Source organism: Akebia trifoliata, chromosome 11 (genome assembly GCF_017979445.1).
Source record: "Akebia trifoliata isolate Shusen 1 chromosome 11, ASM1797944v1, whole genome shotgun sequence".
Taxonomy (NCBI): Eukaryota; Viridiplantae; Streptophyta; class Magnoliopsida; order Ranunculales; family Lardizabalaceae; genus Akebia; species Akebia trifoliata.
This window is the reverse complement of record NC_141385.1, coordinates 24,913,313-24,985,401: the sequence shown is the minus strand read 5'-3', so window position 1 is coordinate 24,985,401 and position 72,089 is coordinate 24,913,313. Positions and strand designations below refer to the sequence as shown.

Below are 72,089 nucleotides of genomic sequence, written 5' to 3'. Positions count from 1 at the left end.
TCGAGACGAAAATTCGACACAAAGTAGTTAAAAAAACCAAGGTTTTTGAGTCAGCTATGGTTGTTAGTTTTTGAAATTTGGAGAAGACAATGAGAAATAAAATAAAAATATAAAGCATTTTTTTAAAGTAAATACGGGATAAAATCGGTATTTTTAAACTTGTCTCCATTTTTTACGATAATTTGGCTTTCCATATAACACCCCAGATTTTCGACTCATATCTCGAGGAAAGTAAATGGTGAGATTTGGAGGAAAATATCGAATGAAAGACTTAGAGTAAAATACTCGAATATTGCTATGATTAATTTTAAGAAAAATCGACTTCGCCATTAGATTCAAAAGAATCGAAATATATATATTAGCTTGTAAGCAAGTTCGAATTCGAGTTCGGAGGAAAAAGTTATAAAATCCTCGAATTTTGCGTTAAGTGGGACCCAAAATAGAAAATTTTTGTTAGAGGGAGAATCAAGAAACTTCGACTACACCATTAGAACCACAACGAAAAATTATTTGAAATGGTATATTCGTTTGCCTCTTTCCGAGTCCGAATGGTTAAGTTATGATCGAAACTAGAAATGATTGGAAATTTACAAGTATACCCTCAGCCCTTTTATAAAAGAAAACTCACTTTCTTCTATTTCATTTCACTTCTTCACTCTTCTCCAAAGAAGTCAACTCAACCATTTTCTAGACCTAGGTTTTGAACCCATTCCTATCAAGATCTATCCCAATCAAGTCCGAGTTGAACCTCGACGAAGAAGGCAAAGTCGTCGGCGTTGTCGAGCTCTACGTCCTCACCCCATCCAACCTCCATTTCCTCTTCTTTTCTCTTGGTCTCCTACAAGAATCAGCAAGTGAATTTTTGTGTAATCACTTAGAACCTCATCCAAATCATAGGAAAGTCGTTGTTGGTCATTAGGAAGCGAGGAGAACACCTTCAAAGAGGGTTTCACAACCAACCACTCCGTTGGCACCCGAGTTCAACCACTTTCGGAACTTCGAGCCGCCTAACATTGATCCTTAGTGTTGATTCATCACCATTGGCGTCCACAAACAAGTAAGGGACTTCCAATTCTTATTGGTAGCTTTAGATTTTTGAAATTTGCATTTAGGGGTTTTGTTAAAAATGTGTTGCTTGTTTTAAATCATAGAAATCTTTATTTGAATTGAAATTCATGCTAGAAATAAGGATTTGATGTGTCTAATCTATATTTTAAATGTTGAATTCGTGGGTGGATTGAGGGATTTGAAGAATGGAACAAAGATCCAAAGAAGGGATCGAAAAACCCAAAAATCGCGAGTGAGGTTTAGGCTGTCGGCGGGAAGGGTCGGTGCCACCGACAGAATGAAGCTTCTGCCACCGAAAATTTTCTTCTGTTGGCAGGAACCATCGGTTCCACCGACAGAACAAGGTTCTGCTACCGACAGCACTGTTCTGAGTCAGAAACAGACTCTGACTCTTGGCCTGACATCCTCACACCTTATACACTATTTCTCACCCTTCATTTCATTAAAAACATTTAAGTAAATGTCCTCTTTAATTTTTACTTTCCATTTACTTTGAGTTCTTTAATGAAATTAAGGTTTCACCCCCCCATTTCGGAACAATGGGAATGGTTTTAAGATCCAAATTTCAAAGGATCAAAATCCGAATTTTGGTTTCAAGAATAAAACGTATTTTTCGACGTTTTCGGCAAGTTTTCAAAATGAAATAACTTTCGCGTTCCTTTGAATTAGATTACAAAAACTATATAGTGTCGAATTTCATGGTCGAGACTTTCATTTCGAAAAACCCGTTTTCAATTTCGAGAACTTTGAAAATTTGAGTTTCCAACACTTAGTCAAATTTTCACCAGTTTTTACCATTTTTAATAGCTTTGGTCTCGTGCATCGCCGGGACCTTATTTTTTTATAAACTTTGATGATTTTCAATGGAAAGGCCAAAAGAATGACTTTGAAAGATTGAAAATGGATGGTTGATTTGAAAAGATGAAAAGTGAGAATGTCGAAAGAATGGGAAAAGGGAATGAACAGTAAAATGTCAGAATCACGCCCGAGGGGTGATGTCTGTATTTTACATTGTATGGTGTATGTAGGTTGGTGAAAGGATATCTAGGTTATTAATGGAAGGGTTACATGTTTATTTCCAATTATGCTAGCGCGTGCGCTGAGTACTGTTATTTATTTTTAGGCCGGGTGGCCACAGTTGCATGGTAGGAACTGGATATCCGTTCTCAACCCTGTTCTGTTAATTTCTCTTTTGTTTTAAATGAAAAATCATATATATCTATACGTAGCTATTTTGTGAGCTGTTAAAGGGTTTGCGAATGCCTGAAGGGATAGTGCGTCACATCATCCGGAGGGGTGCACTATCCTGGGATGTACGATAGGGACCACCAAACTCATACGTGGTATGGGACGCGTATGAGAGTGGAGTCACAACTGGAATCCGGGTTCATTCCTTTCTTATCTTTACCAGTGAACGTGTTTTGTAAAGGTGGTCGTATATGAGTGGAGTGTCTTTTGGGAATCACATGCATGCCTGATAGGCATAGACGAAGATGATTAGTCAGTGATCACTAACAATCTAGTAGTAGTCGAACGTTCTGACACATCGAAAAGAGACCCATTGCTTACGGTCACGTCAAACGGTCAGCCTGAGTCGGATAAATGGTCCCGCAAGCGTGGTAGACACGACCAGCCACAAAATCAGGAACTACGATATTATTGGGGAATATCATGTCCTGACTGGGAGCGATCCAGTCGTGAATCCCAACTCTTTAATTCCAATACTCCACCATTTGTATTATGTATATGTCGTTATATTTCGAATTACAAACTTAGAAGCATGTCTATTAATTTAATGTTGCCAACTGTATTTGCATAAAATGGAAAATGTATAATGAGTATGGATGATTGATGTTATGTGAAATTTTTAGAACTGTTTAGTTACTCATCCCTGGCTATATGTACCAGTTGATCGTATTTTATCTTGTAAAACCTTGCATGTATTAAAATGTTCAGTATGCTTTATTCGATCATGCTTAGGAAGGGTTATTAGTAGGAATTGGCTGTGGACTTACTGGGTAACCATTGTTACTCACCCTTTCCTTCCTATTTTTTTTAGTTTCAGCACTTGCAGCTGCCGAGGCAGGCGTAGAGTCAGTAATTGAGGAGTATCTGATCGATCAGATTGACGATCAGAGTTTATTGCCTGGTGAGCACTAGGGCCACATCCCTTAGTGTTGTCAGTTTCATCCAGGATGTATGTAGTTTCTGGATTTGAGAGTTTAGGCCTCTGTTAGAGTGAGAGTGTTTTGGTAAGCCTATATATTGATAAATCTTCCGCACTCTGATCTACTTACATGTTAGATGTAATTAGTCTTCCGCTGATATTTTCCTGTATCTACATTTTTTTTATATACAGGTTTTGTTATAAATTGGTTTATCAGGTTTGAGTTTCGTGAAACGCTAATATAAATAGAGGAGACCATGCCGAAATTTCGAGGTGCCACCTAGTACCTTGGGATTTGTGTTAGCGTTTGGCGGGGCGTCACATTCCAGGCTTAGAAACTAACGAGTGAAAATTTTATTTTTCGTAATTTTTCATTACAAACCTAATGGTGCAATCAGATTCTTCTAATTTTTGCTTTAACAAAAATTCAATTTTTTACCCCCGTTCAACCCAAAAATTGAGGATTTGTAACTTTTTCGTTCAAACTCAAATTTGAGCATATTTACAGGATAAAGTATGTTTTTAGACAATTTTAAATCCAACGATGAGATCAGATTTCATCAAAAGTGAACATAACAAAATCCAAAATTTTTACCCTAAGTACCGCTTTTAGAATTTTCTCAAAATTCTACTATTTAATTTTCCTCAGTATATGAATCAAAAACTCGGGGTATTACATGTATGATATGATTGTTAAGTCTAAAGATCGAACCAGCCACGCAACTACCTTAAAAAACTCCTCGAAAAGATTCAAAAGTACTAATTGTGACTTAATCCACAAAAAAATGTCTTTGAGATTACCTTAAAGAAGCTACTTGGATTTATTGTCAGTAAAAAAGGAATCGAAGTAGATCCAGGCAAGATCAAGGCCATCCAAGAAATGAAACTTCCCAAGAATAAGAAGCAGATCCGAGGTTTCTTGGGTAGAATTCAATATGTAAGTAGATTTATCGCTTAACTCACTGATGTTTGTAATCCCATATTTAAGCTTCTAAAAGAGAATGAGCCAACCGTTTGAAACTAATAATGTCAAAAGACTTTCGAACATGTCAAAGAATACCTTGCAAACCCATTGATCTTGGTTTTGCCTATACCGGATGAATTACGTATTTGTTATTATCAATCATAGAGATAGTTATGGAATGTATGCTAACACAATACGATAAAGATAGTAGTAGAGAAAGGGCAATCTACTATATCAACATGAAGATGTTGGAATATGGACGAAAGTACTCTTCACTCAAAAGGACCTATTTAGCACTAATATAAACAACTCAGCGGCTTCTGTATTTGTAGACACCCCATTTTTGCACTCGCCTGATTAATCAACTCGTCAATCCGATTGTAATGATTCCCAATGATGGATGTGTATTCCATTGCTTTATTTTGTTACCAGATATGTTTCAGAAATCCGGATGAGGTATCTCGAACTGACAAAACCTTAGAAACCACGCTACGCTAGGAAAATACGACCCCAGAAACATAGAAATCATCATCTTGCAGACCAAAAAGAAGCTTCATGATAAAAATCACTAAAAAATTATCAAATTACCAAAATACCCCTAACCTCAAAACAACCCTAGAGCCTACGTTACGCTTAGGAAAACTCTCTCGAACACATAAAATAACAAATCGAAACCAAATAAATCATTTCACCAATTTTAACAGAATTTGACAAAATTACGAAAATGCCCCTTATAAAGTTCACAATCATTTCACATAAAAATTTTCATAAATGACACAAACCGACATTCTCATTGAATTCCTTACGAAAAATCGATTCTAAAACATCCTAGAACATTAAAAACCGACTTGAAACGTGAAAAGTCCTCTTCGGGGGTAAAATGGTAATTTCACAATTTTCATGATAAAAAATTCCCAAATTAATAAATAAAATATTAAATAATTAAATTTAAACAGTAATGAAATTAAATCAAAATTTTGAATCAAAGAAATCGATCAATCGGACTCTCAGGCAAAATTGTTGAGGGTTCGTGGGATATTTCTTTAAGGACCCCTCCATTTGGGGGTCCAAAGAATTAAAGATATTTTAGAGGGGGGTTCTCCAAAAATTAAAATTAAATCAAGCAAGACTGAAGTCAAGGTATTAAAGTCAATCAAATGAGACTGAAGTCAAAATTAAAGTCAATTAAGCAAGACTAAAGTCAAGATATTAAAAGTCAATCAATTAAGACTAAAGTCAAAACATTAAAAGTCAATCAAATAAGACCAAAAGTCATAATAGAATTATAATTGATTAATAACTCTATCTAATAGAGTTCTAACTTAAAAACAATTCTACTTAAAACAATTCTAATTAAAACACAATTCTACCTAAAATAAGTCTAACTAAAACACAATTCTAATTAAAAGATCTCTAATTAAACACTAATTCTATCCAAATCAACCCTAAAAACATCTATAAATAGAGGTGCTCACACCCTATTTTCGTAAAAAAAAATCATAAACCCTAAGAGAAGTAGGTCTAGAAGCTCCCCTAGCCCCTCATAGACCCTAGTTTTGGAGCCCCAACTCCTTACCTAACATCCCCCCTTCGATTTTAGCATAAGAAACACCCAAAAGCCTTCCGAAAACATCCTAAAATCTGCAACAAACTTGAAGAGTTCAGATCCAAAAATAAGGAGATACCTTACCTCGGAGATCCGAAATCAAATTCGGAGACAGAACGAACCAAGGGAGTACGGTACAAGGAGCTTTTTTTGTCAGATCTGAGGGAGTAAAATCCTTGCTATCGGAAAGGTATCAGATTTTTTATTTTTATTTCTATCTAGGTTTTTAGCAATGTGATTTACTTGAAAAGTTAGTAGAGACCGGCTTTGGCCGGGCGGGGTTGGTGCCTAACACCTTCCAATCCCGTGACGTGATCCCCGGACTATTTTTCTCTTTCGTAGATTAGTTTACCTTTTTTTAGAGTCAGTTTGGTTCCTAGACCTTAACAACTAGGTGGCGACTCCCAAACCTCAAGGGTCAAAAGCGGATCCGCACACCTCGCGGATCGAGGGCGCTTTCAGTGGTGACTTCACTGGGGACCATTGAGGATCAAACTTGAAAAACCCCAAGTATGGGAATATTGCCATTGACCTAGATTTTGTTTGTTTTTTTTTTCTCTTTTTTTTCTTTTTTCTTCCTATTTAATTCTTAGTCAATTTATTGCCTGGTTACTGTTTTTTTTTCCTTTTTTTGTGGACCCAATCATTAATTTTTGTTCAATTTTTGAGTATGTTTACGTGGCACATTTTTTTATATGGTTCGATCGAGGGTTACTTAGGGTGACTTTGAATAATACTAAATTTCAAAGGATAATTTTATTGGGGGCGGAATAATGATGATTGAGTTTTCTTTTCTAGGTAGGTCGATCCGTTTTTTGGATGATAAATTTTTTTAAGGGAACATGTTTGTTATGTTACTTGATAGTGTTTTAAGAAAAAAAAGATTTTATTTATTTGTTTTTGTTTTTTTTTAGGTGTTTAGTTTTAGTTTTTTTTATATATGTAGGCAAGGCATGCTGCCTATAGACAGCAAATAAAAAAAATTGGCTTCTTTTGAGTTTCTGTACAGCAACAGTGTGCTGATAAAGGGGGGTGCCCGAGTAAAAACCTTTGCGTTATTTTTCACACCCCTCTAATAACCACGAAGTGTGGGTGTGCCACAAATAAAGTTTGTTTCTCTCTTTCACCACATCATCTTCTTAAATCGTTTTCTTCCTAACCTCATCGTCTACAACAAACGAATCTGTTAGAGCTGTTCGATTTCAGACCCAAAAACCGTTGTTTTCTTCTAATAGAGGGTTACAAAACTCTGAATCTTCAGCCCCCTTGTAGCCTATTCGATCAAGAACAATTTAATCACTCCTTTCATTCGGCTGTCAACGAACATGAGGGACTGGTTCAGATTTAAATCCGATCGGCCAATCGATTTGGGGTCACTAATGATCTAAAGAAATCAGTGATTTCTTTTGAGAGAGGTTGAGACACTCAGCATGATTCATCTATCTATGAAGCTAAATCGGTGATCTCGCCCCAAAGAACCAGAGTTTTTTTTTTAAAAAGAAAAAAAAGAAAGAAATTAAATCTATGTTGGTTGTTCGAATGAAGATTTATATGGATTTATCTACATATCCTTGAAACATCGCTGTCAATTTTGTTCGATTTTGGTTTGGTTTCTTATGTTCTTCGTACCTCATATAATATATCGATGATGGAGCATTCGAACATGAATCCAGCGCCAAACATAGAAGTTCTAAAACTTTGATTCTGTTTTTCTTTTTGGTTGCTCTTTAAAAGTTGATCGTAAGGGTGTGGGAAATCTAATGGAGTTGAAACCGATTGCTCTCAATTGATTTGTTTTCACGAAATCGGATTTTGGAATTTTGAAAATTTAGCCTTTCTTTAGAAATTTTTAGAGAACATTGATTCGCGATGATGGAGCATTCGAACATGAATCCAGCGCCAAACATAGAAGTTCTGAAATTTTGATTCTGTTTTTCTTTTTGGTTGCTCTTTAAAAGTGGATCGTAAGGGTGTGGGAAATCTAATGGAGTTGAAACCGATTGCTCTCAATTGATTTGTTTTCACGAAATTGGATTTTGGAATTTTGGAAATTTAGCCTTTCTTTAGAAATTTTTAGAGAACATTGATTTGCATTTGAGATGGATGGCGATGAAGAGAGATTTTCCTTGTTTCTGATTTAACAACACCAAACAATTTAATCGTTGGTTTGGGACCTTTTTCGACTTTTCATGTTTATTTTTTAGAATTTCTGGAGGTCAAAACCGATGGATCAGACGAGAAATCGCAATTAAATAAGCACATTTTCATGGAATATTTGCTTAATTTAACTGATGAAGAATGTGGTTGTTTAGTTTATCCCAAGCTTTTATTAACACATCAATATTCATTTGTGACACACCACTCCATATGCGGGCAATTATTTATTTTTTCTAAAGGATTGATGTGTTATAAATTAATAATGGGTTGCTAATACACCTCAATGTTGTTCTAATTGTTGGCAACCCTCTTTGCGGCTGAATGATTTGTTATTTTGACACACCAATTGTTCTAATGACACCTTAATGATTTACGTGGACATTGGGGTGACACTAGTAAAAGATGGTTTGTCAACAACGATCCCTTTGTTGGCTAAATTTTTATTGGGATTTTGTTTTTTATTTAAAAAAAAAAATGGGTATTTGATTTTAAAATCTCCATCCTAACGAATATCCAGTCATCCTCAATACAATATGATTTGAAATTCTGAATTATTTTGGGCCATCCGAAATAACCTTCGATTGGAATACATAGGAAATAATGTTGGATTAAATGCTTACTATATGCTTGATATGCTCATTTTTAATCATGTGATTTGAATGGTTTTGATCTTGATTAAGTATTCATGTGATTAGGATAGTGTTTATTTCAATTAAATATTCATGTAATTCATTTTGTAATGATTGGATCCATGGGCCCATTTACTTGAAAAAAACCCCGAGCACACCCCACCCTGCTTTGCACACACCACATGCACATTTACTGTTTTGAGCACTTACACGTCTCATATAGCCAACGTGGCACTAGTGCGTGGCCCGGTCTCCTCGGAGATGCGACGTCATTCATGAAAATCACAACTCCAGTCACGTACCTTAGGGTATATCGAACTGGGGCATCAATACCGTCTGATCAAGTGATTCTGAGAGACATATTGATGCACCCAGGCTGGAGCGACCTGAGCCTTTGACCTATTGTAAGCCACACAGTCACATGTCCCTATTGCCAATGTAGTACTAATACGTGGTCGGTCCCCTCGTGGGATGCCAAACCATTTATGAAAGCTACAACTCTTGACTCGTACCCGTAGGTATAAAAGATAATTTAAGTATATCAATTGCACTTCTTGGTCAAAACCGATGTCTAAGCAAGATCTTGTCCCGTTGTACCCTACTGTACGAGGGGGATAGACTACGTCTATTCTAGACGAGAGGTATTTAAGTGGGTCCTTGCTCAGCATTGTGCGCCACCTCTCAACTGGAGATCGAACTGACTGTTTTTTACTTCAGAAAAGTGAATTGAGGTTTTAGATTATCACCTATACGGTATATCAAACCAAGTCATCACGTATCGAAAGGTATATAGGTGTGCTTGGGCAAGGGTGGCCAGATAAAAATGCATTGCACGTAGTAAGCTTAGAGTCTAGAAACCTTCCTAGTAGGTCACGACTCGAACTTATCGTGGGTGTTCTCGGGTTGTTTATTGAATGAATGCATGTGATTGATGAATGTATGTGAGTGATGTGAATGATGAGATCAGAGTGTATGATTGTCCTCAAGGATAAAAAATGTTGTTTTTGAAAATTAAAATGGGTGCACCGATCCATTTTTTTACAATAATGACCCAGTCCATCCCGATCCAACAATCATGGTGGGCCATTTAAATTGAAATAGAAATCAAATTTTCAAAGAAGAAAAATGGTTTACAAAGCGAAAATGTTTTCCAAAAAAAAGTATTTCCAGAAAAGATTTTTCAGAAGAATAAGATTTTCCAAAAGGAAACGCTTTCCAAAAAGAAGAGTTTTCTAAAAGACAATGTTTTCTAAAAAAGAAATGGAAGAAAAATATTTTTCAAAAAAAAATGATTTACAAAAGATCTATTTTGCATGGAAAATTTTTTAAATATGTTTGTTGGAAGTTGTTATTCAATGAAAACATTATTTGTCAATATTTTTCAAGAGTGCAGTAAAATTATTTTCCTTCTGAATAATCATTGAATGGATGAATTGTTTAATGGATTGGTGCACAAAATTCAATAAAATCTCAAGGTTCATTTAAAATGTTATCAAGGGGGTGACACTGAAATTGGTTAAATTCACCTTCAAAGAGGTTTAAGGATTATCATTGTATCTAAGCTCAATCGTCCATCGTCTAGCTAGGGTTGTAAATCCGATCAGTTAGAGTAAACGTCAATATCAAGTCAACAGTCAGAAATGACCTCAAAATTTCTCAATATCGCACAGTTGTTCCATGAAGATCACCGCGCCTCAATCTTGTTGGTTGTAAGCAATATCTCAGTCCTCAGTCCTAATCAAGCCCATTGTGGGTAGTTGTATTGATTTTTCAGGAGTTATTTGAGTTAGCTCGAGTCTAATTTTTCAATGTTATATTTTCTTTAGATCGAGTCTACTCTTTTCCTGTTGAGTCGAGTTAGTTTATTGAGTTTATAGAAGTGTCTGTCGTCCCTTCTGAATTTGATTGAATAAAGAAAATTTTTGAATACCTCAAGCGCATTAAAGAATTAACTAATAATCTAGCTTCAAGGATATATTTTTCTCCTGAACAAGAAGATAAGAGTCAAGCTCAAGAAGGCAAAGGTCATTGACCGTGAAACATAAATTAAATCCTAAAGAGATTCAAATAGAAATCATCCTATCCCTAGAGGAACACAAGAGGATAATGAATTTTCTCAGAAATTTCAAAAGACTTGTTCGCTTGGGCCTATGAGGATATGTTAGGTGCAAGTTTGGGAGTTGTCTGACACGGATTATATATATTGACTTGATAAAAGGAGATCAAGGAAGATGTTATAAAATGTATTAGTGCTAGACTTCTCAACATGGTAGAGCTCCCAGAATAGATTACATTCTCAGATTAATGAAATAGTTGGGTTGTACATCAAAGCTTAAGTTATTACTCTATATTTAAAGTTCAAGATCCAAAATCACAAATCATCTCCCTACGTTCTCAAACTAATGGAAAGGTTGAAGCAGCCAGTAAAAAATCTCAAAACAATCATCAAGACAATGCGTCAATCACACCAGGATTAGTTAGAGAAGTTATCATTCACAATACAGTCTTCCACTCGAGCTATTCCCTACTTGCTAGTCTATGATATGGAAGTAATCTTACCAGTTGAAATGTAAATCCCATATTTTAAGGCCTTCAAGGAAAGTCAATTGTCAGAAGCAAATTGGGTTCTTCAATGGTATGAAGAATTAAGTTTGATCGAAGAAAAATGACTAAGAGCTTTGTATCACGTGCAAGCTTATCAAAGAAGAGCCGCCCGTGCGTTTGACAAAAAAATCAAGGTTCGTCACTTACAAGTCGGGGATTTAGTACTCAAAGAGAATCGGACACCTATTTTTGACCCTAGAGGGAAGTTCAAACCAAATTGGGGAGGTCCATACATCATCAAGGAAATATTACCAGGAAAAGCTGTCAGACTTCAAGATCATGATGGAATCGAATTACCAGAACCAATCAACCTTGACCAAATCAAACGATACTACATTTAAGGAGGCCATTTTTGGTCGAATCAATTTTCCTACTACCTAGTTCATTATTTCCTTTCTCAACCCCTTTGTAGCCTGTCCAAAAAGAGAAAAATATGCCTTTTACTTCTTAGCCTGATTACCTAACCCAGGGGAGGGAAAAACTCGAACTACGTTTTGGTCTGATCCCAAAATTCTGGGGTACGTAGGCAACCTGAGAAGTTACTTCAGGCCCGACCACATCAAAATAAAAAAATATATATTTCCCATACAAAAAAAAATCAAGAAAAAATTCAAAAGAAATATCATCCAAAATTGGGAAGAAAATTTAAAGAAAAAGAAATAATTTAAAAAGAAATGCCACACAAGGGGCATTTGGGTTTTTGAGCCTCAAAATTCCTTTCTTTTTATACCTAGTCCTAAGCTTACCCATGAAAGTCCTCCTAAATACCGTGCGAGAAGTCAAGGAAGATAGCAAAGCATGATCAGACAGTAACTCCAAAAGTTCAGAGGAGAAAGATAAAAAATAATGATGCCTGCTAAGTTGAAAACCCGAAAAGAGCGACTTAGGCAAAAATTAAGGCAAGCTCGCAAGGTTGAAAATCTGAAAGGACAACTTTGGCAACAATCAGAGCAAAGGAAAAAAAAAGAGAAGAGCTCGCTAGATCGAAAACCTAAAAAGGCGATCTAGGAAAAAACTAGAGCAAGCTCGCTAGATTGAAAACCTGAAAATACGATCTAGGCAAAAGTTAGAGCAACAAAGAAAAATAGAAGAAAATCCCAAGCTGAGAGCGGCCCAAGCTGAAACATCAGAAGTCCGAATAACCAAGTTCAATACTTAGCTTAAACCAGGCATAGACTCAGAAGCCACAAGTATTTTGTCTACGATCGATCTGAAAATGTATACTTCCCCAAGTGAACCAAGGGAGATAAGGGTGAATTCTATGATGAATCTCGAAAGGAAATAATTTTGTACTCTTGAGCTTGACTCAAAACCTCCAATAAAATTAATCGAATTTAAAAAGTTGAGTCTTTATTGCGCTTGTGGTAATCAATTATTTCAAACCTTCATACAAGGGGCATTTTCTTTCTTCTTTAATGTAACTTTTCCCCCTTATACTAGGGGCATTTTTTTTAATTTTTGCATGATGTGTTCAATTATCTTCAATGCCACGTACATTGTCAAACTAGGGGCATTTTGTTTTCGAGCAATGTTAATCCTAAAAAATAATAATAACCCCAAACTTAAGGTTACCCTCTTGATAACAGTTTTTTCGAAAAACTTTTGAGGTTCAAAAGAAATAAAAACTCATGTTTTAAATTCATAAAACTTTTTGCTAAATCCTTGAGGTTCAAACAAAAGCATTTTGGATCTCACATAGGAGATATGGCATTCTTTCGTTCTCCAGATTCTTTTTCAGATCCAATCATTCTTAGAATCGATCATTTCTCTCCCAGATTCATTATCTTCTAGATTTATTCGTTCTCCGATTCGTTCTAATCAGTCTTCTCCAAATTCGTTCATTCTTTCCCAAAATTTATTCATTCCTCTACCAGTTTTGCTCAGTTACCGCCAAGGGTTACCTTGGATTTTTCTCAGATGCCGTCGAGGGTTTTCTCGGAACTATGCTCAGTTACCGCCGAGGGTTTTCTCGGAACTATGCTCAGATGCCGTCGAGGGTTTTCTCGGAACTATGCTCAGTTATCACCGAGGGTTTTCTCGGAACTATGCTCAGATGCCACCGAGGGTTTTTTCGGAACTATGCTCAGTTGCCGTCGAGGGTTTTCTCGGAACTATGCTCAGTTATCGCCGAGGGTTTTCTCAGAACTATGCTCAGATGCCACCGAGGGTTTTTTCGGAACTATGCTCAGTTGCCGTCGAGGGTTTTCTCGGAACTATGCTCAGATGCCGCCGAGGGTTTTCTCGGAACTATGCTCAGTTGCCACCGAGGGTTTTCTCGGAACTATGCTCAGATGCCGCCGAGGGTTTTCTCGGAACTATGCTCAGTTACCGCCGAGGGTTTTCTCGGAACTATGCTTAGTTACCACCGAGGGTTTTCTCGGAACTATGCTCAGATGCCGTCGAGGGTTTTCTCGGAGCTATGCTCAGTTATCGCCAAGGGTTTTCTCGGAACTATGCTCAGATGCCGTCGAGGGTTTTCTGGGAACTATGTTCAGTTGCCGCCGAGCCTTTTCTGGAAACTATGCTCAGATGCGCCGAGGGTTTTCTCGGAACTATGCTCAGATGCTGCCGAGGGTTTTCTCGAAATTATGCTTAGTTACCGCCGAGGGTTTTCTCGGAATTATGCTCAGATGCCGCCGAGGGTTTTCTCGGAACTATGCTTAGTTACCGCCGAGGGTTTTCTCAGAATTTTGCTCAGTTTATATTCAAATTATGCTCAGTTTATACTCAGATTATGCTCAAATTATGCTCAGATTTTAAATCACACACTTGCACAGTTGTCACATTAGTCAAGGAGAATTTTCTAAAATTCAAGGACTTGACACTGTCAGTGAGAGTTTGCGTTCAAGGACCTGACAACCTTTTGATTCGGGGAGAGCTTTACCCTCAAGGATCCGAACACCTTGACGAATTGCTAAATCAGGCTGTAAAATGAACTGTCACTAGCTTTGGCATTCGGATATCGCACTGTCTACCAAAATAGATTTGCTATCTAGTTTACTTCAACCCTCTGCCAAAGAGGGGCATCTGTAGACACCCCATTTTTGCACTCGCCTGATTAATCAACTCGTCAATACGATTGCAATGATTCCCAATGATGGATGTGTATTCCATTGCTTTATTTTGTTACCAGATATGTTTCAGAAATCCGGATGAGGTATCTCGAACTGACAAAACCTTAGAAACGACGCTACGCTAGGAAAATACGACCCCAGAAACATAGAAATCATTATCTTGCAGACCAAAAAGAAGCTTCACGATAAAAATCACTAAAAAATTACCAAATTACCAAAATACCCCTAACCTCAAAATAACCCTAGAGCCTACGTTACGCTTAGGAAAACTCTCTCGAACACATAAAATAACAAATCGAAACCAAATAAATCATTTCACCAATTTTAACAGAATTTGACAAAATTACGAAAATGCCCCTCATAAAGTTCACAATCATTTCACATAAAAATTTTCATAAATGACACAAACCGACATTGTCATTGAATTCCTTACGAAAAACCGATTCTAAAACATCCTAGAACATTAAGAACCGACTTGAAACGTGAAAAGTCCTCTTCGGGGGTAAAATGGTAATTTCACAATTTTCATGATAAAAAATTCCGAAATTAATAAATAAAATATTAAATAATTAAATTTAAACATTAATGAAATTAAATCAAAATTTTGAACCAAAGAAATCGATCAATCGGACTCTCAGGCAAAATTGTTGAGGGTTCGTGGGATATTTCTTTAAGGACCCCTCCATTTGGGGGTCCAAAGAATTAAAGATATTTTAGAGGGGCGTTCTTCAAAATTTAAAAGTAAATCAAGCAAGACTGAAGTCAAGGTATTAAAGTCAATCAAGTAAGACTGAAGTCAAAATTAAAGTCAATTAAGCAAGACTAAAGTCAAGATATTAAAAGTCAATCAATTAAGACTAAAGTCAAAACATTAAAAGTCAATCAAATAAGACCAAAAGTCATAATAGAATTATAATTGATTCATAACTCTATCTAATAGAGTTCTAACTTAAATACAATTCTACTTAAAATAATTCTAATTAAAACACAATTCTACCTAAAATAAGTCTAACTAAAACACAACTCTAATTAAAAGATCTCTAATTAAACACTAACTCTATCCAAATCAACCCTAAAAACATCTATAAATAGAGGTGCTCACACCCTATTTTCGTAAAAAAAAAATCATAAACCCTAAGAGAAGTAGGTCTAGAAGCTCCCCTAGCCCTTCATAAACCCTAGTTTTGGAGCCCCAACTCCTTATCTAACATCCCCCCTTCGATTTTAGCATAAGAAACACCCAAAAGCCTTCCAAAAACATCCTAAAATCTGCAATAAACTTGAAGAGTTCAGATCCAAAAATAAGGAGATACCTTGCCTCGGAGATCCGAAATCAAATCCGGAGACAGAACGAACCAAGGAAGTACGGTACAAGGAGCTCTTTTTGTCAGATCTGAGGGAGCAAAATCCTTGCTATCGGAAAGGTATCAGATTTTTTATTTTTATTTCTATCTAGGTTTTTAGCAATGTGATTTACTTGGAAAGTTAGTAGAGACCGGCTTTGGCCGGGTGGGGTTGGTGCCTAACACCTTCCAACCCCGTAACGTGATCCCCGGACTCTTTTTCTCTTTCGTAGATTAGTCTGCCTTTTTTTAGAGTCAGTTTGGTTCCTAGACCTTAACAACTAGGTGGCGACTCCCAAACCTCAAGGGTCAAAAGTGGATCTGCACACCCCGCGGATCGAGGGCGCTTTCAGTATTACGTGTTATCTTATTCAATCATATTGTTATCTTGAATGGATCTTATCAAGTATCTTTTTGAAAAACCTGCATTGACAGGGAGGACCGCATGATGGACTACTATTGTATGAATTCCACATTACACACGTCATAGAGAAATCCATCAAGGACAGACCTATTGTAAAGTACTTAGCAAATCATCCTAGAACAAAAAAAGTAGGCATGCATATCAATTTTCATATGAAAATATCTTAAATGTTGAAAATGAGTCACCAGACCACATGTGGCAGTTGTACTTTGATGGGGTAGCAAATCAAAATGGATATGGAATTGAGACACTAATGTTCTCGTCGGAAGAGTCTCACATTCCAATCGTTCTCAAACCGGTGTTCTTAAACATGAATCATACGGCCGAATATAAAGCTTGCATTGTAAGTTTGAAAGCTGCTCTAGACCTAGACCTCACAAAGATTGAAGTTTTTGAAGATTCTATCTAGGTTATAAATCAATCACTGGAAGAATGGAAGATTCGACATCGAAAGCTCGCATCTTAGTTCATCCTGTGCATTGGAAATCTCTATAAGAGATCTCATGACAAAATTCACTTATTATGCATTAACAAAGATAAAGTAGAATATATAATGGTCAAGCTATATTCAAGGGAATGTGGACCCCACATGAACGAAAAAAATGTTAACTTAAAAGATCATGCAACAAGGGTACTATTGGCTAACCATTGAGACTTACTGTCATCATGTGGTTAAGACTTTCGATCAATGAAAAATACATGCTAATCTTATATATATGCTACCATCGTAGTTAGTGGGTCTTACATACTATGACCTTTTTTCTGTTTAGGGAATTGACATTATTGAAAAAGTTACACCAAAAGTATCAATGGACATAAGTACATCTTGGTCACCATAGACTACTTCACCAAATGTGTAGAACTTGCCTCTTATGTTGTGTTCACTACTTCTAAAGTTGCGAAGTTCATTCAAGCAAACATCATTAGCAAATATGAAGTGCATTCTGATTTCATCTCTGATAACAATACCCATTTCATAGCCGATGTTATTACTCTATGTGCAAGATTCAGGATCAAGCATCACAAGTCATCTTTTTATCACCCTCAAATTAATGAAATAGTTGAAGTAGCCAACAAGAACCTCAATACCATCATCAGAAAGATGTGTCAAACTCATCGCAACTGATTTGAGAAATTACCTCTTGCCCTCTATGTGTATTACACCTCAATTCAAACTTTCACAGAAGCTACTTCGTACTCTCTAGTTTATAGCATGAAAATAGTCTTGCCAGTTGAGACATAGATTCCTTTTCTTAGGGTACTAATGGAAAGTCAGTTATCAGAAATGAACTGGGTTCGTCATCACTACGAAGAATTGAATCTATTTGAAGAAAAGTGACTCAGAGCTCTTTATCACATACAAGCTTATCAGAGACAAGTCACCTGCACATTTGGCAAGAAAGTAAATATTTGAGACATGGGATTCAGAGATCTGATTCTGAAAGAAAATAGGACACCCATTTTCAACCCTCGAGGAAAGTTCAAACCCAATTGGGGTGGTTCGTACATCATCAAGGAGATATAGCCCTATAAAACAATTAGACTTCAAGATCACGATGAAATCAAATTACTAGGACTAATTAACCTTGACTAGATAAAGCTATACTACCTTTGAAGGGGACATCTTCGGCCAAATCGATTTCCTAGATAACAAAATCATATTTCCCTTTTCAACCTTTTGCACTTTTCTAAAAATAGAAAAAAAATACATTTGTTTTCTTAGCCTGATCACCTGACCTAGGGGAGGGTAAGTTGAATTGCGTTTTAGTCTAACCCCAAAAATCTGGGGTACATAAATAACTTGAGAAGTCTTTTCAGGCCTGATCACATTAGAAAAGAAAAAAAAGGAGAAAGATAAAGAAAAGAAAAATATGAAAAATATTTGAATTACATTTTGGTCTTGATAAAAAAAACTAGGATACATAAGCAACCTGAGAAGTTATTTTAGGCCCAACCAGATAAAAAATGAAAAAATATCCCTCCAACAAAAGAAGTCAAATGAGGGAAAGTTTCAAAACAAATGCCACATACGGGCATTTGGGTTTTGAGCCTTACACCTTCTTTCAAAAAGTCCTATTCTAAGCTCACCTATGAAAGCCCTCCTTGGTATCTCTAGTAAAGATTGAGAAAGGTAATGATTTAGTCTCAACCAATATCTTTCAAATACTCAAAATAGACAACGCATCTCAACATATAATATCCTTAACATCCGAAAGGATATTGAGGAGAAAAAAAAAAGGGTTTCTTAGATTGAAAATCAGAAAGGGCGGTTTAGGCAAAAGTAAGAGGAAAAGAAAATGTAGAACTTGTTAGGTTGAAAATTAAGACGACCTAAGCAAAAATTAGAACAACAAAAAGTTATCATCTCACTAGGTTGAAAACCAGAGAGGACGACCTATGCAAGTGACAAGAATCTCAAAGCTTTGAGGTCCAATTGAGCATCTGTCTATTCTAAGTAACTATCTATCACCAACTTGAACGAATGTCTAGCTCATACCAAATAGAACGCTTAGACGATCAAGCTTTTTATTTAAGAACATATCTTTAATGAATTTCAAAAGAAAATACCCACTACTTCAATTTTGAGCCTGACTCAAAGATATTCACTTTAATGCCAGGGATATAAGTTGGTCTTTATTTTGCTTATGGTAATCTGAATTTTTTTGGCCTTTAATCTCTTTGAAAGGTCATTCTTGATTTAAGAGTTCAAAATTTTTCTTCTACACTATGGGCATTTTCTAAGGACTACGCACTTCATTTTATGAGGTTTCAATATGAAACTAGGGATATTTTTTATCTTTGGTCACAAGATTTCTAAGTCATGTCACTTCAACCCCAAATGATAAGGTTAACTTGAGTTAGGGTTTGCCCTCTTGATATCCAATATAAAACCTCTAAGGTTCAAAGAAAGTCAAGACATTGGCTTATAATTAGCGAGTTTCAAAGAATTTTTCAAAGTCTCATGTTTATTTGCTCAGATTCAGTTCATTACTCTTTCTCTCATGTTTATGTTTAGTTCGATGATTATTATGCTCAAACTTGTGCTTAATTCCATGACCAATTATGTTTAATTCAATGATTCTTTTATGCTCAACTTATGCTCAGTTCGATGATAATTATGCTTAGTTCGATGATTTTTATGCTCAATTTAGTGGTTATTATGCTCAGTTCTAAGATTATGCGTAGTTTAGTCTCAACTTATGCTCAGTTTATGTTCTTTTTTATGTTCAATTTAATCTCAATTTACATTCAGGTTTTGATCGGATTTACTTGAATTTTATTTAACTTTTGCTCAATTTTATTCATATTTTAATCAGTTTCCATTGTTCAAGGAGATTTTTAAAAAATTCAAGGATCTGACATTGGTTAGTAAGAGCTCACGTTAAAAAACCTAACACTTTTTAGTCCGAGGAGAGTTTACCCTGAAGGATCCAGATGCCCCAACGAATTACCGAATCAAGTTGCAAAATGAAATGTCACTAGTTTTGGCATTCAGATGATATACTATCTACCAACATGGATTTTCTATTTAGTTTGTTTACACCCTCCACTAAAGAGGAGCATTTGTAGACACCCCATTTTGCGCCTGCCTAATCCAACAACCTGTCACTCGGTTGATGTGGATCCCTAATGATTAATGCATAATATATGCAAATAAATATAAAGCTTGTAAGTGTCACTTTCTAACCTTCCAAGCTCAGTTAAATTTTTTCCCAGTCCTTCCATTTTCTTTCTCTTATTAGAACACTCAATTTAAAAATTACATAACTTAAGATAGTTGTCTTTTTACATTTTACGTTGCAAGTACGTACGCTCAGGATTTTCACACGTTTCAATAACCAAAAAACCTCACAATGCTAGGAAAATGTGACCATGAATATTAGATTAATTAGGCAGAGATAAAATGAAAATTTTCTCTAAAATTCAAAATAATTTACAAAATAACAAAAATACCCCCTCGTGGGTCACACATCTCTGAAATATTTCAAAGGTATTGTCATTGTTTTCAAGATAAAAATTTCGAGTCTAACGAGACCAAAATCAGTGAAAATGAAGAAATTGATAAAAAATTTCAAAAATGACTGAAATACACTTTTATTCGATTCTTATTTAGAAACCTTGATTCTTAGGAAAATGCGACATTAGGACTGAAAACAAACCTCTCAAGAATCTTTATGCAAATTGATGGAATTTAGAGACCCCACGCTTAGGAAGACCAATAAAAAAAAGAAATCTCACATGAAATGACACAAACTTATACATGAAATGAAGATTTTCGTCAACCTTAAAATCGGAACTCTAATTTAAAATTGAAAATAAATTCAAAATTTAAGCTTAAAATATTAAAATAATTCTTATTTTCTTTGTCGGCACGGAAATCATAGACCAATCAAATTCATCGATTAAGATTTAATTTAAAACAATGATCCTTTAATCAAATTCAAAAATTGACCCACTATAAAAAAAAATATATTCATCCAATTGTAGATGAATAATTGTTTTTCAAATAAATCGATTTCGACCAATCCAATTGAAGTTAATTATTTTAACTAATCAAAATTGATGAAGGAATTTTTCAAAAGATACCTGAGATTCATGGGGTCAAAAACCCATCTTATGTGTTTTGAAAGTTTAGTAAAAAAATATGAAACAAAAAATAACAAAAAAAAGTAGAGTAGGAAATCTAATGGATTTGTTTCACATAAAATAACGGAAAGGGAGGAGGCTAATTCACGTTCGAAAGAAAGTCGTTAGAAGATTTCATTACTTTCACTCTAAGAAAATCCCACCACATTGTAGACACCCCATTTTTGCACTCGCCTGATTAATCCACTCGTCAACCCAATCGCAACGGTTCCCAATGATGGATGTTTATTCCAATGCTTTATTTTGTTACCAAATATGTTTCAGAAATTCAGATGAGGTATCTCGAACTGACAAAACTTTAGAAATCACGCTACGCTAGGAAAATACGACCCCAAAAACATAGAAATCATCATCTTGCAGACCAAAAAGAAGTTTCACGATAAAAATCACTAAAAATGACCAAATTACTAAAATAACCCTAACATTAAAACAACCCTAAAGCCTACGTTATGATTAGGAAAACTCATTCAAACACATAAAATAACAAATCGAAATCAAATAAATCATTTTGCCAATTTTCACAGAGTTCGACAAAATTACAAAAATGCCCTCATAAAGTTCACGACCATTTCATATAAAAAACTTCGTAAATGACAAAAAAACAACATTCCCATTGAATTCCTTTTGAAAAATTGATTCCAAAACATCTTGGAACATTGAAAAATGACTTAAAACGTAAAAAATCCTCTCCAACGGCAAAACGGTAATTTTACAATTTTAATAACTAAAATTTTTGAAATTAATAAATAAACCATTAAATAATGTAAAGTGAAACATTAATAAAATTAATTTATAATTTTGAACTAAAAAAATCGATCAATCAGGCTTTCAAGCAAAATTGTTAATGGTTGCTAGGATATTTATTTAAGGACCCCTCCATCTGGGGGTCCAAAGAATTAAAGATATAATAAAAGGGGGTTCTCCAAAAATTAAAGTCAATCAAGTAATACTAAAGTCAATTTTATAGTCAATCAAGTAAGGCTAAAGTCAAGATATTAAAAGTCAATCAAGAAAGACCAAAGTCAATCTCGTAAGATTAAAGTCAAAACCCTAATCTAAACTAATTAAGTCAACCTCATAAGACTAAAGTCAAAACCCTAAATCAAAACCCTAATCTAAACTAATCAAGTCAATCTCATAAGATTAAAGTCAAAACCCTAAATTAAAATCCTAAAGACTAAGTCAATTTCATAAGACTAAAGTCAAAATCCTGATCATAAACCCTAATTAAACCCTAATTCTTCTAAAAAACTTTATAAATAGGAGCCTCCACACCCTATTTTTGTATCAAAGAAAAAACCCTAAGAGAATTAGGTCAAAAAGCTTCCCTAGCCTCCCATAAATCCTAATTTTGAAGCCCCAACTCCTTACCTAACATCCATATTTCGATCTTAGCTTGAAAAACACCTAGAAGCCCTTCAAAAACATCCCAAAATTCATAACAAATTCGAAAAATCCAAATCCAAGAAAGAGATACCTTACCTCGGAGATCCGAAATCAGATCCGGAGACAGAACGAAATAAGGAGTACAGTACAAGGAGCAGTTTTATCAAATCTGAGGGAATAAAACCGTTGCGTTCGAAAGTAAAATCTCTTTTATTTTTTCTATCTAGGTTTTTGTTAGCAATGTAGTCTTATTTAGGATAAGTAGAGACCGGTATTGACCGGACGGGGTTGGTGCCTAACACCTTCCAACCCCGTAATGTGATCCCCAAATTTAATTTTTTTTAGTAGATTAGTTTCTTTATCCGTTTAGAGTCAGTATTCAGTTCGTAGACCGTAATAACTAGGTGGCGACTCCCAAACCTCAAAGGTCAAAAGCGGATCCGTGCACCTCGCAGATCGATGGCGCTTTTAGTGACGACTCCGCTGGGGACTATTGAGGATCAAACTTGAAAAGTCCCAAGTATGGGAGCATTGCCAGTAGGACCTAGTTGTTTATTTTATTTTATTTTTAGTTTTTATTTTATTTTTTATTTATTTTTTATTTTTTATTTTGATTTTTATCATTCTTTTGGTTCTATTGTTGATCACTGATTGGGATGTTAAATATTTTTGTTTGGCACATCTTTGTTATGATTCAATTTGGGGTCATTCAGAATGACCATAAATAATGCAGGATATCAAAGGTTAATGATCAATTTTTTATTTGAATTATTTTTGGGTCTGTATTACCCTTTATTAATATCTTTTGGTTCAATCTTGGATACTTGGTTTTGGTTTTTTTTTCTATGGTTGGATCTAGGGTAATTTTGGGGATGACCCTAAATAATGAAATATTCAAATTGACATAAATTGATGATGGAATGATGGTGGTTGGAATGTAAGGTATGAATTTTTTTAAATTTTTTTTAGCACGTTACTAGACATAGGCGGCGAGTTGTGAAAATAAATTATTTGTGAGTGATGGTAAGAAATAAAAATATTTCCTTTTTTAATGTTGTTCATGATGAGGAGAGGATTTCAAGAAAAAAAAATCAGAAAAAAATCGTAAAAAAAAAAAAAAAAAATTTCACGTGGTGTGCCATTAGCAGAAAATAGCTTTTGCTGTTTTTATCATCTTCTCCAAGTATTTAAAAATGGAAAACAACAAAGAGAAACATTCTCTCTCTCTCTCGCTCTCCCTCTCTCTGTTTTGCACCTCTTTTAAGAGGAGAAATCGTTGCAATGGAAGGATACTTCGAAGCATAAATCTTGATAACGTCCATGAGCGTTGTTTGATTATAGGTAGAGAGAGGTAAAGGATCGGAAGCCATGAATCATCACGGTTTTGGAGTCGTTGAACAGTGTGAGGTGATCCATCAATCCATATTCAAAAGTCAATATTGGAAACCTCTCGAAGCCATAAACTCTTTTAGTTTTCTTTTCCACACGATTTAGCGTCCCATGCAATTCAAGAAAAACATGTTTTCTTCCCTAGTTTGTGTTCTTCATCGAAGCTCCATTGAAATTTCAGATTTTTGAGAAACTTCAATCAATGGTTTTTCTTTATTTTATAAGATCCCCGGTCAGTTCGATTATTAAAGTTGAAGGAAAATTGGTTTATTTTAATTTGAATAATTTAATCTGTTCTGCCAGACGCCATTAGAGAAGCCTCAATATTGGCGATCTATTGTATGAGACGTTTGATGGTGATTTATGATGGTTCAATTTTTGAATATGTTTTTTTTCTGATAGAAGAACCAAAATTCTGGATTTGTTTGAATCCCTTGGAACGTTTTATATGAGACTTTGCTGTAGGTTTTTCTTAAAAAAAAAAAATGCAGAAACTAAATTTTTTTTAATCACAAAAAAATGAATAAGGCTAATCGAGAAGTGATTCGATGGCAGCTCTTTCTAGAGAGATGTGTGGAATAATTTATTATCTATTGTCACACCAACTCGTACTTGGAGCACATCATCTCGCAATGTCGATCAATACTTCTTTAATAGTGAAAGTATAATTTGGTGTGGTAATAAATAATCTTTTTAGGTTGAGTTTTTTAATTTTTTTTTATCTATTGTCACACCAACTTGTACTTGGAGCACATCATCTCGCGATGTCGATCAATACTTCTTTAATAGTGAAAGTATAATTTGGTGTGGTAATAAATAATCTTTTTAGGTTGAGTTTTTTAATTTATTTTTTTTTTCTTTTTAGCAATAGTTTTTTTTGGGTTTTTGAAGTCATCTTTTTAAATGAAATAAAAAAAGAAGAGAGTTTTTTGTTTTCCTTGGCAAAATAAAAAAAAACTTTCAATTTGTTAAAAGAATCATCGTTCATTATCTTAACAATCACCGTTTCGTCCTCAATTTAACACTTTTGGGGTTTTAAATTATTTTGGGATACCTAAAGTAACCCTTTGATTGGATCATAAGAAAAAACAAAAGGATCCATTGGATTTGGATATAAAAGAATTTTGGTGCTTGTTTCAATTTTGGAGGATCAGTTATTCCATGTTATATTCATTGATGGATTTACCACTGATATATGATTGATTATGCTTGTCTTTAATCATGTGATTAGAATGGTATTGATCTTGATTAAATATTCATATGATTAGAATAGTGTTGGTCTTGATTAAATATTCATGTGATCCAATGTATGATGATATGATCAGGCTCATGGACCCATTTGTTTAAAAAAAGGCCTCGGGCACACCCCACCTTGTTTTGCACACATCACATACATGTTTACACGTCCCAAATAGTCAACATGGCACTAGTGCGTGGCCCGGTCTCTTCGGAGATGCGACTTCATTCATGAAAATCACAATTCCAGTCACGTACCTTAGGGTATATCAAACTGGGCATCAATACCGTCTGATTAGGTGATTCTGAAAGGTATATTGATGCACCCAGGCTGGAGCGACCTGAGCCTTTGACCTATTGTGAGCCACACAGTCACATCTCCCGATTGCCAACGTAGTACTAGTACGTAGTCGGTCCCCTCGTGGGATGCCAAACCATTTATGAAAGCTACAACTCTTGACTCGTACCCATAGGTATGTAAAAGATAATCTAAGTATATCAATTGCACTTCTTGGTCAAAATCAGTGCCTAAGCGAGATCTTGCCTCGCTATACCCTACTATACGAGGGGGATAGATTACGTCTATTCTAGATGAGAGGTATTTAAGTGGGCCCTTGCTCAGCATCGTGCGCTATCTCTCAACTGAAGATCAAACTGACTGTTTTTGACTTCAGAGAAGTGAGTTGAGATTTTAGATTATCACCTATACGGTATATCAAACCAAGTCATCACGTATCAAGAGGTATATAAGTGTATTTGGGCAAGGATGGCCAGATAAAATGCATTGCACATAGTAAACTTAGAGTCTAAAAACCTTCCTTGTAGGTCACGACTCGAACTTATCGTGGGTGTTCCCGGGTTGTTTATTGAATGGAACCTTGTGAATGATGAGATCAGAACGCATGTGAATGATGAGATGAATGTATGTGAATAATAAGATTAGAATGCATGTGAATGATGAGATGAATGTATATAAATGATGAGATCAGGAATGTGCGGGTTTGTCCTCAAGGATAAATATTTTGTTGTTTAACCTGATTTGAAATTACAGTATCACTGGGTATACCAACCCAATAAAAAATCCATTTTAAACTTGACCCAATCCATCTCGATCCAACGATCATTATGGGCCGAGCCATTTGAATCAAAAGAAATTCAAACTTTTTTTTAATTTGGATTTTTAACCTATTTTAAAACAAGAAAAATATTTTCCAAAAAGAGAAATGCTTTCCAAAAGTATAAGATTTTTCAAAAAGAAATGCATTCCCAAAACAAGTTTTCTAAAAGAAAATGTTTAAAAAAAAAAGGAAGAAAAATATTTTTCAAAGAAAAAATGATTTACAAAAGATCTATTTTTGCATGAAAAATTATTGAAATATGATTGTGAAAATTATTATTCAATAAAAACATTATTTTTCAATAATTTTCAAGAGTGCAATAAAATTATTTTCCTTTTATGGATGAATTGTTTAATGGATTGGTGTACATAATTCAATAAAATCTCAGGGTTCATTTAAAATATTATCAAGGGGGTAACACTGGAATTGATAATCCACATTTGATGGGATTACTTGGTTATCATTATATCTAAGCTCAATCGTCCATCGTCTAACTAGGATTGTAAATCCGGTCAGTTAGAGTAAACGTCAATATCAAGTCAACAGTTAGAAATGACCTCAAAATTTCTCAACATCGCCCAATTGTTCTTTGAAGATCACAGTGCCTCAGTCATGCCGATTGTAAGTAATGTCTCAGTCCTCAGTCCTAATCAAGTCCGGTATGGGTAGTTGTCTTGAGTTTTCATGAGTCATTTGGGTTAGCTCGAGTCCTTTTTTTCAGCAAGGTCATGTCTTCTTTAAATTGAGTATAGTCTTTTCCTGTTGAGTCGAATTAGTTTATCGAGTTTATAGAGGTGTCTGTCGCCTCTTCTGATAAAGAAAATTTTTGAATACCTCAAGCGCATTAACGAATTAACTAATAATCTAGTTTCAAGGATATATTTTTCTCCTAAACAAGAAGATAAGAGTCGGGCTCAAGAAAGCAAAGGTCATTGACCTCGGAACAGAAATAAATTCCTAAAGAGATTCAAATAGAAACCATCATATTCCTAGAGGAACATAAGGGGATAATGAATTTTCTCAGAAATTTCAAAAGACTTGTTCGTGTGGGCCTATGAGGATATGTTAGGTGCAAGCTTAGGTGTTGTCTGACACAGAATAAATATTGACTTGATAAAATGAGATCAAGGAAGATGTTACAGTGCTAGACTTCTCAACATGGTAGAGCTCCCAGAATAGATTACATTCTCAGACTAATGAAACAGTTGAAGCAGTATTGATCTCTGATGATGGGTCGTACATCAAAGCTTAGGTTATCACTTTGTGTTCAAAGTTTGAGATTCGACATCACATTATCTCTCTACCGTCCTCAGATTAATGAAAAGGTTGAAGCAGCTAATAAAATATCTCAAAACAATCATCAAGAAAATGTGTCAATCACACCAGGATTAGTTAGAGAAGTTATCATTCACACTAGGGGCACATCATACTTCAATGCAATCTTCTACTGAAGCTATTCCCTACTTTCTAGTGTATGATATGGAAGCAATCTTACTAGTGAAATGGAAATCCCGTATCTCAAGGCCTTCAAGGAAAGTCAATTGTTAGAAACTGATTGAGTTAGTCAGTGGTATAAAAAATTAAACTTGATCGGAGAAAAATGACTAAGAGCTTTGTACCACTTATAAGCTTATCAAAGAAGAATCGCCCGTGCGTTCGATAAAAAAATCAAGGACCGTCACTTGCAAGTCAAGGATTTAATATTTAAAGAAAATCGGACACCTATCTTTGACCTTAGAGGGAAGTTCAAACCAAATTGGAGAGGTCCATTCATCATCAAGAAAATATTACCAGGAAAAGCTGTCAGACTTCAAGATAATGATGGAATCGAATTACCCGAGTCAACCAACCTTGACCAGATCAAACGGTACTACATTTAAGGAGGCCATCTTTGGCTGAATCAATTTTCCTGCTACCTAGTTCAATATCTCCTTTCTTAGTCCTTTGCAGCCTTTTCAAGAAAAAATGATGCATTTTTCTTTCTCAGCTCGTTCACCTAACCTAGGGGAGGGAAAAATTCGAACTACGTCTTGGTCTGATCCCAAAATTCTGGGGTACGTAGGCAACCTGAGAAGTTACTTCAGGCCCGACCACATCAAAATAAAAGAATAGATTCCCCGACAAAAAAAAACTAAAAAAGAAAAAGAAGTATCATCCAAAATGGGGAAGAAAATTCAAAAAAAAATTTTAAAAGAAAATGCCACACAAGTGGCATTTGGATTTTTGAGCCTCAAAATTCCTTTCTTTTTATACTCAGTCCCAAGCTTATCCATAAAAGTCCTCCTAAGTACCATGCGAAAAGTCAAGGAAAATAGCAAAGCATAATCAGACAGCAATTCCAGAAGTTCAACAGGAAGAAAAGAAAAAAACCTACTAGGTTGAAAATCCAAAAAGGGCGACTTAGGCAAAAACTAAGGTAAGCTCGCAAGATTGAAAATCCGAAAGGACGGTCTTGGCATCAATCAGAGCAAAGAGAAAAAAAAAGAAAAAATTTCACTAGATTGAAAACCTGAAAAGACAATCTAGGCAAAAGCTAGAGCAAGCTCGCTAGATTGAAAACCTGAAAAGGCGATCTAGCCAAAAGTTAGAGCAACAAAGTAAAATAGAAGAAAAGCTAAGAACAGTCCGAGTTGAAGTATCAGAAGTCCTAATAATCAAGTTCAATACTTAGCTTAAACTAGGCACAGACTCAGAAGCCACAAGTATCTCGTCTATGATCGATCTAAATTTTTTTTACTTCCCCAAGTAAACCAATGGAGAGAAGGGTGAATTCTATGATGAGTCTCAAAAGGAAATATTTTGTTCTCTTGAGCCTGACTCAAGATCTTCAATAAAATTAATCAAAATTAAAAGTTGGATCTTTATTCGCTTGTGGTAATCAAATATTTCAAATCTTCATACAAGGGGCATTTTCTTTTTCCTCTAAATATGTAATTTCCCCTTTATACCAGGGGCATTTTTTAACGATGCGTTCAATTATCTTCAATGCCATGTTTATTGTCAAACTAGGGACATTTTATTTTTGAGCAATGTTAATCTTAAAAGATAATGGGAACCCCAAACTTAAGGTTATCCTCTTGATAACAGTTTTTCGAAAAACCCTTGAGGTTCAAAAGAAATAAAAACTCAGGTTTTAAATTCATAAAACTTTTGGATAAAACCTTGAGGTTCAAACAAAAGCACTTCGGATCTCACATTTGACTATGCCCAGAGATTAACTAATAATTCATTTACCTAGAGTAGGAGATATGGCATTCTTTCATTCCTAGATTCTTTTTCAGATCCATTCATTCTTGGATTCGATAATTCTCTTCCAGATTCATTATCTTCCAGATTTATTCGTTCTCCGATTCATTTTAATCAATCTTCTCCAAATTCATTCATTCTTTCCCAAAATTCCTTCATTCCTCTGCCAGTTTTGCTCAGATATCGCCAAGGGTTATCTTGGATTTTGTTCAGTTGCCGCCAAGGGTTATCTTGGATTTTACTAAGATGCCGCCAAGGGTTATCTTGGATTATGCTCAGTTACCGTCGAAGATTTTCTCGGAACTATGCTCAGATGCCACCGAGGGTTTTCTCAGAATTATGCTCAGTTACCGTCGAGGATTTTCTCGAAATTATGCTCAGATGCCGTCGAGGGTTTTCTTGAAACTATGCTCAGATGCTGCCGAGGGTTTTCTCAAAATTATGCTCAGTTACCGCCGAGGGTTTTCTTGGAACTATACTTAGATGCCGCCGAGGGTTTTCTCGGAATTATGCTCAGTTACTGCCGAGTGTTTTCTCGGAATTATGCTCAGATGCCGTCGAGGGTTTTCTCGGAACTATGCTCAGATGCCGCCGAGGGTTTTCTCGAAATTATGCTCAGTTACCGCTGAGGGTTTTCTCTGAACTATGCTCAGATGCCGTCGAGGGTTTTCTCGAAATTATGCTAAGATGTGTAGACACCCCATTTTTGCATCCGCCTGATTAATCAAGTCGTCAACCCGATCGCAAAGGTTCCCAATGATGGATGTCTATTCCAATGCTTTATTTTGTTACCAGATATGTTTCAGAAATCCGGATGAGGTATCTCGAACTGACAAAACTTAGAAACCACGCTACGCTAGGAAAATACGACCTCAGAAACATAGAAATCATCATCTTGCAAACCAAAAAGAAGCTTCACGATAAAAATCACAAAAAATGATTAAATTACCAAAATACCCCTAACCTCAAAACAACCTTAGAGCCTACATTACGCTTAGGAAAATCCGTTCAAACACATAAAACAACAAATCGAAACCAAGTAAACCACTTCGCCAATTTTCACAAAATTTGACAAAATTACGAAAATACCCCTCATAAAGTTCACGATCATTCATATAAAAAACTTCATAAATGACAAAAACCAACATTCCCATTGAATTCCTTACGAAAAACTGATTCCAAAACATCCTGGAACATTGAAAAACGACTTAAAACGTAAAAAATCCTCTCCGAGGGCAAAACGGTAATTTCACAATTTTCATAATTAAAAAATTCGAAATTAATAAATAAAACATTAAATAATTAAAGTGAAACATTAATGAAATTAATTTAAAAAGTTGAACCTAAAAAATCGATTAATTGGACTCTCAGGCAAAATTGTTGAGGGTTCGTGGGATATTTCTTTAAGGACCCCTCCATTCGGGGGTTCAAAGAATTAAAGATATAATAGAAGGGGGTTCTCCAAAATTAAAAGTAAATCAAGCAAGACTGAAGTCAAGGTATTAAAGTCAATCAAGTGAGACTGAAGTCAAAATTAAAGTCAATCAAGCAAGACTGAAGTCAAGGTACTAATCGAGTCAATCTCATAAGACTAAGGTCAAAACCCTAAATCAAAATCCTAATCTAAACTAATCAAGTCAATCTCATAAGACTAAGGTCAAAACCTAAATCCAAACCCTAATCTAAACTAATCAAGTCAATCTCATAAGACTAAAGTCAAAACCCTAAAACCCTAAAGACTAAGTCAAAACCCTAATTGAAACCCTAAAAGAAACCCTAATCAAATCCTAAATGCTTCTAAAAACTTTATAAATAGGAGCCTCCACACCTTATTTTCGTATCAAAGAAAAAACCCTAGGAAAAGTAGGTGAAGAAGCCTCCACAACCCCTCCAAAACCCTAATTTTGGAGCCCCAACTCCTTTCCTAACACCCCTACTCCGATTTTAGCCTAAAAAATACCCAAAAATCTCTTAAAAACATCCCAAAAATCCACAACAAATTTGAAGCACTCAGATCCAAGAAGGAGATACTTTACCTCGGAAATCAGGAATCAGATCTGGAGATAGAACGAAGTAAGGAATACGGTACAAGGAGCCATTCTAACCAGATCTAAGGGAATAAGACTTTTGCATATCAAAGGTAAATTTTTTATTTTTATTTTTTTAATCTAGGTTTATCATTAGCAATGTAGATCTATTTGGGATAAGTAGAGACCGGCAATGGCCGGGCGGGGTTGGTGCCTAACACCTTCCAACCCCGTAACATGATCCCCGGATTCGGATTTTCTGTAGTAGATTAGTTTTTATCCATTTTAGAGTCATTTTGGTTCCTAGACCATAATAACTAGGTGGCGACTCCCAAACCTCAAGGGTCAAAAGCGGATCCGCGCACCGCCGCGGATCGAGGGCGCTTTCAAGATGTCACCGTTTTCTCGGAACTATACTCAGATGCCGCCGAGGGTTTTCTCAGAATTATGCTCAGTTACTATCGAGGGTTTTCTCGGAATTATGCTCAGTTACCGCCGAGGATTTTCTCGAAATTATGCTCAGATGCCACCGAGGGTTTTCTCGGAACTATGCTCAATTTTCGCCGAGGGTTTTCTCGGAACTATGCTCAGATGCCACCAAGGGTTTTCTCGAAATTATGCTCAGTTATCGTCGAGGGTTTTCTCGGAATTATGCTCAGATGCCGCAAAGGGATTTCTCGGAACTATGCCTAGATGCCGCCAAGGGTTTTCTCGAAATTATGCTCAATTGCCGTCGAGGGTTTTCTCAGAACTATGCTCAGATGCCGTCGAGGGTTTTCTCGGAATTATGCTTAGTTACTGCCGAGGGTTATCTCAAAATTATGCTCAGATGCCACCGAGGGTTTTCTCGAAATTATGCTCAGATGCTGTCAAAGGTTTTCTCGGAATTATGCTTAGTTACCGCCGAGGGTTTTCTCGGAACTATGCTCTGATGTCGCCGAGGGTTTTCTCGAAATTATGCTCAGATACCGCCAAGGGTTTTCTCGAAACTATGCTCAGATGCCACCGAGGATTTTCTCGAAATTATGCTCAAATGCCGTCGAGGTTTTCTCGAAATTATGCTCAGATGCCACCAAGGATTTTCTTGAAATTATGCTCAGTTACCGCCGAGGGTTTTCTTAGAACAATGCTCAGTTATCGCCAAGGGTTTTATCAGAATTATGCTCAGATGCCGTCAAAGGTTTTCTCGAAATTATGCTCAGATACCGCCGAAGATTTTCTCGGAATTATGCTCAGATGCCGTCGAGGGTTTTCTCAGACTATGCTCAGTTACCGCTGAGGGTTTTCTCAGAACTATGCTCAGATGCCGCCGAGGGTTTTCTCGGAATTATGTTCAGATGCCGCCGAGGGCTTTCTCGGAATTATGTTCAGATGCCGCTAAGGGCTTTCTTGGAATAATGCTCAGATGCCGCCGAGGGTTTTCTCGGAATTATGCTCAGTTTATGCTCGGTTTATGCTCGATTTATGTTCAAATTTTGCTCAGTTTATGCTTAATTTATATTCACTTTGTGTTCAAATTTTACCCAAACTCTTTGAAATCTATCTCAGATTTTAAGTCTTCACACTTGCACAGTTTTTACATCAGTCAAGGAGAATTTTATAAAATTCAAGGATCTAACACTGCCAGTGAGAGTTCATGGTCAAGGACCTAACATTTTTTTAGTTCGAGGAGAGTTTTACCCTCAAGGATCTGAACACCCTGACGAATTGCTAAATCAGGCTGCAAAATGAATTATTACTAGCTTTGGCATTCGGATATCGCACTATCTACCAAAATAGATTTGCTATCTAGTTTGCTTCAACCCTCTGCCAAAGAGGGGCATCTGTAGACACCCCATTTTTGCACTCGCCTGATTAATCAACTCGTCAACCTGATCGCAACGGTTTCCAATGATGGATGTTTATTCCAATGCTTTATTTTGTTACCAGATATGTTTTAGAAATCCGGATGAGGTATCTCGAACTGACAAAACTTTAGAAACCACGTTACTCTTGGAAAATACGATCCCAAAAACATAGAAATCATCATCTTGTAGACCAAAAAGAAGCTTCATGATAAAAATCACTAAAAATGACTAAATTATCAAAATATCCCTAACATCAAACAACCCTAGAGCCTACGTTACGATTAAGAAAACTCATTCAAACACATAAAATAACAAATCGAAACAAAATAAATCATTTTGCCAATTTTCACAGAATTTGACAAAATTACGAAAATGTCCCTCATAAAATTCACGACCATTTCATACAAAAAAACTTTATAAATGACAAAAACCAACATTCCCATTGAATTCCTTATGAAAAACTGATTCCAAAACATCATCTCCGAGGGCAAAACGATAATTTTACAATTTTAATAATTAAAAATTTTGAAATTAATAAATAAACCATTAAATAATGTAAAGTGAAACATTAATAAAATTAATTTATAATTTTGAACTAAAAAATCGATCAATCAGGCTTTCAAACAAAATTGTTGATAGTTGCAAGGATATTTATTCAAGGACCCCTCCATTTGGGGGCCTAAAGAATTAAAAATATAATAAAAGGGGGTTTTCCAAAAATTAAAGTCAATCAAGTAAGACTAAAGTCAATCTTAAAGTCAATCAAGTAAGGCTAAAGTCAAGATATTAAAAGTCAATCAAGAAAAACTAAAGTCAAAGTATTAAAGTCAATCTCGTAAGACTAAAGTCAAAACCCTAATCTAAACTAATTAAGTCAACCTCATAAGACTAAAGTCAAAACCCTAAATCAAAACCCTAATCTAAACTAATCAAGTCAATCTCATAAGATTAAAGTCAAAACCCTAAATTAAAATCCTAAAGACTAAGTCAATTTCATAAGACTAAAGTCAAAACCCTATTCATAAACACTAAAAGAAATCCTAATCAAACCCTAATTCTTCTAAAAAATTTTATAAATAGGAGCCTCCACACCCTGTTTTCGTATCCAAGAAAAAACCCTAAGAGAAGTAGGTCAAAAAGCTTCCCTAGCTTCTCATAAACCCTAATTTTGAAGCCCCAACTCCTTACCTAACATCCATACTTCGATTTTAGCTTGAAAAATACCTAAAAGCCCTTAAAAAACACTCCAAAATCCATAACAAATTCGAAGAATCCAGATCAAAGAAAGAGATACGTTGCCTCGGAGATCCGAAATCAGATCCAGAGACAGAACGAAGTAAGGAGTATGGTACGAGGAGCAGTTTTATCAAATCTAAGGGAATAAAACCATTACGTTCGAAGTAAAATCTCTTTTATTTTTTCTATCTAGGTTTTTGTTAGTAATGTAGTCTTATTTGAGATAAGTAGAGATAGGCATTGGCCAGACGGGGTTGGTGCCTAACACCTTCTAACCCTGTAATGTGATCCCCGGATTCAATTTTTTTTAGTAGATTAGTTTCTTTAGCCGTTTAGTGTAAGTATTCGATTCTTAGATCGTAATAACTAGGTGGCGACTCCCAAACCTCAAAGGTCAAAAGTGGATCCGCGCACCCCGCGGATCGAGGGCGCTTTCACACATGTTTGAAAAGAAGTAAAAAAAGGTCAAGAAAAATAACAAGAGAGAATTCTTGTAGGACTTCTCTCACTTTACATGTTCCGACAAAGAAGGAATCATGTAAGAGAAAGAGAGTATCTCTCAAACTCTACAAGAAAATATAAATGTTTGAAAAAAACTAGTCATAACTCATCTTGTCCCTTGATAGTCTTGAATGAGACTTTTCTTGAGTAGAAAATTTGAAGTTGAGAGCTTTGACTAAGAGTTGAAGGTAAGAGATGAGTGATAGTTTTTATATGGAAACTTGAAGATTGAGAGAAGGTTGAGAGATGTGAGTTGAGTTTAATATGGATTTTTGTAGAGTTTAGGGTTGAGATATGGGGGCTTGAGAGCATGAATTGCTCATAGTAAATGATGTTATTTATAGAATTTTTAGATAACTTTTGGGGATAAAGTGGTCTAACTATAAAAATAAAGATAATAGACATGAGATTTAGTTATTTCTTTTGGGATTTTCTATCTTTATGGGGTAAAGGTGGAATTTGGAAAATAAAATCTTAAAAATATTTTTGGTTTTTGGTGTTTTGATAAATAGAGACAAGAGAACAAAAGTGATTTTGGGAGGGAGAGTAGGAGGGTGACATGTGTAAAGGTAAAGTAGCAGGTAAAAGGTACATTTGGGTACTCTTGTAAATATTCCCAAACGCAATGGTAGATGTATATTTTTGAAATGGACTAATGAGAGAGCTCTATGTATGTACTTGAAGATTCCTACCTTTTGGGTATTGGAAGTTCTCTCAATTTTAGAGATTTTTAACAAAGACCAAAGTACCTTTTTGGTTTGACCTAATCTTTTGAGGAGGGCCTTCTTAGATTTTCTCAAGAGAGTTGACTCTCCAATTATATTATAATATGGGTATTGAGGGCTTATGAGAGACCACCATGTGTCTTTTTATGGGGAAAGGTGTAAGACTATAGACTTAGCATTAGATTTGGATTTTGGGCTTGGGTTATGGGATTAGGATGGTTTAGGTTTGGATATCTGGACCAGATTTGAAAATGAGCTTGGTATTGGGTTAAGAAATGGATAATGTATTGGTTAATGAAGAATGGGTTGGATATGAAATTATGGCGAAGATGGGTTATGGAATGGGATCGTAAATTTGTTATGGAGTTGGACTAAGGACAATGTTTGAGTATACAAATTAATATGAGGTGATGCATTTGTGCATATATGTATGGAGAAATATGCCAAGTGGAAATTATTATGTAATATGGGTCCGTTGAAGGGTTTTGGATCTTTACTCGAAATCAACTAGAGATTGTTAGAAATTCCTAATGGGTTCTTGTAAATTAGGGTGTCTACAGCTACCCCTCTTTACAGGAGTTTTTTTACAAAAAATCACAAAAAGTAGATTGGATCCTTATTTGTGTGAGCCCAAAATGATTTATCTCAAAATGATTGAAAACGTTGAATGGATTGAATTTTTTTTTTTTTGTGTGTAGAATATAGCTATCTAAGCATGGGATTTGACAAAGTTATCCTTTTTTGAAATGTTTGACTTCATTGTATAGAAGTCACTTGAAATCTTAGATAAAAATTTGATGGTTTTTGAAAGTGATTAACGCTTTAAACCGCGCAATGTAATTTTTGAAATATTTTTCTTCTCTCTTTGCTGACTTTGAATTTCAAACCCTTTCTTCCCCCTTTATGGAAGTTACAAGAACATCTTGAGAGGGCTTGGAATTGTGTGGTTGTTCTTGATCATAATATTTCCCTGGTTACTCCTTTCTTGATTACATGTTTTGGCTAAGGAGGTAAATTACTGAGTGTGTTAATACTATACCACTAGGGAAATAACCACACTTTCATCTAGACTATACATGTGTCCAAGCCAGTTAAGTGGTACCATATGCAGATCATCATGCGTAACGCTACCCAGCAGAAGAGCAGGCCAAGGTAAAGAGCTCCTGGCCTGGCCAGAAGGGTGGCACAGTACTAAGTAGGACATGATTTGCTAAGTAGGGCAGGCCCAGTCAAAGAAAAATCATAAATCTACTTTGCGCACGCCAAACCCAAAGATCTTGGAGGAGATCTCCCCAGTATAGCATATCCTATCTCAAAGATCCCCATTTCGTTTATGATCCTAGGAATCACGAGATTCACGGGGATCACCTCCCGCGAGAAGAAAAAATCTTGATTCGAATGAAGGATCTATAAATAGCACAATATGCACAAACTTGAGGATCTATTGGTCGATTGAGAGTCTAACCAATTTTATCCAATATTCCTCTGCTACTCAACTTGTGCGTCGGAGAATTTTTAGCAGGTACCATGCTGGTGTTAGCTAGCAGTGGAAGGAGCGACTTCAGATCCGTGAGGCAGAGTCCATCAGTACACCGAAATTTAACCCCACAAAAGAATATTTTTTTCTTATAAAATTGGAAGGAAATCAAGTACATTTTTCCTACCTTTTTGAAAACTTCAAGGAAAATAATTTATAAAACCATCATTAAAAATATATCGTTTGCGTAATCTCGAGTCCAAGTCTTTAATTATACTTGGACTGAGTCTTTAAGTATTAATTAACCATTTTATTTTATTAATTGGGCTTGCACCGAGTCCAGTGTATACTTTTTATCTCGGTGGGTTAGAATTATGGGATGAACCTTTCACCTCAACAGAGTCCCTAAACTTAATCATGTTAGGTACGAGATTAACTTCTATACTACTTTTAAATCGAGCCACCTCAAGTAATAGATTGGGTTACAGAGGACCCTTATTATGAGTTCAAACTAAGCCCCCAAACCTACAATAATGAATTATAAATTGAACTACTTGACTCAGTAGAGTCTGTAGACTTGACCGAGTTAGACATAAAATTAGCCCTCAAAATTTTCTTTTGTTGGGACAATCCAACAAAACAAATTGGATCACATGGAATCCATCTTACGAGAACGAATGGAGCCCCCAACCATTTGCCCACACCTTATTTTGATGCTGAGTTGACTCAGGTAATAAATTGTGTCACATGGCACTTTATCTTGTGCATGACCTAAGCCCTTAAGTAATATAATCACTTGGCACTATTGTTTGTTTCTACAATTAATAAGATTTAAGAATTTTGAATTTAACATAAATACCTAATTGTATCACCGTATTTGTTATACATCTCTTTGTTTTGAAATCTATAATGTTCATGTCTCGACATGGTGGATCACCTTCCTTTTCCATGGCACCTTGTTGACACATGTTTTTCATAGAAATACCCTACAATTTTCACACTAGGCCCTTGTACCTCCACATGAATTTTGTTATAAAAAATTAGACTTGGCAATATCATTCCCTGCCATTGGTTGAGTGTCACTTTCCATCGAATGATGCTGTTAGCTTAACATAATAGTAACATAATTTGGTTATATCACCTTAGGCCTAGCTATGGTAAGGCCCATGTATTTGTACAAGGCACAACACTTCCCTTTTGAGTTAACATATTATTATAACCTGTCACATGAGAATTGGCTTGGTAATATAATTGCTAAGTAAGGAATGTCAAATCAATGCTCAATCAAATCTCTTCTCACATTGACCTTTTTTTTACATTAACCTTAGTACACTGGAGTTAGTCTTGATGATATCAATGCCAAACAACTCATTTAAATAGGTTAACAATAGTATTTTGTCTTAGTCTTCTTTATGATTGTAAAATACATCAAAATTGATGCACCAGTAGGTATTCAAATTAATTTTTTTTCTTGTCTACCTTTGAACTTAATATGTGGCGCCCCACCAAACATTAACACAAATCCCAAGGCCACTTTGAAAATTCAGACATGGCTCCCCCCTATTTATGTTAGCGTTCCACGGAACTCAAAAACATCGTTATCTAATATACCACAAATTCTGATTATATATAAAGACAACACAGAAATAACAGCGGAAGACTAAAAACATCTAATACATGAGTATATCAGAGTGCAGAAGATTTAACAATATACAGGCTTACAAAAATGCTCTCACTCTAGCATAGACCTAAACTCTCAATACAAAGACTACATAATCCTGGATGAAACTGACAACACTAGGGGATGTAGCCCAAGTGCTCATTAAGCAAGAGACCCTGATCGTCGATCTGATCGACCAGATACTCCTCACTTAACGACTCTACGCCTGTCTCGGTAACTGCAAGTGCTAAAACTAAAAAAATAAGAAGGAAAAGGTGAGTAATGAGAATTACCCAGTAAGTCCACAACCAATTCCTACTAATAACCCTCCCTGAACATGATCGAGTAAAAATGCTGAACATTTTAATACATGCAAGGTTTTACAAAATAAAATACGATGAACTGGTACATATAGACGGGGATGAACAACTAAACAGTTTAAAAGTTCACTTATCATCAATCATCGACACTCACTATACATTTTTCATTTTATGCAGGTATAGTGACAACATTGAAATAGTAGACATGCTTTTCAGTTTATAGTTCAAAATATAACAACAGATACATAGTACAAGTGGTGGAGTACTAGAATTAAAGAGTTGGGATTCACAACTGGATCGCTCCTAGTCGGGACATGATATCCTTCAATAACATCGCAGTTCCTGATTTTATGACTGGTCACTGTTTACCACGCTTGCAGGACCATTTATCCGGCTCAGGCTGGCCGTTTAACGTGACTGTAAGCAATGGGTCTCTTTTCGATGTGTCAGAACATTCGACTACTACTAGATTGTTAGTGATCACTGACTAATCATCTTCATCTATGCCTATCAGGCGTGATGTGATTCCCAAAATAAACACTCCATTCGTATACGACTACTTTTACAATACACGTTCACTGGTAAAGATAAGAAAGGAATGGACTCGAATTCCAGTTGTGACTCCACTCTCATACTCGTCCCATACCACGTATGAGCTTGGTGGTCCCTATCATACATCCCTCTGGATGATGTGACACAATATCCCTTCAGGCATTCACAGACCCTTTAACAGCTCACAAAATAGGTAAATATAAATATTGTTTTTCATTTAAAATAAAAGATAAATTAACAGAACAGGATTGAAAATGGATATCCAGTGCCTACCATGCAACTGTGGCCACCCGACCTAAAATAAACAACAGTACTCGGAGCCTCTATGCCAACATAAATTTAAATAAACATGCAACCCTTTCATTAATAACCTGGATATCTTTTTACCAACCTACATACAACATACAATGTAAAATACAGACATCACCCCTCGGGTGTGACTCTAACATTTTATCGATTCATCCCTTTTTCCATTCTCACTTTTCATTTTTTCAAATCAAATCATCCATTTTCAATCTTTAAAAGTCATTTTTTTGATCTTTTCATCGAAAACCATCAAGGTTTATTTAAAACGAGGTCCCAACAGATATGCGAAGGCAAACTGTCAAAACTAGAAAAATTGATGAAAATTTGGCTAAGTGTCGAAAACTCAATTTTTTAAAGTTGTCGAAATTGAAAATGGATTTTCGTAAATGAAGGCCCTTGAAAACATAAGAAGGGCCATGTAATTTTGTAACCTAATTCAAGGTAATGCAAAAGATATCACGCGAATACTTAAAATATTCCCATCGTGACGAAAATTTGTTTATTTTGTTTCCGTTTCGTTTGAAGGAGTTACGGGGGCCATAAGTAGTTGTTTTGGAATGTTAAAAGCATGAGAAATCCAAAAAAAAATATCAAAAATTTTTTTTGGGCACTTTTTAATTTTCAAGGTGGCACCGTAAATAGTGCATGGTGGCTCACAGTGGCACCGTGATTGGAGCACGGTGGCACTGTCAGAACGCTGGAAATTCACAAATTTTTTAATTTTTTCTTTGTTTTTCTCTCGTTTTTTATTCTAATAACCCACCTACGAATTAAATATTCAAACTACGATAAAACATATCAAACATAACGATTTCTCGCATGAATTTGAAATAATTTAAGTGACATTCTATAAATTTAAAACAAACACAAGTTTCGAAACATCCCTAAATGCAATTTTCCGAAATCTACGATTATTAATAAGAATCGAGATTCCCTTACTTAGTTGTGGTTATCGGACACACTTAACTAACTTGAAAATCAAGGATTGGTAGCAAGGACTCAAGGTTGAACGACTTCGGGACCCAATGGTCGAGTTAGTTACGAGTCTCTCGATGGAAGTGTCCCTCCTCCATCAACAACGATGGATCACTCTTTTTCATACTAGGTGGAACTCCAAGTGGGTAAAATCAAATGTAATTTCCTTCTTTGGTATTTTCCTTGAAATATCACCCTTTGACTTCTTCGAGATACGAGTTGAAAATCTGGGGTATTACATAATATTTCTTGCTAGTTTTAGTCAAAATGTTTAACTAGATACATACAAATAAACGTTATTTGTGTACGCCCACACCCTAACTTACCCCATTACCTTTTTATCCAACTCTTTATTAATGTTACTAATGCAACAATAAATAGTCTCATAAATCTATATTAATGTATCGGCTAAGCAATCAATTCAACTTAATCCCTATTTAATTTTGTCGTGTTCCTCTTTGATTTTACTTAAAAAAGGGTTCCAAGGAACATTAAAAAATGATGTGCATATAATGTAGAACACCAAATCACTTTTTTATTATACTTTAACTATTACTTTTTCAAAATAAGATAATGTGGCTCATACATCAACCATAATGAATAGATCAAGCACCCAAACATTTACCTTTAATTATCTTTCAATATAACAACAATACCTGGACCGTGTAATCCCCAAGACCGCATGCGTGAGTCGTTTCTCTTAGATGTGAGTCCAAAGTCTTAGTGCGTCGAGTCAACTTGTCTTGTTCATCCAAGGGTCAACTTGAATCGACTTAACATTGTTTTTTTCTCTTCTTTTGTTGCCTACCACCTCACAATTCCTTTTCTTCTTTTCCTTTCCTAATCTCCATTGTCAAATGCCCCTCCTCTTGCATCATAGCACCCACAATCACAAAAAAAGTTTAATTTCTTTTATTTTCTTTCTTCAACTCCAAAAGAACTTTCGGCCACCTTCCTTTCATTACCTCCATCCATTCCCAGATCTAGGGTCTCATGATAGCCCCCAAACGATGGACCACCCATCCTTGCCATCCTTTCTCTTCTTTGAACCCACTTTCATAACCAAGAAAAGCCATAAAAAGTAAAACTCACTCACCCCCAATCTATGAATCATTGAATTTCAAACTTGCATTTGATCCATGAGTTACTGAATTCCCACTCACCCCCAATTTCCATGTGTACGTTGTGTTCCTTATTTTGTTCCCATGGACAGCGCTAATTATAGAGGTTGATTTTTTGATAAATTAACCTCGATCAAGATTTCACCACTAAATCCATAAAATAATAGAAAGAACATGAAAAGATAGAGAAGACAATGATTTTTTTACATGGTTCAGCAAACATACCTACGTTCACAAACTCGGAAAGTTGTTTCACTATAAATCTCACGATTGCATGGCCTCCTCACCTCCTCTCCATTTTTTTTTCTTTCTACCATGACCTCAAGACCTTTAAATAGAAAAACCTTAAAAAGAATCCTAACCCTAATTAAGATACAATTGACCATATTACCCCTTATCCAAATTAATAATTACATAAAAAGAGAAGAACCCTCTTAAATTGAGATTCTTCCTTAAATAAGATAGAGTCATTTTCAAATGATGCCACATGTCTACCTCAGGGTGTGTGTTAATAGTGCGGATGAACGATTCATATGGGAGACGATTTTATCCCTCTACAATCATCATGGTCAAGTTAATTTTTTTTATATGTTAAAATTGAAGTTGATTGAATTTTTTTGTGACTATAAAAACTTGAATCACCCTAAAAACTATTCATGTTTAGGGATAGATAATGTTCGATTCAATGAATCCTAACATATGATGTGGTTTGTCGATTTAAAATTTTCGTATTCACAATTTTCTAATTTGAAAAGTTCGTATGCATAATTTTCTAATTTGGAAATTTCATGTGTTCATAATTTTTTCGAGTTAGAAATTTCATATTTATATGTAATCCACTAATTTGGAAATTTTGTGTTATTTTTAATTTTCTAATTTGGGAATTTACCATGTGACCATAATTTTTCATTTTAGAAGTTTCATATTTATTCATAGTTCTTTGATTTGAAAATTTTGTGTTATTCGTAACATTCAAGTTCGAAAATTTTATGTTTAGTTCATAATTTTCTGATTTGGGGATTTACCATGTGATCATAATTTTTCAATTTAGAAGCTTTAAAGTTTTTCATAATTTTTTTATTTAGAAATTTTGTGTTATTCTTAACTTTTCAATTTGAAAATTTTGCATTTATTTTATGATTTTCTGATTTGGGAATTTTGCATGTGCTTATCACTTTCCAACTAAGAAATTCTACATGTATTCAGAATTCTCTAATTTAGAAATCTTGCATTTTCGATTTGGCTATTAGGAGTTACATGTCCCATTTTTGCCGATTTGGTGATCTTGCTCAAAGCAATGTTTTTTCAATTTGGAAATTTTTTACAAACTCATATTTTCACTCTTCAATTGAAATTTATTACCATGTGGACTTTTTCGCATGAAATATAAATAGGACTTTTTTGTATTTTTTTCTTTTTATGTGCGTAATTCGAGAAATTATTTGGATATTTGGAGAATTTTAACCAAATGATTTGTTTAGTAAATTTGGCATAAATTGATGATGATTGGATCCTAATTTGACTTTAGTCTCTGTATGTTGACTGTAGGATAATTTTGTATTGTAATAGAGATTGATCATCTCGATTAGGCGGGTTCAATGCTTAACACCTTCAGAAACTCGTAATCTGATCCCTTATTTATTTCTCTTATTCATGGATCGATCCAGATCTGTTTTGGTGTTATTTTTAGTTCCTAGACCTAAACTAAGTGGCTAGTCCCAAGTCTCATAAAATCCCCAGTTTTCAGTCATATACATTTTTTTTAATAATTTAGTGAAAAAAGATCAAGGTGATTTCATTGAAGACCATCTTGGAATTGCAACTCCATGGACTTGGTGAATCAAACAACCAATTAAAATTTTAAGGTGTGAGCTGTAACTCGAACTCCTATTTTCAAACACGCCCTTAATTCCTTTCTAGTGTATGAGTCACTAAAATGAGAGGACTATATTCCCTTAGGTGGTTAATGGATGGGAATAAGGTTGTTTGGACTTTCGATTGTTTGAAAAATTCTCTTTGCACCATCATTCACTATGTCTTTAGAGGAGGTAATAAGGTTGTGGATGCTATTATTTCATATATATATATATATATATACATGCAGCTGAATTCTTGAATGTTCTATTTATATTTGGAGTTTTATTAGTACTTCCATCCCTTCTATCATGTTATCAAGTGGGTATGCCACTAACATTAATTCTATATTTATTTTGAATTTAATTTCCATTGTTTGCTTAGAAAAATAAAAGCAGAAGAAAAGAAAAAGAAAAAGAAAAAGAAAAAAGAAAAAAAGGTGGTCTTTAGGACCATAAATTGACAAAAATTGAGAACAAGTATATGGAATTATCACCCCCTAAAGTAGCACAAGTAGGACAATGAAGACCAATGGGACCTGTTTCTTCACAAAGAAGACTGCACAATAAAAAAGACCAAAAAGCATCTAATTCCTTCAATTCAACAAAACAAAACAAAACAACAAAGAGAATTAAAAACAAAAAAAACCAAAAAAAAAAAAAAGAAGAATGTTGAAGAACCATCAATACTCCATTAACACCACCATCTTACTAGCTCTGAAACTCTCTTCATTCTCTTTTCTAATCTCTTCTTCTCTCTGTAATCTTATCAACCATGTTCAAGCTCACGTCTTCATCTATGCAGGTTGCTCTCAGGATAAGTACCAACCCAACTCTGCCTTTGAAGGCAACCTCAATTCTGTAGTATCTTCTATAGCTAGCTCTGCCTCTCAATCCTCCTACAATAGCTTTGCTGTCGGAAACGGCACCTCTGATGTCCCTGCATATGGTCTATACCAATGTAGAGGTGATTTGAGGATACTTGATTGTGCCCAATGCATCCAAAATGCTGTTGGTCAGATTGGTTTAGTATGTCCTTACACTTATGTGGCCAATTTACAGTTAGAAGGTTGCTTGGTCAGATACGAGAACCGTGATTTCTTAGGAAAGCCTGATACGACCCTTGCGTACAAGAAGTGTAGTCGAAGCACAAGCAGTGATGTTGATTTCTTTAAGCGGAGGGACGATGTTCTTGCTGACTTACAAGCGGCTACTAGTTTTCGAGTCAGCAGTATGGGATTGGTGGAAGGTTTTGCTCAGTGTTTAGGAGATTTGGGTCAGGCAGATTGCTCTTCATGTCTTTCCGAAGCTGTGGGGAAGCTGAAGAATATATGTGGATCGGCTTCAGCTGCCGATGTTTACCTGTCACAGTGCTACGCTCGATATTGGGCCTCGGGGTACTATGAATCCAGTACAGGTGCGTCTCTTATTAACTTGTTTTTCTTCTATTTTTCTTGCTTATGCGTATGTTACTAGGCTAAGATCTAAACCAAAATCAGGTCTCCTTTTAATTAATACTGAGGGTTTATTAGATGCTCCTTTGTCATTTCATTAGTAACAACATATGGTTCAAAGTTCTGTTTGATTTAAAAATGTATTCCATTTTTTTTATAATTATCTGAATGACATGTTATGGAATTTCAAGTATCACAATGTTCAAGAACGTCTTCTATATATTTTTTATATTTGTGAAACACTAGCATATGCAGAGAAAAATATTTTACCGTGTTTAAACATACCAAAAACATTTATTTGATATTTAATCATTCATCAAATAAATTTTATAATTGTAGGATTCATTTAACAAAATAAAATAAATTATATATAAGGAAATACTAACATCCTAGACCGTAAGAGACATTAGCATTCTCTACAACTATGTATCGCAAAAGGAATAATGATTTTTCTTACCCCCCCCCTTAACTTACCTTACCCTATGACACACAGCCCCAAGCATGTGCTAGAACCATATATTATTTTTCTCGATATATACAACTGCATATATTTATCAGAATGTAAGTTGTGTATCCTGAGAAAAATCTATGGTTCTAAGTCATGCTTTCTTGTCTTTTAGTATAAACATACATAGTGATTTTTTGACAGCCCAACAACAGCTTGACATGTGGCGCAAATTATGGTGTATATCCATAGTTTAAGTATTCTTATATCTGTCTCAACATATGTTTGACGCATTTCTAATGGATACAGATACATATAATACTATTGTTTTTTTCTTTTTTAATTTTAAATTTAATTTTCTAAAGTTTAGACACTTACAATGAATAGTATTGTACTGAGATGGGAATTTCATAATTTTTTCTAACTTTTGTGAGAATTTTACCTAAAATGAACATTGTAAAAATTTCAAATATTTTAATTTCATTTCAAAATTTTAAAATAATTAAAAGAGAAGAAACATTAATAGGAGATATTAATCCTTGCTAGTGAAGTGTAGTTTTTCAGTTCAGTCCATAATGGTGTCATGACTCATGAGGAATGTTCCTTGATGTTGATGTTATATCTTTTAAAACTAGAAACTCGATCCAACTCATTAGACAAATCAACTTAATTGAATTTCCATGTTTTAGAATTAATAATTAAATTATAACTCGGTTAAATTTCCCAAAAATAACCAAGTTGACTTGGGATTTGGTTCAAACGAGTTTCCAAATGAGTTAACTTGAAAACTAAATCAGTAGACTCGACATGTTTCCCATTAATTAAGATGAATTTTCAAACTATGGTTTAAAGACCTTGTCATGACAAGGAACATGAGGCATATTTTTCTTGTTAAATGAACTCGATCACTGTCCATTCAGCTTTGCTTAAAGGGTGTTCCTACCAATTCTAAGAAATTTCAATGAAAGTATAGAGAGAGGAGTCGGTCAAAGTTGCCTAAGCCAAAGTGTCAACAACTATAGTTCCCTTGTAAAGCACTAATTGTATTCTTTTTAGGCACATACACATAAAAGAGTACAGGAAAGGTTTCCGATGGGTTGGTTTACAAAAACGGCTAGTATTTTGCCAAAATTACTGACTCGCCCAGCTATTTTTTAAAAATATTTATCAAAAGGCACAATCCTGCTTTGTCATTTATTTATTTTAACCAAAATGGTTACCATTACACGGACATTAAACTGATTTTACTTTCTATTTATTTATTTTTTTTTTTAAATGAACTGATTTTCTTTAAAATTTGATATTTTATTTGATATCTATAAAAGAGGCTCAAAAAAGCAAAATTGCAAATAGGACCTTACAGTGAGTATTCATTTTGATAAAAGTAAATAAATATCGCTCTACATATTTTAAAAGCATGGTTGGGTCACCTATTTTAACCTCAGACATGACCATTTTGATATTTTCCCCTTCCCAATAATTCTTGTTAGGGGTGTCAATGGGTCACTTCCAGTTCAGTTCGTACTTAGAACAATAACCACATTATTATTTTTTTTTGTTCTGGTTCTTGCCAGTTCTAAGATTGATGGAACCGGAAGCGCCAAAAAAATACAGGGGTACCCATTGGTTCCGGTTCCAAAAAATAGAATGAGAAAAATTATTTCAAATCACTATAAACTTTTGTTTTTCCTTACAAAAAATTAGGTATTATCTATCAAATTATCAACTTAATTATAATTTATTCTATTAAAGACATAAATTAATGATTTTTTTCGAAAATTAAAAGTTATCTGCTTTGCAAATAATAAATTTTAAAAGAAATGGCCCATATTAGACTCCAATGCATAATTTATATGAAAAAAAATGAAGAGTTTTATATAACATGTATTAATTTTAAAATGAAAGAAAATAATAAATCATCTATAATATTTAAAAAATGATAAAATAAATTAGTTCCGGGTACCATCAGGTACCCATTAGATAGAACCTAATGGTTCTAGTTCCTATCGGTTTGGTTTCATTTTAGACCCGACTCTAATTCTAGTACACTGACTTTTGTTTTTTTTTTTTTTTTTTTAATATATATTTGTGTTAGGTTTACATGATGGCTTCTCATTTCTTCTCATTTTAAAAAAAAAATTTTTTTAGTTTTTTCTTTCTGAGTAATGCCTATACATTAATCGATTCATTCAAATTTCTCCACAGAAATAAAACTCACCATGAAAGTCATATTGCAGTTGTAACACTTGATAGTGATTGCAAGCTGATGAAGTTTACATCCATTATTAAACGTTACAAGTGCAATCCTACAAAACAGAGGTCAAAGCTTTAGAAATAGTCTCAACCTCATTTCCTTAAACCCTTCCAAGCCAATATGCAGAGATCTCAATGAGATGAAGTTTTTTCTTTTATTCATGGTCTCTTCTAAGCTCTCCTTCTAAGGTGGTCAATTTGTTGCTTGAAGGTTTAGGGTTTGGGGTTTTGAGCCAGAGAAGAAGGAAATTAGGAAGAGAATTGAGAGAACAGAAAAGGCATGTGTGGTTTATATATTATATTATTGGTTTGTAACGTCGATTTTACTAAAATTGGCATTGTAAATAAATAACATCGATTTTTTCATAAATCGATGTTATGATTAACCTATTTTAACGTTAGTTTCAATAAAATTGATGTTAAAAACCTTTTCGTGCTAACAACCGTAAAAAAAAAAGGTTTTTAATCTCGTTTTTATTTAAAATTGATGTCAAAAATTTTAATTGGTACACCCCTATTCATCTTGGTGTAGTAGTGTATATGGGGTTTTTAAAGTTTAGGTTTTCTTATAGGACCCTTTTTAGACCTAAAAGAAAGAAATATTTTTTAAAATTTAAGATTTCTTATAAGATTTTTGAACTCAAATTCATTCTCTCTTTCTATTTCTCTCTTCTTTTCTTATGTCTTCTCTCTCTCACTTAATCTTTTTCTCTTCCTTTTTCTCCTTTAAGAATTTCTTCCCTTAGATTTTTCTTAGAAATCTTTGAAGATGATTTTTATCTCTTTACTTATATATTTGATGGGTAATGCATTTAATTTCATTAACTAATGTGTTATAAATAAAAGTTGGTGTGTTGATAAAATTTCTCTTTAAAATATGGTTTTGTAACCCTTACAATAATTTATAACCTTTAAATTCAAATTATTATTTTTTCTTTAAAAAAGAAGAAGGATATTTGATATATTCTTTAGGTCCCACCTATGTGAAAAGAACTTTCCGACGGTCAATATGGTAGTGGCAGACCAACAATACCTGGTATTAACAGACCCTTTTAGATTGGAATATTATTCTATACTTTTGATTTATGCAAATATGTTTTCTTGCATAACTTTAGGGGAAAATTACTTAAAAAACCCTGATGGAGGGAATTTTCTTAAATAATCCCTTAGTTTTGGATGGTCTCTTAATAGTCCATTTAGTAAATATTTTTTTTCTTAATAGTCCCTAGACTTCATCTCATGCTTATAATGTCTTTGAAATACTCAAACTACTTTTTTCTCATCGTTTTTAAAAACTTTAGGTTTTCGAATAATAATTGTAATCATTTTCAATGATCATTGATCATGAATGACGAATGAAAGATGATATTATTCTCTTAATTTTGAATATTTAGATGTATTTTTGTTATGTATTTTAATGTTTCATTAAAAGAATAAAGTATGAAATTGAGATTGTAAAAAAATTTATAATTACACAGTAACTTTTGATTTTCAACTATGATATATGCATTTTGAGTATTTTGAGGAGATTTATCAAGTATGGACATCGAAAAAAGAAAAACCTGGTTCACATTACAATGTCGAGGTCACCACTTTTTATTCAACATTTTTATTATTAAACTCACCACATAGGATCAAGTTCACCACTTTTTATTATCTAATTTAACATTTAATTACTTAGTGTCGAACTCACCACATAGTGCCACGTTCACCACTTTTTATTATCTAGTTCTATATTTAATTATTGTCGAGTTTGACGATATTTTCTTATATTTTTATAAGAAAATATCGTCCAATTCGACAGTACTTAAATGTTAAACTACGCAATATAAAGTGGTGAACTGACACTATGTGGTAAGTTTGACAATAAAAAAATTGAAATAGACAATAAAAAATGATGAACTCGACATTATAAATGTGAACCCAATTTTTTCGTTTTGAGTTTGATATTAGTAAATCTCCTCAAAAGACCTAAAATGAATAAATCACAGTTTCAAATAAAAAATTACAACATAATCATCAAAAAATTTAGAATCTCAACTTTTTTTTCTTCATTTTATTTTATAAATCAATGAAATAAAATAAAAAATACGTCTAGATGTTCAAAATTAAGAGAATATCATTCTCCATTCATCCTCCATAATCAAAGATTATTGGAAATGCTGTGGAAAACTTAATTATGTGAAAAAGATGAGAAAAGAATAGTTTGGATAATTCAAATGCATTATACACGTCAGATGAGGTCTATGAACTATCAAGAGACCGTCTAAAACTTAACACTTAGGGATTATTTAGAAAAAAGTACCTCTATGAGGGTCCTTTTAAGTCATTTTCATTCCCTAGATTTAGTTGCAACCTTAGCTAGCTTTGATAGAAATTTGTAATAACCATTGATTTTGCATCTTTGTGTAATAATATAGATTCCTCCCATGAGGACCATGTCGGAAAAACAGTAGCCATAATTGTCGGTGTATTGGCGGGACTTGCCATCATCGTAGTTCTCCTCTCCATGTTGCGAAGAACAGTCAGTAAGTTCCCTCACAACCCAATTTTCTTTTCGATTTGGTACTCAATATTCTTTTTCGACAACTAAAAAAAAAATTTTGGAGTTCAGTGATCTTACATTTCCAAAGCCTTTGATCACATTTAAAATAAAATCTTGACCTTTTTTATCTGATCTAATTAAACCACCACCTTAAAGACTAGGACTTATTCTTTAAGAGTTGCAATCTAGAATGGTGGCCAACATATCGTACCTACGTGGCATGTTTTGATTGATTTAAAACACATAGGCTGCCTGTTAAGAAATTTCTGTGCTAAGCTTATGAATCAATGAAAGACGCCATTTGTGTTGAAAGGCAAACTTGATTGGTTGGTGGAGATGAAATTTCTGAATAGGGAGTTTGGATTTTAAGAGGTTTTTTCAATACACGTGGCAACATCCTAATCATTCATCACCTTAGCACAGAAATTTCGTTACAGCAAATTCGTACTCCTTGTTTAGAGTTACAATGTATTTTCAACACTAACCAAATCTTGCCACGTGCACATCGTTCTAGATCTTAATTCATTTTTTAAATGTGAGACGCTCTCTCAATTATGGACAAAATTTACTACAGAGGATTTGCCATCGCAGAAAATACATTTGATTCTTTAATACTTGTGTTCTCCTGATCACTTGTGCAGGTTAGGAAGAACAAAGAACAAGATGGTGTTTTATTCAATCTGATAAGATGGCATAATTACCTTTTTTGCAGTTGAATTCATGTGCTTGTCGAATATTTTATATGTTCTTTTTTGTTTTTTATTCATTTTAATACAATATGCGAAGTGCACCTAAAACTAATGGTGGTTTGTATTGTTCTCTTAGTTTGAAGTGAGTCTCTTATCTCCGCCAGTTAAAAAAAAAAATAAAGATTGCAATTTAAAATTGCCCAAAGCAAACCCATCAATTTTTTTTATTTTTTTTTCTTTTCTAAACTATTTTTTTGTTTATTAGTTCAATGTTCCCGAGCCCAAGATTCATGAAATACGCTGTGAAGGGAAAAAAAAAATCTCTATACCTCAAAATCCATTACGTTTACGGTATTTTACTTTACAGATTTTTGTGGGAGGAGTGTTTGGTGGTTTTTCCAAAATTGGTTGACAAAGAATAGTATTTTTTTTTAGAATAAACAAATTTCTATATACGATAGGAGATTGACGCTAGCTAATAGAGAGAGAGCCCAAACAAAAAGATGATCACAAAGAAAAGGAAATTCAAATATACCTCCTACTCTATAAGATGTTTCAAATATAATGACATACTGAGGATTATCTTTCAATATGAGTAGTTGGACTTGTACAGGTCGTCACCTCAGAATTGCATTTCAATGTGTCAACTCCAATTGAACTATGAGTTTAGGCCCCTTGAACCACCACTTACTAAATATGTAGTAGACACATTTCCAAGAAGCCAAACTAAAATTTTCTTCTCCCCAATCTAACCAAGTAACATTTGTTGCATTTACCATATCTTCTATGCAATAACAACCCTTTAAATAGTCATTTTCTTGGTACAAGAAAATTGGCGATTATTGCAAGCTTGCAACTATGCATATGTAAAGAATGGGAAAGTACATATTGGTGGCAGTGCTTAATTGATTGATGAAATTATTAACAAGAAAATACTTTTCAATTGTCGGAAACTCCCTCAAAAAAATTGTTGCAAATGTACATTAAAACCGACCAAGGATATTTGTTGGTGGTGCTTCTGAAAATAGAGTGGCAACAGTGGTATAGTATTTGATCCATTGCAAGGGATCAGAACATGTAGGCCCTGCTTATTACTTTACAAATCATTTGCATTTGCAAATGATTTGCACCACCAATGACTAGCAATGAAAGATTTACTATTGCTTGGCAGCCATTGGGAGATCTCTCGCAATTTATTTTTCTATTATTTTTATTTTTTGTATATCGTTGATATTTGCAACGCAAATTTTTGCATAACTAGAAAATAATTTTAACTTATTCAACCTCATCAAAAAATAATTCAAATTATTAACATACCCTTTAGTTCTTATTACAGTCAATGCACATGAATTTACAAGAGATAAGACATAATTTAATAGGTTGAACTCAAATAATTTTGCAAATGATTTGCGGTGCTTTTTGTGCCGCAAATCATTTGTTGAAATTTCTAAAGAATTTAGGTGATCCATGCAAATTTTTTGCAATGAAAATCATTTGCATTGTGTAACCAAGTGCTATACAATGCTTTTAGCTCACTAAGGTTTGTGTCTAGTGTAAGACACATTTTCAATCAATGAGATGTATACCTGCAAAATAGGGAAGAAATGGAAGAAAATTCAAAGAGAAATCACAAAATTAGATGACCGATCGCTCTAGCCTTAAAAACTCATGTAGAGCAATTGCTCTGAACGATCACTCTGATCAAAGAGAGCAATCTGATGTTTTTCTAGGACTTTTCGTAATTTCATGTATTTAGACCCCTTATAAATAGGAGAGGATCAGAAAGAAAAAACAAAAAGAGGAAAAATTGTAAGAGGAAACTCTTTTAAATTTACATCACAAACTCAAGGAATTATTGGATTTCTCTCTATTTCCTTTTATTCTTGGTAAGAATTTATTAAGTTTTTGTTTTGTAATTTATTTCTACCAAGTTAATGGAGTTAAATCAATTGGAATTGGAATAGAAGTTCTTCCTTGAAATTTTACAACGAAGAGTCAAGAACTACCTCATTACTTGTGAGGTTGGATCCTTGATCCATCATCTTTGTGATGAGAACAAGGGCTAAAAAAACTCAACCATTGTCTCCTTCTCAAATGTCCCTCAAATTATTGTCTGGATGGTACCAAAGAGAAAGATAGTAATGCCCCACTCCTCTGATGGACTCCACACCATGGATGGATCCAAAAAGAGGGAGAACAAATGGTGCTTTCATTGAACCTCTTGGTTGTAGTTTCTGAGTTTTCCTTACTTAATTTCAATTACAAACTTTAGATCCTTGTTTTTCACATCAATTTTTTTGGCTCCCTCCGTTTTCTTACTTTTTTTCTTCCTTCTTTGCTATATTTTTTCTTTTCTAAGCTTTTTTGTAATTGTTTTTCCTCACTGTTTGGGTTCTTTCCAAACACTAACTCACTATTTTAGACGTTCGATATCATCTCTTGTTTATAGAAATTATATTTTCTTAAAATGTATTGTTCTTATTTATCTTTATTTTTTAGCTTTAATGGATATTTTTTATTTTCTTTGTAAAAACATTCTGTCAGTTAGAGCGATCGTTGACCGTTCTCCTTAGAGCGATCGCTCTCTCATGCGCAATTGTTCACTTTCTTGTGTGATCTCTCATTTTCTTGACCACTCACTGTTCTGACCATTCATTCTCTTGCACATTTGCTTGGTCGCTCTCTTGAGCAATCGCTTGGTCTCTTTCTTTAACAATCGATCATTCTTTACGTGAATGCCTGCTCTCTCTCTAAGTGATCACTCAATCTCTCTATAAGAGATCACCTGATCTCTCTCTAAGCAATCGCCTGATAGCTCTCTATTCTCTATGTGTCACCCCTACTTACTTTACATGTTATTTTTCAGTGTTTTTCTGTATTCATTACACCAGTAGAGATTTTCCACCAAGAAATCAAAAATTGCATTTCTGAATAGCAAATTACCCTGAATGTTTTGTATTGGGGGCGTTGCCCATAGACCCTGCAAGCTCAAAATAGATTTATGTAGTGGCATCCAACAGTTCTTTTGTGTCTATATCTTTTACAATCCTGGAGGGTTATGTACTACCCCATGTTCTTCTTCGGAGGTTCTAAGTCATTTTATGGTTTCAATACATTTTCCTAACTCGGATTTTGTATTGTCTCCATAATTTGGGTCTTTTTTTCTTGTTGGTTGGTTTGGAGTAATACCCTACATTTTTCTTTGGAAAAATCATATCATTTAGGTGATATTACGACTTTGTCTCTCTATCCATTTCTTATTTGAGGACTTTTCCTTGATCTCATTTAAGTGTTATTTTTCTTTCTAAGTGAGGTTTTATCCTACCTATTTTATGTGTTTCTAATTTTTCCTTCTTCCTTGTATACCTTATTTCTTTCACGTTCATTTTTTATCTATCCACCATCCCACACACTGACCTTAAACTAGAAGTTGATAAGGTTGCACCTAGATTTCGTAATAAATCTGATGGTTTGTCCTTTCTAGTTTAATCGTCCACTTTCCATGCATCATTTGCTTGCCCATGTCATCTGTGCATGATTATTTTCTATCATTTGCATGTGTCATGTTTGACTCTCTGATACACTACGATAATTCATTTTTTGATTGTCTAAGAAGACATACTGCCTAGTGTATTGTTTGAATGCCTTCAACTTGCTTTTCATAAATGTTGTTAAATTGATCTTGAATTAGTTTGAACAAAAAATTTAATTAATTTAAAAGTATATTTTACTTTAAAATTGTACATACCATGGGGTTGTTTAATTACTTTTCAAAATTATAAAAAGTATTGTGTTTGATGTTGAATTTTCTTATGTCGTGAGAATTGGTGAGAATATTTTCATTAGATGAAAATTTTGGATAATAAAAAATATTGGAGTCTTCAAAATAATCCTCTCTTTAGGGGACTATTTTCTTCAAAAATGAGATATCCCTAAAATTGTCTAGTCATGATTGGAAGCACAAAAAAACTAGAAAAACCTAAAGTTCCTAGAATGGTCTAGCAATACTAGAGGTATGTCAAAATCTTAGTGCCTCGAATGGTCAAACTTAAGAGGGAGGCACACAAAAACAATTGTACCAAGAATGGTTCAACTAAGGTTGAAGGCACATCTTTCACTGTTAAAGTGCCTTCAAATGGTCCAACAATAATGGAGGTACTCAAAATGCTAATCGCCAAGGAAAGATTAGAACCCTGAAGCACCCTTCACTTTAATCGCAAATGAAGGATTAGAACCCTGAGGCATTCTTTAGTGTTAAAGTGTCATGAATGGATCAATAACGTTAGAGGTATCGTGTATGAACCATCAATGTTGAAAGGTACCATTTTTAATTCAATTAAAATATGGTATACCATGGATAGACCAACAATGCTGAAAGGTATTCGTTCCTAGTGTCACAAAACTAAAGGCAGTCTGGCAGTTGACATAAATTGAAATAATAATAATAATAATAATATATATTAAAAAAAAGTTTGGTGAATGTTGAAAGTGTCATGCATTTAGGTAATTACATCTAAATATGGGAAATCATATCAAATTTTGTTTATTCAACTGTCTTTTTCTTTACCAATTTTAAACCAGAGGTGTCGAAGTCATCTGGGGGATCTTTCATTTCCTCTTTAACAAGAGGGATTCATGCCTCTATCCCAATCATACACAATTTTTTTCCATTAAAAGGATTTATCCCAACCCCCTTTAGTGGCAATCTCAAGACATTGATGCTTTCCAATTGGTACCACCAAAATTTATAATTGAGTGAGATTGAGGCATGCAAAATGTGTTATTCAATAAGTTCCTCTCACTTCAAATCCTTTGGTAGTAGTGGTATTCGAAAGCATCATTAGCCTTAACCCCAGTAAATTTTCACCATAGAGGTATTGATATCTTTTTCCTATTTTTGGAACCCCCCTACTAAATGTTATTGGTTTGCTAAAGATTTTTTAATGTTATTGGTTTGCACCATGAATGTCTAACGTCAAGAAGGCATTGTAATGACATGATTTTTCAAATTAGCCATATTTTTTCATTCCCTTTTAAAACCTGTGATATTGATGCTAAAATAAAATTTCTTATGTTTTTTTCATTTTCTTTACTACAGGCTTTATGTCTTGGTCCATATTTTTCTTGTTATTTCATTTCAAAGAAAAGAAGATGATCCTTGTTCTCTCAATTGTAGTGGCAAGACATTTATGATTCCTTATTAATACCCCTATTTCTCCAAAACTTTGATAAATGAGAATGATGCACATTCAATAAGTCCTGCTTATTATATTTCCATTAGTAATGAGGGTATTAGAATATGGTATTCACTGAAAACCCTTATTGATTTTAACACTCGAGAAATAAAAATTTTAAGTCCCATTTTAGGAGTCCCCATTACAATTTCTTATTATTTCACCAATTTGAGAAACATGAATGTCATCAACAAAAGAACTGGTAAAAATTGCCCATTATATCCTTCACCTCGTCCTATATTTTTGCATATTGGGCAAAATAGAAGTGCTTCAATAATAATATCAGTCTGCATAATTGCATGCCAAATCTTGTGTGTTCACTTATTGATCCATGATTTTTTTTCTCATAGAATACTTTGAACCTATTGAAGGAACAACAATCTTACCTTGACTTATATTAAAACTCCACCTTCTTCTTGATTTTGCATTTTTATCCATTGCATTACTATTTTTTGCTAATAATATGAACCAAATCTTTCAAAAGTCAAATACATGCATCTTGTGTGCTTTCATTGCATGATACCTTATATTTTCTTGACTTGACTAAACTTCTTTATTTTCGCCAAAGCCCGAGGTGCTGATGAGATTGATGCATATACTTTTAAATAAAATCTTACTCTCTTGATTCCTTTGGTGATAACGATATTAGATTATGTAGTTAGCAAAAAAATCCTTCTATTTTCATTTATTTGGGGCGCATATTTTTATCCTATTTTAGGATTCTTTATCACTATTTGTATTAATTATCAATAAAAATAGAAGAGAACAAAATACTAAAAACTTTGGTAAGCAAGGGTCGATCCACAGAGACAACTTTGATCTAGCAATTTTTTACTTAAAAACGATCATAGTTCAAAGTATTGTATTCAAGAAAACTAAAATAAAACTAATCTAAGATGAATAAGAGTAGGAATCACAATGTAAAGAATTAAATTAGTCAAATCCACTAAAACAATTCATCTTATTAATTTATTTGTTTACTCATTATCTCAATCTAATCAATAAAGCTAATGTTATTGGATCGGAAGATGAAATATGTTAATCCAAATATTAATTCTAAATTCTATGATAATATTTTAATAAGACGAAATCAAAAAGGTTAAATATCAAATCTCTAACAAAGCATAGTTTAACTTGAACTTATCTAAAATTAAACTATCAAAATAATGAGAATAAATATTATATCTAATGATCACTACTTAATAAATTGGTATCACAATAGAGAATTGAAGCATGATTAGAAACAAATAAAATTATCTAAGATGATCTTACTTAGGTTTCATCAACTTCTCTAACGGAGATCTAGCCACAGATCATAACAAAAATAATAAAAGTAAAATAAAAATTAAATACAAAAGAGATTGGGAAGAAAGTACTGCTCCTTTTACTAATCTTGGCCTGAAACTGGCAAGGAATTCCTTTTGTTTACAAAGCTTGAACAAAAAATAGACTAAAATAAAAATTAGAAATAATAGGGGATAATAAGAGAAGATGATCTTAAGCTTTTGTTTGGTCTCTTATTTATAAAGGCTATATTAGGGTTCTTTAAAATTCGAAACACTTTCGTGTTTTATAAAGACTCTAAGACCTAACTTGTTATATTACAAATCACGTCACCTCAACATTGCACCAATCTCAAGGTTATGTTTGCTAACGTCACTACGCCGTGGTGTTTGTGGGCTTATTGACTTTTATCTTCAGTCCATGGTCTTGTCTTGGGTCTTGAATCGTAATGTACGTCCTTAATTGTCTTGATCATCCTTTTGAATCTCGCGACTTCGACATATTACAAATAATATTCATAATTAATCCAAAAAGTCACAATTTATTATAAAACAATAATAAACATGGACTATCAGTATATTATGTCTATTAAGGGGATTTAAGTATTATTCAACCATAAAGTTTCTGTAAATAGAGTTTTAAAAATGATTTTCTAGACCTTAATCATACCCCAAACCTAGATTTCTCTAGTTCCGAGTAAAAATAAAATAAAAATTTCACTTTCGTAGGTTATGCGACTACATTTAACAAATGTAGTAAGTCCTTAAACCTCTAGTGGACGAGTTTGACTCATGAGGGTTTGTAGTGAAAATATCCACAAAATTCATATACTAAATAAAATATTGAAATAAAAATCGATATATATATATATATATATATATATATATATATATATATATATATATATATAATGAAAACATAACGACATTTCACAATTAGTCAAAGGTCCTTTATGTTTGAGAAGAGTTCTAAGTTTCCATTCTTCACTTTAGAAAATTCTAAAAATCAATAACTTGAGTGCTTGTGAAATTTTTTTGATTTTAAGAACAAAAACTTCTTTAGAATAAGGTTTCAACTCTTAACTTATAAGAATGGTCGGTTCTACCTAAGTTCTAACTTGAAACTAAACATCCTATCTGGGATAGTGAGAGATGTGGATGTTCACTTTAATATCTTTAAGAGGCTTTATTTGTGATATTCCTACCTACTCATATTTTTATCATTGACGACTTTCACCTTATTGAAACACTGTATTTTGTCTCATTAGACTCTTTTTGAACTTTTTCAATTCTAGCAATTTTTGTTTTGCTTTGATCTTTTTCTAATTTTTTTGCTTTTTCTTTGTTCTTTTAATACATCACTATTTTTTTGGTTTTCTTTTCCAAAAAGTAGGTAGCTCTTTTTAAAGGTACCCAGTCTAATCCTATGGTTGTTGTCTGAGTCATACTAATTTTATTTTTATTTTTCTTATAACCAGCCAACCAAGGGATAAGGAAGTCAAAGTTCACTAGACTAGGTTTTCCTTAAGACTTTAGATAGATAAAATGGCCAACTCTTGTTCTAAGAAATTTAATTTTTCAAGTGATTTAATCAGAAGTGATGAGAATTTTTCAAAGTAATCTTTTAGTGATTTTCTAGTGAGGAATAATAAAAACTACTCGTAATAAAAAAATTTAGGACATGAGACTAAGATTTGAAATTCATATGTAAAAAGTACATACAAATATTTTAAAAGTGTTGTGTATTTTTTTATTTTTTATTTTCTTGATTTTTAAAAACTAGAAAATGAATTAACAATACAATTGTGAGCTAACATAGTACCTTCAAATATAAATAAAATAGTGTCCTCAATATGCAAATAGTAAGGAAAAAGAGATAAATGTTAGATCACACCTGATACTGATTAGGCATTAATTTGTAAAATCTCGTTACAACTGATCTAAAAGGATTGAAGGTTATAACAATGATAATTTTCAAAATAGCTTTGCATAAAAGAAATCCTACCTAAGAATAGAAAAAACAACCTAAACTAAGAATATAAAAAACATCCAAATCTAAGAAGAAAAAAATCCAAATCTGAATCTAAACTTTGAGCGGCCCAGGCAATAGTACGTGCCTTCTTCTCCTTAATATGGGCCAACATCTATCTCTGTTTCTCAATAAGTACATGTTGACCAGTCTGCAGATCTTTGTATCGTTGGTTGATATTCTTGAGTCCCCTAAATACCTTCCTAAAGGCATTTCTATGCCCTTGTTGAGGTACTTGATCAAGCCAAAATACATCCTCAAAGTCGTGGTTTAGTGTGATCTCATCTTCAAGGGCTGGTTCATTGAATTTTACCTTTGTAGGTCCATAACCATGAGGGCTACCATATTTCTCCTTGTTAATATTAGGGGTCTAAAGACCCTGAACATAGGTCTTAAAAGCCTTTTTCCCTTTGAATGTCAAAATTTTCTTGAGTCAACCTTAAGTAAGTAAGCCAGCCATAGGAATACCTATACATCATTGTAGAATACGATAAACAATATGAGGTAGAGCTAAGGAATGAATTCGGGTTTTCATCACATCTATGATGGTCTCAAAAAGTAGGTAGACCACACAAAAGGTTGGATCACGAGTCTAAATAGCATGCAAAATATACAGATGTTTTGTGTACATCTTTATCGAATGTTGAGTGCCCAAAGTATTGCTTGTGATCCATGGCCAACAAAGGTACTGATTCTTGTAAAGGCATTTGGACTTAAGACCACCATCAGTGATGTAGATTTCTTGGTTAGAGAGTCTAAGTCGGGTGACATAATAGTCAAAACCAAAACTTAGCTCGTAAACACCATTCTCAATGAACTGAATGCCTAAAATTACTTGAATATTGAGGGTATCAATTGTGATCAAAATTCCTTGAAAGTTGATATTAATAAACATAATGGGTCAATGGAGACGAAAGAATCATAGAATCCTTTAACGAGTTCTTCAACAAATGTCTCACCACCCTCATAGAATAAATGACTTCACTCTCGAGCAAGGAGGTCATCACAAAACCACGCACTTTGATGCAAATCGAAAGTTGTGGAATTGTCTACCTCAGAAAAAATTGTGCAAAATTTAGGTGGAATGAGTAGGGAGAAGAAAATAGAAGTTTACGGTGAAAAAATGGAGTGAGGGCGGCTAATAGGCACTGTGGCACTGAGAATAGGGTTGGCATCAAAGTTTGAACCTACCTCGAATCATAGTTTTTAGGAGATGCAGTCTGGTTCCACCATGGATGAGGCTGCTGACTCGGAAGCAAAAAAAGTGGATGCGGACCCCATTGGTCCCCACCCCAAACGGTCGGTCAAAGTTTGGTAGCTGCGTGCTCTAGGTGCAGATGCACCCATTGATTTTGTTGTGGGTTAGTTAGAATTGGGTTTGCCAAACTATGGAAGTTGAGGGTTTTTGTTTTGAAGGTTGGTTGATGATTGGAGAAGAAGATGATGAGAAAGAGATTATGGTTTAGGATTTTAAGTGAGCAATTTTACAATAAAATAAAATTTTCCCCTTAAAAATCCTAAGAAAATAAATTTTCCAAGAATTTTTTTAACCCTTATACCCCTATTTGGGAGTTCAAAAAGAGAAGAAATTAATATCTTACATGACAACAAAATAGATTTGCTAACTTTCTACATAAGGATTGCCACCCAAAAAACATTAATTTTATTGTCTTTAGCCAGACAAGGTTGTGAGTCTAATCCTGGCACACAGGATCACTCAAAAATGAATCTCGTTCTTGGGATGTCAGAAGATGGAGAAAAAGTTTTAGCCTTTGACCATTGGTTTGAAAGATACTTCCATATCAAAGGGATTAATGACTACGTGTAGATAGATATTGTGAACAACAAAAGGTCCTGTCTATTGAGATTTTAATTTTTCTTGGAAACAAATGCAGCCTAGAATTATTAAGCAATACTTTTTGACCTAGGTGGAAAGTTTTCCTTCGAATGTGCTTGTTATGCCAAACTTTGGTACGATGCTTGTATATTTTTGCACAATCATAGGCAACATTTCGTGGTTCTTCCAACTCAGTGAGTTGAAGTTTCTTATGTTCACTTGCCTTTGCCTTTGCCAGGTCAAAGTTAAGGTGTTTTACTACCTAATAAGCTTTGTGTTTGAGCTATACTGGTAGGTGACAAGCTTTATCGAAGATCAACCGATATGTAGACATGCTGATCGGGGTTTTGTAAGCAGTTCTATAGGCCTACAATGCATCCTTCAAGCATAAAGACTAGTATTTCCTTGAAAGATTAACAGTTTTCTAAAGAATGATTTTAATTTCTCGATTAGAAATTTCTACTTTCCCACTTGTTTGTTGGTGATACGGGGTGGCTACTTTGTGAGTTATTGCATATTTACACATTAGATCTTTAAAAACCCTATTACAAAAATGTTTACCACCATCACTAATTTAAAAACCTTGTGGTCGTTAGTTCGGTATGTTGTGGCTTCCACCCATTTCGACATATAATCGACAATGATTACAATGTACTGGAAACAATGGGAAACAGGGAAGGGGCCCATAAAATCAATGCCCCACACATAAAAAATTTCAATGCTTGAGATTGGTTGTTGGTGCATCTCATTTTTTCTACTAATCTTACTTAAACGTTGATTGATCAGTGTCTCAAAACATTGATTTATCCACATTTTTCCCAAGTATTTATCTCAATTTTTTTTTCTATTTATCTATATTAAGTAAATAATTATGTTAAGCCTCAAAATATCACGTTCCATGTTCTTCCATGATAATTAGGCTTAATTATGCATAAATAATTGCATTTGTCAAAAAATCCTAATTACGCGTGTTTATTGTGTAATGCAAAGAACGAACCATCAAATTGGGCCCCAAAATTAGAAACTAGACATTGCTTGTTAATCTGGAGGATCAATCAAGCATCTTGACCAAATTTTGAGATCAGAAGTTTCAATCCAACTGTAGCATGGTAAGCAACTTGGGCAGCATGGTGGAACTTGGTTGAAGTGTCCTAAAATTGCGTGAGTAGTTTCTCACGTAATCTCATTTGCAGTTGCTAAGGAGATTAAGAATGGATCATTCCAGAACCTAGGATTTTTATAAATAGAGTATTTCTCAATGTATAAATAACTCTTTCTTTTACCTCCTTTTTGGGTTCTTTTTGGCTTCTTACCTCTCTTCCTTTAAATTAAGGCCTTGGGCTTTTTCTTTTTCTAGCTTAGTTTTTCCATTAAAGTTTTGTAACTTTTGTAAGTGGAAAAATAAAAAGAGAGTATAACTATCTTTATTCAATGAAGGAATGCTTATTTTTCTCCATTTATATTTCTTTATCACTTGCAATGATTTTAGGCTAATCTCCCATCAATTGGAGAGTGGAGAAGCCTAGAACAAAACTATTTTGCTGTAGTTTATTTATTTCTTAATTTCCTTTAATATTTATGAGTTCTCTTCAAGACTTGTCCACTCCTATAGATTAAGTTTAGAGAATAATTCTTGCATCTTTTATGCTTAACTTAGATGCTTCATTATTAGATTAAATCAAGATGTAGCATGTTTAATCTATATATTTGATAGTAAGATATTCACATATTAGAGAGTGGAGGAATTTTACTTTAGTGTTCTTTAAATATGATTTTATCTAGTTAAATCTTTCGATCTAAGAAGCTAACATCAAGCCTTTATGATTGAGTTATCAAGGAAGTTAGGAATTAGAATTTGGCTTAATATTTTGTTCTAGGTGGATCCCTTTCCAATGATATATCTCTCTCTATAGTTTTTGTTTTAATTTTATTTCTATTAGTTTAATTTTTCACCAACTTTTATTTTCTTTTGCTAACTTCAAAAATACAAAACTAGTTTTAATAGTTTTGTTTAGATTCAATTTCATTATCTGAGCTAAATTCTATTCCCTTTCTTTTGGATTTGATCCCTTACTTGCCCCACAAGTCAAGAGAAGTTACATCTATTTTAATTTTTATGGGAGGAACAACGATAGTCTCATCATTGACATCTATTGTAAGATTAGTGAATAGGTGAACATCGTAAAAGATGGTAGTTCAATAAAAATCACATTGTAATATCTTTGTGGCTACCTTTTTGCCACCAAAATGCCTTCCATAGGTATGGTTGTGACAGAATTCTAGAATGCTTTTCTGATCTCCATCAGAAATATACCGCCTAATTATTTGGTTTGGGCAATACTTGAATAAGTACATATCATTCTAGAAAAACCAATTGAATTTGGTAAAAAATCGTATCTTTTCCTACTTGGTCCAAGAGATGGGTACTTGCCTTGTCACTAGGTAATTGACAATGTTAGCATACCAGGGTGTGTCAAGGTTGGAGATTAGCATGAGCTGTTCATCTGGAAAATTCTCAGAGATAAGTGGGAAGTCTGGACTAAACTCAACTACTAACCTAGACAGGTGGTCCACAACTACATTCTTGCATTCTTTTTTATTTTGAATTTGATGTCAAATTCTTAAAGCAAAAGGATCTATCGGATTAACCGTGCTTTGGCATCCTTCTTAGCAAGAAGGTATTTCAATGCAACAATCCATGAAAATCACAACTTTGGATCCAATAAGGTAGGATTAGAATTTTTCAAGTGAGACAACTACTACTAGTAGTTCTTTTTCAGTGGTTGAGTAGTTGAGTTGGGCATTGTTCAGTGTTTTACATGTGTATTGAATGACGTGTCGGAGTTTGTCAACTCTCTGTCCCAAAACAACACCTATAGCGTAGTCGGATGCATCACACATCACCTCAATGGGAAGATCCCAATTAGGGATTTGGATGATATGTGCTAAAGTCAACTCAGTTTGAGTTTCTCAAAAGCTACTAATAGGGTTTGGATAGATCAAAAGTGGTGTCCTTGGTAAGTAAATCACACAAAAGTTTAGAGATTTTTCCAAAATCCTTGATGAAATGTCAACATAATCCTACATGCCCAAGGAAAGAGCATACTTCCTTGACAGTTTTTGGTGGAGGTAGGTTAACGATGAGATCGATTTTTGCCTTATCTACCTCGATTCCTTTGTGGGAAATAATATGTCCGAGAACGATTCCAGAGGTTACTATGAATTGGCATTTCTCCCAATTAAGCACTAGATTTCTCTCGACATCTAGCTAAGACTTATTTCAGGTGACTTAAAAAAATTTCAAAGCTAAATCCAAATATAGAAAAGTCATCCATGAAGACCTCTAAGAAATTTTCTACCATATTAGAGAAAATACTTAACAAGCACCTTTGAAAAGTGGCTGGTGTATTACATAGCCCAAAGGGCATGCTACAATATAAAAATGACCCAAAGGGGTAACGTGATTTTCTCCTAATCTTTTGGGTCAATCAGGATTTGATTATATACTGAATAGGCATCGATGATGCAATAATAGGCATGTTTAGCTAATCTTTCGAGCATTTGGTTGATGAATGAGAGAGGGACATGGTATTTCCTAGTCATGAAATTCAACTTCTTGTAATCAATTATCTAATCTATGATCACAGCATCTTTTATGGTGCTTCTGGCATCATACAACGTGATCATGATTAATATGACAAATACAATCGATGCTGCGACATTGGTGAGTGTTATGCTGTCTCATTTTAGGACACATTGTATTAATATAACAAGACTATAGGATTATTTTCAGGTGCTATTCAACCCACTTCATTTCCTTTTGTCAATTTCAGTTTTGTATGTGCATACTAAAATATTGAGGATAATATTCTGTTTAAGTTTGGGGTGTAGGGTCGGATTGCCACCTATTTTATTTATTTTCTTTTATATTAAAAATAATCATAAAAAAATTCTAAAAAATAAATTTTGAAATTTTTTTTGGCAATTGTTTTGTATTTTGTTCCAGATCCTAGCATGTACCTTTAAGTACCTAGTAAAAAAATTACTAAATCAATCTTTGCTTGGAAGTTTTGATCTGGAATCTCCATTCGTGTTTCTCTTAGGCAAAGGCTAGAACAAAGTTACTTCTTGTTTATAGTTACTTCTAATAAGGTTACCAAGAGTCTAACTTGAATTATGTGAGTTTTTTACCTTTTTTCTACCCTGAGTATAAGGAAAAATTGAATTTGATGAACTTTGACTTCCTTGTTTACTTGGTTGGCTGATTAGAAGAAAAAAAGAATTAGGTTGAATATGTCTTGAACAACAACCATTGAATTAGACTGGGTACCTTGAAAAAGGCTGCCTATTTTTCTTTAAAAAATGAATGAGAAAAAGAAAAGAGAAAAATGCAAAAGAGCAAGAAAAGAAAAAGATCCCTCGAAGAGAAAAAAATATTCAAAAGAATCAAAGTGTAAAAGTTTAGAATTTTAATAGGGTGAAAGCCATCAAAAGTAAAAAATATGAGTACACTAGAATATCACAGATAAAACCCTGTAGAGGTATTAAAGTGAACATCCATACTTCTCACTACCCCAGACATGATGCAAAGTTTAGAACTAAACCCTAAATTGATCCAAGTATCTCAGCTTAGTTAGAAGGTTAAAAATCACTCTAGGAAACCGAATCTCTAAGTTTCTAAGTTATAATTATTTTATTTTAAAGGTTAAACTAATAAGTTTTGTTATAGAGAAATAAGAGTTGAGATTCCATACCAAGTATTACTTCCAAATAATTGATAAATCTTAAAAGAACTTGTATTTTCAGATATAAGTTTTGATTTTAACCATTTTAACTTCAAAAATTATTTTCAATTTTGTGGGTATATTCTCTACAAACCCTCTCAAGTCAAATTTGTCCAATAGGAGTAACCTAGCAATTTAATGACTTGCTGTATTCTCTAAATGTAGTCAAGCTACCTACGAAAGTGGCAAATCTATTTTTTAAGAGACTAGAAAAAGATAAGTTTGTGTAATCAGTGTCTCAAAATGCTAAATTATCCGTACTTTTCCCAAGCATCTATCTCGATTTTCATCCTTATTTTATTAGTTTAGATGAATAATTATATTAAGCCTCAAATTATCACATTTCATGTTACACCATGTTAATTAGGACTAAATTGTAAAAAATTATTATAAAATCTAAAAAACTAATCATGTGTGTTCACTGTATAGGTTAATAATCAACTTATCCAAATGGCTTTCACATCACTTAACGAAAGAGTACACTACAATCAGGAGGTCAAGATAAACATCCAATCAAAAGATAAGATCCAAGACTTTCCAAAGCACCGTGACATCGTGGATTCTCAATGTGGCACAGTCCACCTCGATTGGATCGTCCTAGAACTTCTCCTATTTTCTTTACATGTGAGATTATACGCAAGAGTAATGGAGGTTATATTTGGATCATTCGAGAAGGTCTCGAGTCTATAAATATATCATTTTCTTAATTAAGAAAGAGTCCTTGGGCTCTTGTCCCTTCTCTTCTTCTCTCCCAATATCCTTGGCATTTTCTCTATAATTTTCATATTTTTAGGTTTTAATTTAGCAACTTCTATAATTTCTCCAGGAGATAGCGTATCTTGGTTATCATGAATACAATTATTATTTCTTTTAATTTATCTTGTATCCTTGTCATGACCATAAGTTAGACTCTGTCTATTAGTGAGAAGAGGAAGCCTAGGAACAAGTGTTAATTCTATGTTATTTCTTTATCCTTTCATATTTTTTATAATATTTATAGGATTTACTTCAAGATTTTATCCAACTCTAATGGATCAAAGATTTAGTCGAATCTCTATACCTTTTATGCTTGACTTAGATGTTCTATTTTAGATAAGATCAAGATAGAACATGTTTAAATTAAATATTTGGTGGTAGGGACTTCACACAATAGTGAGTGAAGGAGTCCTAATTACAATATTTTCTCATAAGCTTCAGGTCATATCTTTCAACTCAAAGAGCTCACACTAAGCCTTCGAAATTGAAGACAAAGAAGGATAAACTCAAATACAGTTTTATGTGTTAATCTTAGGTTACTTTAATCACTAATGAATTTTTTATCTTTGTTTACATAGTGTAATGTCTCTTTAATTACTTTAATTTTCAGCAATATTTTACTCTCCATTTTGTTTCACAAAAATACAAAAACAGGTTTGAATTATAACATTAGATTAACTTCATTTCTTGCTAACTTGGTAACATCTCCCGTTTCTCTTAGGTTCGACCTCTTACTTGCCAACAAGTTAAGGAAAATATAAATAATTAATTTCTATAATCTAACGATCAGGTCGTTTCTTAAAATTTTGAATGGCATTTTTAAATTGTTCAATTTTTTCATTGGAAAGAATTTAGCTATGAATTTATTTGATAACTCATACCATGTGGTGATAGAGTTAAATGCCAAGGAGTTCAACCATGTTGCTGCATGATGCTCTAGAGAAAGAGGGAATAACTTTAACTTGACACTTTCCTTGTTCAAGTTGCCATTTTTAAAGGTCTGACACAAGGTTAAATTTTTTTTGAGATGGTTGTAGGTTATTCAATCTCAAACCCATAAAATTTAATGAGCAAATTGATTGTGGCTGTCCTAATTTCAAAATGTGCCACACTGGTTGCTAGTAAGGGAATACAAGAAAATAAAGTCTTCAGTATTCCAAAACATTAATTTAAGTGCACTTTTCCCAAGTATTTATCTCAATTTTCACCCTATTTCATTAGATTAGGTAAATAATCAAGCTAAACCTCAAATTATCTCATTTCATATCCTACCATGCTAAATAAGCATAATTGCATAAAATTAATGGATTTATCAAAAGACTGATTATGTGTGTTCATCGTATAAGTCAAATATCGAATCATCAAAAAAGACCACCAAATCATTCAATCAAGTGTGCATTATAATCTAGATGACCAATCAAGTAACAATGCAAAATTGTAGATCCAGAAGTCTCAACATCAATGTGGCATAGTCAATAACCAATATGGCACAGTAGATTTCGATTGGAGCATCTTAAATCTTTTCCTTTCATGAGTTGACATGCACAAGACTCATAACTGTTATTTTTGAGTCCTTCTAGAGCATCGAATGTCTATAAATAGATCTTTTTCTCAAGTTTGGAAGGGTATTGTCCCTTCTCTCTCTTCTTCCTTAATGCCCTTAACATTTTTCTTATAATTTTTCATTTTTAGATAATTTATATTTTTATAATTTTCTTTAATTTCTCCAAAAAGAAGATAGTGCATCTTGGTTACTCAATGAATACAAGTGTTGATATCATGACTTCTTCTTATCTTTTTACAATGACCATAGGCTAGATTTCATCTATTAGTGAGAGGAAAAAGTCTAAAAGCAAGCTTTTAATTTTGTATGTTAGTTTTTATCCTTTTAGGCTGTTTTACGATTATTAGGTTCTTTTCAAGGTTTTATCCAACTCTAATGGATCAAAGTTCTAGATAAATCCCTATACCTTTTATGCTTAACTTAGATGTTTTATACTTAAATTTGATCAAGATAAAACATACTTGCAAAGGGAAATAACTGCACAATTATCTAAGCTATACACGTGTCCAGGCCAATTAAGTGGTCTATGTGTAGATCAGAATACAGACGTTGCCCAGCAGTAGGGCAGGTCAAAGTAGAGATCTCTATAGTCTGGTTAAAAGGGTAGCATAGCACTAAATGAGACCTGATTTGCTAAGCAGGGTAGACCTGATCATAAAATAATCGTAATCCTGATATGTGCACGTCAAACCCAGAGATTTCTCTAATATAATATAACCAATCCAAAAGATCCCCATTTCGTTTGTGAATCCACATAATCAAGAGATTTCCTAGGTTCACTATCGATGAGAGGGAGAAACTCTGATTCGCAGCAAGGATCCATAAATAACACAATTAGCACAGAAGAAATGATCTTTTGATATATTTAAGGTCTAATCAATTCCTTAGACTATTTTCTCTACTTCTCTAACTTGAACGTTAGAGTGATTTTGTATAAAATCTCGAGTTTTCAATTCGTATCTCAAAAAAAATAAATAATAGAATTTTGAGAAAATCTTGAAAGTGGGACTTAGGAGTAAAATTTTAGGAAATTTTTGATCATTTTTAAAGAAATCTAACCTCACCATTGGATTCAAAATGATCAAAAAACATACTTTGGCCTATAAGCATGTTCAAATGAGAGTCCGAACAGAAAAGTTGCAAAATCCTTGATTATCGAGTTGGACTAGGCTAAAATAATGATTTTTTGCTAAAGTAAAAATTCTTAAGATTTGATCATATCATTAGGTTCATAACGAAAAATTATTGAATATGGACTATTTATTTGTCATTTTTGGAACACAGAAAGTTGAATTATTGTCAAAAACGAAAACAACGTAAATTTTAAGGTCATATTGGGCTAAAAATATAAATTTTTGTTAGAGATAGAATTTATAGAAATTGACTACACTATTAGATTCAGAATAAAAAATTAAATGAAATAGAGTATTCATTCGTTACTTTTGGAGTCCAGATTGTCAAGTTATCATCGATCGAAATAATAGGTAAAATATCGATTTCATCCCAAAGTTTATATAAATAAATATTATTATTATTATATATATATTTTTTTAATCATCGTCTTCCCCAACTTGTCCAAAGCTGTGCCATTTAAATGAAATATTTTTCTTTTTTAACCGATCTTCAACTCTAGATTCACTACAAACGGTCCGCTTTTGACGACTGACGTAGAAGGGAAAAAGGCTCGCAGCCTCGACATCTTATTTAAATAATAATTTTAATTTTTTTTTATATGTCATCTTCCCTAACGCGTCCATACGGCCGAGACATATAAAAAAAATGAATTTTTTTTTTCTTCGATCTTCCATCTCAGATCTCTCACAAATGGCTCGTCGTCGACGATCGACGCAGAAGGGAGAAATGTCCGCAGCTACGTTCTCTACAAAACCCACCCAACCTTTCTTCGTTTCACTTTCTATTTCACCCGATATCATCAAAAATTAGCCGTATTTGGATACGAAAATTTCGAAACTTTGACCTCGGATTTCGTCCGTTTCGGGGTCAAACCTTCTTCCGACGCAGAAGGGAGAAACGTCCGCAGCCTCATTCTCTACACAACCCAATCAAATTCCTTCCGTTTTCTCGTCTTTTTCACCCCGTATAGTCAAAAATCAGCCGTATTTTTATACGGAGATTTCGTAACTTCAACCTCGATTTTCATCAATTTCGGGGTCAAATCGTCTTTCATCGTAGAAGGGAGAAGAGACGAGCACATCGAGATCTTCAAAACCACCGGGCCGATTTCAAAAATCAGCAGTTTCGAAGTTCATTCCGTCTCGATTTTCGTGCCGTTCGCCTCGATTTCCACGCACGTGCTTCAATTCCGTCGCCTAGTGATTGTAAGGAACTCTCAATTTCTATTAATAATCTAGATTGTGAAAATTGCATTTAGGATTTTATCGAAAAATTTGGATGTATTTTTAAAATATAGAATTATTTTGTTATTTCAAAAATTCACGCCAGAAATTGCATGTTTGATATGTTTAATTTTATTTTTAATAAATTATACGTGAGTAGGGTGTTTTAACGGGTTATTGCCATAAATTGGGTCTTGTGCACTGCTCGAACCCCGTTTTGATATGAAATTTGTATTTTTTTTAAATATTATTGATAGAAATAAATTCTATAGTTAAAAAATGTGATTTAATATTCAATGAACTCATATTGAGTTGATGAATATCAGAAAATGGATATTTTATAAAGAGATTGAAAACTGTAAAAGTCAATAAAAGGGAAAAAGGGTATGAAACGGTAAAATGTTAGAGTCACACCCGAGGGGTGATGTCTGCATTTTACGTTGTGTGTTGTATGCAGGTTGGTGAACGGATATCCAGGAATAATGTTACTGGTTGCATGTTTATTTACTTTTTGTTAGCGCGAGGCGCTCTGTCATGTTATTTATTTTAGGCCGGGTGGCCACACTTGCATGGTAGGAAACTGGATATCTATTCTCAACCTTGTATTGTTAATTTATCTTTTGTTTTCAAATGAAAGTAATATATATATATATGTAGCTATTTTGTGAGCTGTTAAAGAGTTTGTGAATGCCTGAAGGGATAGTGCGTCATATCATCCGGAGTGGTGTACTATCCTGGGATGTACGGTAGGGACCACCAAACTCATACGTGGTATGGGACGCGTATGAGAGTGGAGTCACAACTGGAATCTGGGTTTATTCCTCTCTATCTTTACCAGTGAACTTGTAATGTAAAGGTGGTCGTATATGAATGGTTTGTATCTTTGGGAATCACATGTACGCCTGATAGGCATAGACGAAGATGATTAGTCAGTGATCACTAACAATCTATAGTAGTCGAACGTTCTGACACATCGAGAAGAGACCCATTGCTTACGGTCACGTCAAACGGCCAGCCTGAGCCGGATAAATGGTCAACCAAGCGTGGTAAACAGCGACCAGCCACAAAATCAGGAACTAAAAGCCAGAAAGGAATTGTAACATCATGTCCCGACTGGGAGCGATCCAGTCGTGAATCCCAACTCTCTAATTCCAATACTCCACCATTGTGTATTATGTATCTGTTGCTTATTTTGATATAT

At 34.0% G+C, this 72,089-nt stretch overlaps 1 protein-coding gene across 2 annotated transcripts; it reads left to right on the top strand.

The window, feature by feature from the left end:
- Window positions 1-44,170: 44,170 nt before the first annotated feature.
- On the top strand, window positions 44,171-51,244 carry PDLP8 (plasmodesmata-located protein 8). Of its 2 annotated transcripts, XM_086417329.1 has the most exons (3): window positions 44,174-45,075; window positions 50,231-50,338; window positions 50,997-51,244. In XM_086417329.1, the coding sequence occupies exons 1-3, from the start codon at window positions 44,328-44,330 to the stop codon at window positions 50,999-51,001; spliced, it is 861 nt and encodes a 286-aa protein (XP_086273455.1). In that variant the 5' UTR covers window positions 44,174-44,327; the 3' UTR covers window positions 51,002-51,244. The 2 variants fall into 2 exon arrangements, with proteins under 2 accessions (XP_086273454.1, XP_086273455.1); XM_086417328.1 differs by lacking the exon at window positions 50,997-51,244 and having other exon boundaries at window positions 44,171-45,075; window positions 50,231-50,985.
- The last annotated feature ends 20,845 nt before the right edge of the window (window positions 51,245-72,089 follow it).

What these genes read in the sequence shown, in the direction of transcription:
- PDLP8 (XM_086417328.1), top strand. Translation starts at nt 44,328, where the DNA reads ATGTTGAAGAACCATCAATACTCCATTAACACCACCATCTTACTAGCT. An exon ending in GTACTATGAATCCAGTACAG is followed by an intron (nt 45,076 to 50,230) that starts GTGCGTCTCTTA and finishes GTAATAATATAG; the next exon opens with ATTCCTCCCATGAGGACCAT.